This window comes from Mercenaria mercenaria, chromosome 7, assembly GCF_021730395.1.
Source record: "Mercenaria mercenaria strain notata chromosome 7, MADL_Memer_1, whole genome shotgun sequence".
In the NCBI taxonomy this organism is placed as follows: Eukaryota; Metazoa; Mollusca; class Bivalvia; order Venerida; family Veneridae; genus Mercenaria; species Mercenaria mercenaria.
Window position 1 is genome coordinate 3,122,440 of NC_069367.1, and position 72,089 is coordinate 3,194,528.

Here is a 72,089-nt window from a genome sequence, read left to right on the forward strand (position 1 = left end):
TTAAAGTTTGGAACTAATCGTATACTAACTGAGTTTCTAGACCGAAGTTACGACACTTTATAAAACGCCCCGGAATGAAGTCTATTAACTGAATCACAGTTAATATTATTACATAAAACGTTTAGACTCTCTGATACAGGTTCGGGCCGCTGTATAGTAGTTCTATTCTGTAGTCTGCATACCTCCGACAAATGAAAAAAAGTGATATGAATTTTCTACTTCTCCGCATACACAAGAGGGAGAATCAATTATGTTTTTGTCATATAAATCGGAAGACAAAGGGCTGCAGTGGGTGCGGAGTCTTATATGGAATATTTGTAATTTGCGATCCCCTGAAAAGAAAAATGCAGGGACCGTTCGTAAGTCACTGTTTAACAGACGTTTTAAGGATGTTAGTGTGTCTGCGTTTTGAATGTAATCAGGAAGGGCGCTATAATTCCTAATAACTGATGGGAGAAATGATTTATAATAATGATCTGTATAAGTGAATATGTCCAGTTTGTCATTTGCGTTCCTGAGTGGATACCTATGCTCGCTATCAATAGTTGAAAGGATTAGATTTGATAGGCAATCAGGAGTAAGGTTATTTCTCATTTTATAAAAGAGTATAGCGCATGTTCTCTAAAGGCTCGCATCAAACTTCTTCCATAAGTTTGTTAATTGATACAAATTTCGTGGTCCCTGTTACAATTCTTGCAGCTTTATGGTGGATTTGTTCTAACTCAAGTTTTTTCAAATTGTGTACAGTTGTCAAATATAAAATATCACCATACTTTAAAATTGGCCGTTTGAAAGATGTGTTTATGATCTCGATTGACTTTCGATCGAGTTGAAATTTTAGTTTTTTCATAATATTTATTCTTTTCCATGCTTTACATTTTATATGTTCTATTTGGGTAGACTAGCAAAGATCATGTGACAGAATGATGTCTAGATGTTTGTGGCGACGCACTTCAGTTATATGTTGGTCTTGCACTTTAATTGGAGGATGGACATTGTCCCAATGATGCTTACGAGATATAAGGAGAGGTTCTGTTTTAGACGGATTAAATTTCACAAGCCATTTATAAGCCCATCAGCTAATTCTTTGGAGATCTGAATTTAAGATACAAGATGCCGTTACTGGATCTTCTACCAAAATAAATAAGTTGGTATCGTCAGCAAAGAGTCTAATATTTGGATGTCTAAAACAATATCGTTGATATATATGAGAAAGAGAAGAGGGCCAAGGATTGACCCTTTTTGGGACACCAGCGTTTATGACATCATCATTAGATTTGCAGCCAGGAAGAACAACTATTTGCTTTCTGTTCTGCAAGTAAGACGAGAACCAAGAAAGCATGCGCCCAGAAATGCCTATAGACTCTAATTTAAAAAGAAGCCATTCGTGCCAAACACAGTCAAATGCCTTACTTGTCATAGAAGACAGCTCTTAGTTCTTTACCAGAGTCCACAGCTTTTGAGAATGTGTCATGAATATATGTAAGTTGGTTAACGGTTGAGTCTCTCGGGACAAAGCCGAATTGTAGAGGAGAAAGAATGCTGTTATCATGAAGGTGATTGAAAGTAAATTTAAACACAATGCGTTTGAGTATTTTATTTACTGTACTAATTAAAGATATTGGCCGATAGTTACTGACAAAAGACGGATCGCCAGATTTGAATAGAGGGGTAATGTTCGCTTCTTTACAACTGTCAGGTATTTGGAATGTACGAATTGAGTAAATGAAAAGAGATCAAAGAAAACTACAAAGTTCAGAAGAAAGTTCTCTCAGAATGCGATTGTTAATGCCATCTTGACCAGCGGCTTTTCCTAAGAGAAGGGACTTAAGTGTAGACAGCACTTCGTTAGGAGAGATGACAATATCGTGCAATGGGGGATACCCAAGATTTGGCAAGTCAGGAAGCCGTGTGGCTAGACTTTCGTCAATTTGTGCTTGATTCAAAAAGAACTCGTTCAGTAGACTCGCCTTACCAATGTCATCTGTTATGATATCATTGCCTGAAACAAGCGGAAGTATAGAAAGTGAAGATATGGGTTTTATGAATGATTTAAGGCATTTCAACTAGCTCTTAGCGTTATGGCTTCCGGAATTTATCTGTTCTGCTAAGTTATCAATATGTTGTTGTTTCGCCTCCCGAAGTTTGGAAGTGACCTGGTTTCTGACGGCACGAAATCGTTCCCAGTGATGTTTAAAATCTGTTCGCTTCGCTTTTTGATAAAGTTGTCTTCGTTTTCTAATACGTTGTCTTATTTCATTTTTAAACCAAGGTGGTTCGTATTCTTTAGTTAAAACTTTTCTATTTTGGACGCACTTCTACGATTTTATCAGTTACATTTTTAGTATAGGCATTTATAGCATCACTTTTCAAAGATTCCCAATCGCAGTTCCGAGGCCATTTGTCTGAGCAGATCATAATTTCCTTTAACAAATATCCAAACATGGCGATAAAAACATGCTCGCTTCGGCTGTTTCAAATTAAGAAGACCGAAGAATTTGGACAGTTATTTCTGACGTCCTGTTGGAGAAAGGGATCACCAACTCTACTTAAATAAACAAGATTTTTACTGGAAGTGAATATCAGATCAATTATTGAGGAAGATGCTTCGGTATAATTTGTAGGAGAATCAGTCATTTGATGTAAGGAAAACTGGGTACATATCATGTGAATTGTTCTGAAAGAAATGGTATCAGATACATTTGAATTAAAATCGCCAGTAATTAAAATCGCCAGTTTTCAATTCCCGTATTAGATGCTAGATGGATTGAATCAAGAATTAAATAGTGGTGAACAAAATAGTTTTATGTGAAATGTCTACTTCGGTCCAGATGCATCTAACGTCGATGAGTTCAATGTCATGCCGTCTTTTATAACGAATGTAGGCCTTAACATACAGTATTACTCCTCCATAGTTGCCGGTGTAATGAGGTATTTCGACCCCCATAGAATAACGACCCCCCGGTCATTATTCTATAGAAAATGTGACTCCTTTCCTGTAAAATATTGACTCCCCTTATAAAAAACTGACTCCCTTTGAAAACTCTATAGAATAACGACCCCCGGTCATTATTCTATAGAAAAACTGACCCCTCCAAGTAAAATACTGATTCCCTAAAGATGACTCCCTTCGAATCTCATAGAATAACGACCCCGGTTATTATTCTATAGAAAAAGTGACTCCTTCCATGTGTTCTCACTGCCGAAATTACTACATTCGAACTCTCATACAATATCGATTCCCGGACATTATTCTATTTAAAAAAGTTACTCTTTCCGTGTAAAACACCGGCTCCTAAAAAGACTTTCGACGATAATATCTATTAAAAAGTGATCCCCACCAAACCTAACGGACAATTTTAATGGATCTACAACTCTAATACCCCCCATTGCCAATACTTAACATTTTGATTGTACTACTACTACTGGTGCCGCTACTTCTATTGCTATTACTACATGTACTTCTTCTTCTTCTTCTACTACTACTACTACTTTCTATTGTTGCCGCTACCGTACTTTACTGCCACTGCTAAGTATTGCAACTTCTATTAATACTAAGTTCTATGCTAGCAGTTTCTTGTGCAGTTTTCTTCTGAAGAATTACTTCATACCGAAGTTTGCAGGGATTATTGACACTGGTGTGTTTTGTGAACGTATTATGAATTGTTATTTTCCTGAAAAAATGTATACACCAAGATACAGCGTCTAGAAATAGAATCCCTTTTCCCGTTGCGGAATGCTCTGATTTCTGTGTCAAGTGATGGTATCTGGGGCTAATGGTCAAACGGAAGGACGGACGGACGGACAAGGGCAAATCTATATGCCCACCTCCCCCGAGTGGGGGCATAAAATGCAGCAATTAGGCCTTAGATACATGAGTTATCACTAACTTTGACCAAATGACCGGGGGTCGTTTTTTTATGGGAGTCAATATTCTTCGTCAGGTTCAGTTTACTTCACCTGGGGGAGTCATAGTACTATGATCTGGAGGTCATAATACTATGACCGGGGGGTGGGGGGGTGTCACTTTTTCTATAGAATAATGACTGGGGGTCATTATTCTATGGGGGTCGAAATACTTCATTACACCGGCACAATCTTTTCTCTCGAGATTTGCAGAAAAATTAAAAAGTAAATCAGAAGTTGGGATATGTGAACCGAGCCATGTCTCTGTAAAACACAGTAAAAGTCCTTTAAATCGGAATAGGGATGGTCCAGTTTTGGAGCTAGACTATGAACGTTGTAGTGTACAAAGGAAAGATGCCTAATAAATCAATGTATTCCGAATCCGAATTTGCAGATGATAATGTAGAATCAGGCCCGGGATTTTCATGGACGTCTCCGGACATCAAGATAACATAATATAAGAACCAGAGTTGAACCAGTATAAAAGACACTGCAATTAAAACGATGAGATAGAGAGCAAAAAAAAACAACATTGTTTCGATGTATGCTGCTAGCTGAATGTGAACGACGTTGTGAAGGAATATATATATTTCTAAACGTAAGGTGGTTTTTATTAAACGCACTGTTAATTCCAACGGGGACAATAGAGTCACAGAGAGATATGAATGTCATTAGATGTATGAGAAAAATCTAAATTCGAAGGAGATGCGAATAACTGTCATGTTGATCTTGGACAGATTATTATCTATGTTACTGCGTTTAGAAGTAGCAAGTATTTAAGCGTAACCAACATGAGAGAGAAATGATTCATCGGTGCTTTCACTAACAGTGTCGAAGTCCGATAACAAATAGAATTGGTATGTGTGTTCATCCGAAGGAGAAAGAAAAAAGAAGAAAATGATAACAGGAAACTGAAGAACATTTCATCAAATGTCAGTTTCTGAAGGAAAACAAAATTATGTGCAGTAGGTAAGTAAATATACGTGTGTGAAGGGATAATGATAACCACGTACACCTTGCAGCAAGCAAGTGATTTGTATCAGTAAAGTGTTTAAATTAAAATTGTATCAAGATTTGATAATTACATTCAAAATTACAAAAAAAAAATGTCTGTAAAACCTAACCCTAACCCTAACACTAATCAAGCTATGATTTCTTAAAATTTTAGAATAAAAGTGGCAGTGTATTCAAAAATTGTTGAATTCTACATATACAATATAATTCATTATACGCATTTTCTAAATTTACAAGTATTGTGTAAGACTATATGTGGTATGATTAAAAGTACATGTGTTACATCTCAGCCGTGATAGGTATAAACATAGAAAACAACTAACAAATAATAATTAAACTCATGATAACTATATGAAAGAATTAAGCCAAAATAATAACAATTTATATCATATCAAATATAATTCAAAAATAATCCGGCGGCTACTGATAATAATTCTAATGTGTTATGCGCAAGACATTTGCGACAGATAAACAATTATATCACCATGAATGAGGGAGTCAGTGGTGAAGTGGTAAGCAGGTTGGACTACAACGCCAGCGGTCAGGGTTCGATTCTCGGTCGCGGCTGATATCCCGACTAGTATTCAGTGCTGGGTGATTTACTTAAATTGCTACTGTTTCCAGCAGTATCGGCCTAGACTGGATGCTGGGGAGGTAAATATGATACCTGCCATGGGCTCGGCTGGAAATAAGTTGTTCCATCCATTCCAGGTGGGGACTTTCGTCGATTACCCACCTAAACAAGAAACTTTACCTTTTATTTAAGAATACATGTATTTTTGTTGTTTTTTATTTTTGCACAAAACTGCCAAGGATTGTGTAAATGCATGCAGACTGAGGGAAGTTACAAGTATTTAGCATTATAGTCCTACTCCGCAAAACTACTACAAATCGTTGAACCATAGCCCTATCGAACATTCAAGATAACGAGTATACCTTACATGCAGTGATTTAACAAACGATGTTTCAAGCGGTCATATAGAAAAATTATGACAATAGCTTACCGCAAAAAAGTAAATTTAGCGATAACAGTTTTATTTTAGAACCGCGTACAACTTGCATACAGTGGTGTAATACTGTCGCAGAGCATAATGCTTATCATATAAGGGTTTGTAACATGGACTATAAAGCAAGTTTAACATAGCAGCTGCCTGCAACAAAAATGTTTTTACAAATGTAGTAATTAAAAAATATTTGAACCATAGACTATACAGCAAATCTGATGTAGAAGCTGCCTATTACAAAAATCAAACAGTGTTTGCGACATCTCCAAAATACATGTTAATATTAAAAAAAAAATGTTTCTCGACAGCTGCAAGCTGTACTGAATTTGAAGGAAAAGATACATGTTCATTTTAACACACATAGTAATTTGGATTTCTTACTTTGCGGGGCAAAATTTGGCGAATTAGATTGACTGATAATCGTTCTTGCATGAAGAAACACTCTCGCAACTCTCCGCAAGTTTTTGATTATGCCCCGAGGTGTAATTTGATATTGACACGTTGGTGTATCGATAAAAAGTCTTAGGGTAGGCGGTAAAAAGTAGGGTCGGTCGGGTTACCTGAACCACACATAGTTTTTTAGCCTTAGCTCTATAACCTGTTCGGATCGGACCGCAAGCCGTTTACACTATGGATATAAAAACCTCACGTAAGATTTATCTAAGGCCCCGTTTTAGGTCGCCGGCTGGTGGACAATTTCAGAAATATAGGTTAGAAATGTAGGTTCATACAAAAACTGGTCATAATGGGCGACAGGGCAACCGTTAATTTCCCACCCTGCACTATAACATGTTTGAAAGAAGATTTTAAAACTTCAGATTTTTTTTTACATCTTCAACGTTCGTGACACTTGCTCTATCCTCTATGATTTGGGAAAATGTGCGTATTTTCTTGGAGTCAAAATTTTCTAATTGTGATGACATATAACGCTTTTTCCTGGTACGTAGCTCAGGGGTTGAATCTGTTAATAACATGTGTGACTGTACCTTTGCACAAAGCTGTATGCCCAGCGTACTTCAATAGTATATAAATTAAGTGTATATTCACGATAAGTACATAAGCACTGTATTTGATCACTGGCGTGTGAAAATAGCGTGGGAATCATGAATATTTCAGATGAAGTTATAATAAGTTCAAGATAAATAATACCTCTCATCAAATTGTCATATCCTATTAGATATCATGCACAAAATTTATCCTCCGAAACGTACAGAATCACTGCATTTTCAAAATTTTAATATCCCACAATGAGAAACAAACTTGCCGTCATGATCACGATTTTGCTATACATTATTTCGATTCTGTTATGTAATGTAAATCAGTAGATAAAATATAGGAGCACTCTTTCTTGTTCGCAACAAAAACATTTACGTCATCGCATGTTAACATGACGTCATTATAGCGTAAGCGTGTTTTAACAGAAACAAGCATATAAGAATATACATTCATTTTTAAACTCAGTTTAGTTACAACGGAAACATCAATATGCTCTATGTTGAAGTTCAAATCTTATATCGAGTTCTTTTGTCGTCTGTGTCGTCGCGTTTAAAAAGTCATTAACCGCGATGTTTTCAGTTTTACTAAACTTTTTCTATTATCATGTTATTGGACCGATTTTTTTTATATTATCATGCTCAGTATATTTCAGAAATAATAAGTATCAAATTAGGTTTATCGTAGAATGTTCCGAGTTTCAAGTTCTTATGCGTATGAATATCACGAAGGCCGAAAGCCTGGGTGATATATTTCTATGCATAAGAACGACAAACGAGGGTTATTCTACGATAAACCTTACGAAGATACTTATTACTTCGATTCGATTCTAACACGACTTATTTCAAATAACGTTAGACGAGAATCAGAGGAGTATTTTCATCAAACGCAAATTACAACTGCGTGCTACTCCGCAGCATTTGGCTTTCGAAATTTCCTCCCGCGTAAGGGAAGACGACGTTAGTTTTTATGGAAAATATCAATCTAGTGCATTAATGAACAAAAGCTGTAACTGATCAATTATTTTAATTATTTTGTCAAATAAGTAACTGAAACATTACTTTACAGAAAAATAAGAAGGACTGAAGAGATTATCTGATGCTAAAAATAGCTTACTGCTTCACTTACTTTCACTATGTCAATGACACGTGGCTTTCGTTTATAAAACTAAACACGCAGTTGATAAATTAAAAAGCCAAAACATGGTTCACGCGCAGCGTAGTTCAAGGTCTGTTTTTTTTTTTTTTTTTTTGCAGAATTAATCGAGATAGATTTTGATCTACAAGTATGTAGGATATTAGCTGGTCGTATTAGAATTAGATGTATTACAAGATTTAGCTTAACAAAAGGTTTCTTCTAGCGCATATGCAATATTCTGTCTTTTAAGAAAATCCGATTTTAGCATCATGTTACAGATGTTTGATATGACAGTGATAACAATATGTTATTTTACTTCATGTTCATTTGACCGCAATATTAAAATCTTCAGAATTCTGTAGCACCCCACCGTATGTTTTCGTCAAGTAATTGTCACACGAGAGCACCTGCATAGAGATTACATATACATTTATAATCACATTATGCATTTACGAAACGCAAGTAAGAATCTACATGGGTAAACAATGAAAAGAAGCATCTGGAAACCTGAACTTCAGAATTTGCAAATTGCACAGCCATATTTGAAGCAATAAAATGGATCATGCATATTCATTATATTAATCTCTATTCCTCAGTTTCAAATATTCAAAACACGGTTTAATATACTCTATACGAGTTATTATTCCTTGTCAGCTGACTGTTAATAAAATGCATTTCAGAACAGATTTACGTAAAGACGCATATCAATACACATTGGCATAGAGGCTATTTGTAATGAATATGAATGAGTCCAAAATGACGGCTCTACTGGTAATCGGATGCCTTTGACACTACCCTTGTATCAATTTACCTGCTCAGTCTAGTGTGAAATGTCAACCATAAGTGTTCCTTTTCAAGAGAAGGAACAATTATGTTGTCTTTTCTGCACATTCCATACCGGTGTGTCATGTTTGGTATTTTTGTCGTTTGTTTAAGAAACAATAATGCACAAATAAGGCTAAGCCTCACAGTGAGCCCCTGGAACAATACTAGTGCCAAGTGCATTTTAAGTTTTAGCCTTGCGAAGTCATGTGATGTTTATCATCGCAGTAATGTTGATATTTTCATGATGGATGACATGTTTTCTTTCATTTCTTTTGGAAATGTATCTTGTTTTAGAAATTAACAAAGTCAAAACTGATTGGAAACTATTCCGTTTTCGCTTTTTAGAGAGACAACGTTTCCACCTCCGGCACTAGGTGGCGACAAGTGGAAATACCCTGTTAATTGTCTTATCATTGTATAGAAATATAATCAGATTACCGTACAGCTCGCTTTTCTGAGAAAACAAGGATCAATATTAAACAGACAAAGACATGTTCCAGCATCGCCATTCCATCAAACCGTACCATATTTGAGTAAATGAAAATAAAATGAAAACATAACCGTCTACGCAAAATCCCAATGTCTTTTAAAAAAGGCAGGGTCACCAGACCAGTTGAAAAAGTACGCTTCTCACAATCAAGAATGAAAAGGTCTCAGAATTGTTGAAACAAATATAACATAGAACGGTTGTTTTTGAAGGAAATTATTGATGTTTTATATACGTGGGTGTCTGCGCTGCTGTGGTTTATGTTGTAGGGTTACTGCGTGTAAGGATCGTGGCTTTCCTTTTTTAATATTCGTCCTTGCTCTACTTTTCCCCAACACACGACCCTTTTACCCCTTACCCCTTTCCCTGTTTTTCTGTATTTTGCATATTATTAAAATGTACTTGTTGGATGTTTGAAGCAATCCGTCTACAATATTTTTCCGTTACATATTCTTTTTGTTTTAGGCCTACTTTGCGATGCATGGCTCTATGGCTGTGTTTAGGGTGCTTTGTGTTTCCGGCAAATCTACTCTTATCTTATATCTTTTAATGACGGCTTAAGGTGCTTTTCAGAGCATACACTACTGATCAAAAAGTAAGCCACCAACTATTATCTTGATAAACAACATTATGCACATTCATTAATACTAGGATTATATTTAGACAAAATTCTTTGCAAAAGGACAGCTAGGTTTCGCGGAACTACGTGAAAAAAATAGGTATTATTTTTATACAGAAATAAAATGTTTGAATTGCGGCTTAATTGTTGTTTTGATCAGTAGGATTTGTGTCAAAATGCAAGCTTTAAATAGTACGATTTCAGAATCTATTTCTCCTTGTTTCAACTTTGCACATTTACACTTATAACACTAATAATGTAAACTAAACCTACAGAATTATAAAGACAACTTCATTATTTCAACTAAACTATATATGATACCAACTAACTCTACAGACTTAATTCAACTAAACTACATATGATACCAACTAACTCTATAGAATTAATTCAATTAAAACTGACAAATTTCATAATGTAAAATTACTGACTAATTTCAACTAACACGACAAAATTATATCAACTAAACTACACAATTATATTAACTAAATTGATGCTACGTAATTGATTAAGTTATTATTAAATAACTCTTCCAACACAATTGCAGAATAATTTTAAGCAGAATTGCAGATTTTTTTCAGGTAAGTGTAAAGAATGAATTCAACTTTAAATTAAACATAAACAACAGATTTGTAAGTATGTAACTCTCAAATACTGATAAGAAAATATAGACCTCTTACTTATTGCTCCCATCAAGACTGAACATATTTCAATAACTTCGGAATTTGTGCCTCCCCCCCCCCCACCCCCCCCCCCCCCCCCCCCCCCCACACACACAAAAAATAAAATAAAAAAATAGATAAATAAATAAAATCAAATCAACTTGCTAGCAGTTTCACCGAACACTGATTGGTAACTACAGTCAAGTGTGGAACAAGTTGACGGAAGTAAGGCAAGTACGTACAGCCCTCATATCTCTTACTGTCTTACATATAAAATGAAATTATGAATGCATATTTTATGATCAGTCAGTTTTTGGTATAACTGAAAAATGTTCATACTGAAATACTGAGCAAAACATATCACTTAAATACGAGGCTAAATTTAAACACCAGCGAATAAAGAAATTGATAACGTCTTCATAAGGTCCTTGAATAAAGTAAAAAATTATAAATACCGTGAGTTTTTCTACAATGTAGAATTTATTAATCCGGTATTTTTAACATGGCCAGTAAAGAGAATAGGGTCGTTTGTTTGATTTGTGTTTTACCTTGACCGGAAAAATATGTACTTTAGTCAAGTTATTATACTGAGAGTATATGTGTCGTGGAATGTTATTTTGGGGCTTATGGACGTTGTCGTCGTTATCGAGAAAATGCGAGATTTGTTTACGTCTTTTTATGGTACACGATTCCACGTGTAAGCTTAGAAAAAAAAACTTTCAAAGAATGATTTGTCAATACTTTGAAATAAAGTGAGACTTACAAAAATCTTCAACGACTCTCATTTTGTGGTTTGCAACCGATGACAATTGAATTTTCACAAAATATTGATTATTCTGAGCGCCCTATTACGTCATGTAAAAACTGTGTGATTTCGGTTCTGTACGTGTGTGCTGGAAATGCTTCTATTTATGTTAGTTTAGAATATTCGCTGACGGTTTAATGTTGATGCTGGATTTGTACGTAACATCTTTGAATTGGTAAGTATGAATTTCTTTCTAATATTATGAGAAAATACGCATTTTGTCGAAATAATTGAACCCGGAAGTAATGCGACTTTGAAACTGAGGAAGGATTTAGCAACGATTTGTTGATAGCAACCAAGTTATGACCGCCATAATTCATAAAAACCATAAATTTGAACCATTAACATTCTAAAATGACCCAGTTTGAACTGTCACAATCTAGTACTAGCTCACATTTACCTAAGTGGTCTAGCTAAGATTATAAACTTGTGCACCAATCTGTACTGCCAATCAGTTTTTAAGTGTAAGAGGATCATTTCTTTCAGCCATACTAATGATGTTGCCATATATTTAGAGAAACAGGAACTTTATTCAGAAAAAAATGTACAAAGTCATTTAGGTTAAATATATAGAGGATATTTGTCTTGCCAAACATGTAACTTACTCATTTTACATCAGTTGAGTTGTAGAGTAAAGTTCTTACAACTTATATTAACTTCTCTCAATGTTTGCTTCCCGGAGTTCTGAGCATGTACTTGTGTCTAAAGAAGGGATTGTGAAGGTCTCGGTCAAATTCCACGAGGGTAGGAATCTGACTCTCTACCCACACCAAAGTGCATCCAGTGAGTAGTTGCTTATTAAAAGATAAACTTCTGATCTTACTCTACAACTACAAGCGACATGAAACTATCACCAAAGTCAGTTTTTTATTACTGAATATACACAGTATTATGATATCGACTTATAAATTTAAAGAAATTATTTTGTCATGTTTCAGGCAGTCCACCATGCACTCTGGATGTTGAATACCATTATCCCTGGGATTTTGCACAGCATGTGCATTATCCGCATCATTCACAACAAGTTGGACCAATTTATTTCCGTACCCCAAGAAAGTGCCATGTGTTTGGTGTATGTGCAGAAGGATCAGGTATAAGAATACTAAAATCTCACAGTATTCATGCTTCAATACTGTATTAAACTCTTAGCATAGTAGCGGTGCTTATGTCTGCTTTTGCCACCAGTGCAGATCAAGAGAAGTCTGATCATGATCTGCACTGTTCATAACTGGGGCAGTAAATTATCAATGAATGATGTCTAAATTTGCGGCCAGTGTAGATCAAGATGAGCATGCACATCCATTCGGTCTGGTCTACACAGTGTTTACTATTCAGTCATTAATTAGTTCATGATCTCCACTTTAAATAAACTATTCTTGCATAAAAACTACTTTTTTCACTTGATCCTCCCATGTATTAACGGGAGAAAAATCGTGTGCAAACAAGGCAATTCACGTGCTGTTAATACCCGATTTTTATTTTTGAAATGCTTTCCCAGGGACGTATATGTAATTCTGCGCAGATTGACATCTGGTATCTGCGTCTTTTTCCTTTCATAAAAACCTCTTCTTGAAGTATTAAAGATGCAATCTAAACCATAGAATGTTTTACTGTATCGGTAACTAACGCCAAATGCGCTGCCCCCAACATTGTTCGTACTCGTTTCTTCCCTTGTTTACTCCCCTTTTGAACTCTGCGTCAATTCAGATTTTGTAGACAACGTGAATGTTAAAGAATCGCGTGTTTACCTGTGCGATTCTTTGTTTTTAGGTATCATATTTATGATTTTGGTAAGTATCTGTCAGTATGTTTTTATCTAATTTCTCGAAGAATTTATATTAACAGCTTGGAAACTTGACACTATGTTCGTACTCATCCGTACTCCAACTGCGTGTCCGTACTCAATTTAACTCGAATGTAAAGTTATTATTCTTGAAATTGTGATCGAGTCCACCAAATTGTGAAATGATATGAACAATTATTGGTACTTTTATGTTTGTAAAAATGAGAGATAAAAAATCGCTTAAAAACCTTCAGGATGTGCTTTTGATAGTGTTATTTATTTCCGGGCCCTAGATACGGATATTTAAAACATGTTTACCGTTTCCAAGAACAACTGGTATGGTAAATAAAAAATGTATCGGAATCGTCAAGTCATCACATATGAAAACAATACATAAATCGTCGTGAAATATATTTTTATGCAAGAATAGCGACAATACACGTTTGTTTTGTGTATTAACGTCTGCAGAAGCCCTTGGGATATGTTTGTGACCTCGACTTTCGGTCTCGGACACAAACAATCCCGCGGGCTTCTGCAGACGTTAATACACAAAAAAAACGTGTATAATCCCTACATAAACAGCATTGTCCAAATTGAAAGACATTTTAAAAATTTGGCATTTTAATGGTAAAATACATTATAAACATGTATTATGTAAATATTATATTTTTTTGCCGTTTTGTATTTCTTGCAGGCAAAGAGACTTTTTATTTAATTGATAAAAGTCAGTGCACTGTGAAAGGAGTGGAATGTGTGGTGTATAGAGCTCATCATTATTTGCAGTTCAATGGCATAGGAGAGAAACATGCACAGGTTGTATAATACTAAAACAGTACATGTTATACTTTAATATATTTTATTTTGGGCTTGAATCTGACTGTTGTAAAGAAGCAACACATGTACAAACATTTGCAGAAGTTAACTATGGTTTCAAAATCACCAGCAGTGTAATTGTAAAAATGTAAACATTAAATGTTTAAGTGCTTGATCTTTTTTTGAATGATAAAACTCACAGATTCACTGACACAAGACTAGTTAAATTCTGTTATAAGTACAAAATAAAAATTAAACATACTTTTACTCCTTTGTAATAATGGGTATCTTTACTATTGTTTTGCATTTGATTTAATTTGTTATTTGTTTTTGTTTTATTAGATACATTTCAATAATGCGGCTGGGCAGAACAAAAACAACTTTGTCATTTGGTATGCAGTTATGGCGCATGGTAAAATTTCTTAGGCTAAAATAAACAATTTTCTATTATAGTTGTTTTTAATGTGCCCATGATTTATAACAAATAACTAAATGTATTGCATGCATGTAACAACATTTTTAGTTAGTAGTTTCCTGTCTACAGAAAAAGGAGTAAAATAATAATGTACTGAGGCAATGTATCTGTTTCCAGCATTCATGGATACTGGGTAAAAATGAATTGAGTAGCACATAGTGCAGACTTATGATAAGCCTGCTCAGATGTGCAGGGTGATTATGGTTAAATAGTTCACATAAGCAGTACTTAATGGCTTCAGAAAGGTCTTGCCATTATTCTGATGTTATCAAATCCATAGAACAATTCATAGAACATATGTATTTCAAGCTGAAAATGTTGAATGAATGCCATAGTTCACTAATACTTACTAAGTTTTGAGAAGTTATATCTTACTGTGATTAGTATTTAGCTATTATTTTAGCCACGTCAGGAGAAAAAAAAACATTGTGCCTTTGTGACTGGTAGGAAATGACATGATTATATCTGACTGTCATCTAAAGACAAATATCATATGAGCTGCATCATGAGAAAACCAACACTTGGATTAACAACCAGTATGGATGCAGATACATCTCAATCCATACTGGTCACAAAATCGTAATCATTATGATGGTTTTCTCATGACTCTGTTCATTTTACTTGAAAATGCTGATAAAAGTTTTGTTAGCTGAATATTACCATGACATTTAAAATTTCAGGACTACATGAGACATGTTGCAACGAGTATGTTGGTGGCAGGACACAGGGAATTCGCCCCAGATTAGCATTCCTGTGTATGGAAAGTAAAGTCGAGAGATTCTGATGCAGAAAAAATGACCCAAATGGCTGACACAGTCATCAAGAGGGGGTCACAATGTTCCACAAGTAGTTGATAATCCTGAAAAACCTGTTGTTTTTTTACAGCTGGGAGCATTTATTTGAACAGTATTTTAAACCTGTTCAACAGTTGTCTAAATACAATGTACCAACATTTCTTTGTCAGTTCAGTTGAACCGGGTGTTGTATGTTGCAAAGAATATTTTGATTCTGAAGAAGTTAAAGTAACTATACTGAAGCAAGTGCCCGATAAAAATGCCATGCCTGTAGTAAAAGCCTTTCCAGGTCTGAATGCGGCCCGTCAGTGGTATTTGTATGAACAAATTGGTCAGTTCTTTAAATCTGACCTTGCAAAAGATGCTATTTGTCCCAAACCGTTTGTTCAAAAAGTAGAAATTAAACTTGATGCAGATTGTGATGCAAAAGTTGCTGGTAAAAGAATGAGTAATATATTGACATGAGACTTCATTTTGCAAGAGAGAAAAATTCCTTTGCCATTAGCTGTATGTGATATTCACTTAATATCCAATGCTTCAAAAGTCAATAACTGTATGGTATCTGTAAATGGCTGAACAATATACAAATAATTATGCAAAATAAAGCATAAAATACATATTTGTTGTTAGACAATAGTATTTTAGTTGTTTGTATGAAGTGACAATATTTATCACAAGTTCTTAGTTGTGTTGTACTTGAAATCTTTTTATCTTAGCAACTATACTCTACTTTGAACAGAAATTTTCAAGATTATTTTTTGTAGATATTGTTTCAAATTTCAAAGCATTTGTTAATTTTTCATTTACAGTGTTAGTCTGGAAAACTGAAAAATGCAGAAATACTCTTTACTTTCTAGGCAACAAGAACTATTTTATAAGTAATGTAAACATGTATGCAAACAGTTATTTGCTTGAATCATGTTTGTGAAATTCAAAACTACAATTTTGAACATGGACCGTCTTCAAAAGTTTTCAATAGATTGACCTGATTTTTTCAAGACTGTTTGTTTATAAATTTTGTTTACATTTTCAGTTGATCTTTAAACGAACGCAAATGTTTCAGTCAAATTATAAGTCTAAAAACCTAAAAAAACATGGAAATTGTGAAATATTCCATTGTTGCTAAGCAACAAAAATATTGAGGCCACTGTTTTGTAACTATATTTGTGCTTTATTATCATAGCTGACATATTGTCTTTCATTTGGTCATGTAGAATATGAACTGTATAGGTTCATATCCATAATTTTGACGTATGTGCCCGTGATAAAAAGGAAATGAAACACAGCAAAAATCCTCTAAGACATCATACTAAATGTTGTAAGTAAGGCTTTGATTGGCTAGCGGAAGGGTCGTCAGAACGAGGCTATGAATAGCACGTCTTCAGATCTAATGTGCGTAGCGTTAATTAGAGATGTCTTCTAGTCAGATTGAGGGGGCTGAACACGAACCAGGTGTATCTAAGAGTCAGAAACAAGAAGAAAAGCATTCAAAGGGATTCGTAAATGAGATCTGTATTCACAATGTAACTGCAGATGCGTGGGGTATTTGATAACACTGATATTTGCTCGAAATTTATAAACAGTTACAGCAATTATCTATACAATGCTTCTAGAACTATATTATTATGTAATGCATGCATGTAAATAAAGAAATGATTGTGACATTTTGTTTAATTGATTTTATATTTATACTTAAAATCTAAAGGAAGCTAACCTTAAATATCACCTGATTTTTCACAGTTTGGCTTGGATTTGAAGACATTCTTTCCTGTATTTCATAAGTAACTAAAGATCATAAATCATCAATAAAAGTATTTGTTGCAATTACTTTAATGTTCTGAAATTATTTCTAGTAATAAAACTAGCCTAATATATTCGGTGTTTGATTTACGATTTGGTATGCCAAATCCTGTCTGTATTCTATACTTTACGTATAAATAATGTTAGGCCACCGCTTGCTGCAGTTCATACGTGCAGAGCTATGTTAAAGCTACTTGTCATTTCGTTTCGAATGGATTATATAAAACAATGTAAAAACTTAGTCCAAGTATATTGATTTCTATACCATAAAGAAAATAATGCCCAAAGCTTATCTGTAACTACAGCAATATATATGTGAACTGTTCAATCCCTTACATTTGTGAATATGATATGTTGTTAGGTTATACATACTACTTTCAATATCTTACAGATAAAACTGTTCCTGAAGTTGCTATAAGATGGTTGATACAGAAGAAGGTTGTGTCTTCTGTAATTATTGGTTGTACATCAGTAAAGCAGCTGGAGGAAAATATGGGTGCATCTGCTGGTTGGGAGCTGACTACAAACCAGGTTTGTGCAACTGACCATCACTTTTGGACATACATTGTTATACTTATTTTGCATTGAAAACAATATAAAGTAAAACCGTCAAATCTAAATGTACACAAAACTGATTCTGTCAATGCCTGGACAAAAATTTAAATGTCAAATATTACCTTCAAGTATCAAACACAATATGGTCAACAAATATTGTTTAAATAGTTTCTTGTGAAACACATATATAACATATATCGCCTCAATATTTTCCTTCAACGAATTTTACCCGAGTCATTGCAGTCATTTCTATAGACTTTTATAATACCATTTATAATATACATTATTCACTGTTCTTAAAACACTTTGCATGTGAAAATTGGTTTTCATCTAATTTTCAAAATATCTTAATAAGTTCTGAATTTATCGCCAATAAGGCTTCATGGTTTCAGTTCCATTGTAACTTTTATCCAATTGATTGGACATTAAGTGTTTAATAATATCGTCTCATTTTCATTCTTTTAACCAATCTGGTCCTGTTAGAACGTCTGGTATCTGAGTTTCATTATAATATACTTTTTATCTTCCTTCCCCCCTTCCCCAAAAAAGAATAAGGTCAGTACTTCTAGATAATAACTTTAAAGACAAGTGTCCGTTATAGGCTCTCATACAGCAACGGTAATGTCGGAGACATAATAAAAAAGTTGCTTTAACGGATGACGGACGACACAGGGATCTTCAGCCAGAGAGCACTATAGTAACTTCTAACAGAGAGACCCTGAATTAGAAAATACATTCTTATTAGTAGAAGTTTCTATATTTCATTGTAATTTCTTTCAGATGAAAGAACTTAATGAAACGCATCCTGTGAAAAAGCCGTACCCATACGATTTCATATGGGGAGTGCACAACTCTACAAGAATGAACAGATTCAACGATTCCCTTACGCTCCTATAGGTTAGCTAGATACAAACGAGAAATTGTTCAAAGTTCGGGGAATTCTATATTGACTTTTATTCGATAACATGTGTTATACTTTTTGCCGCAATACAAGACCTTTATCTAAAAATACAATGATCATTAGAAATTGTTTATTTTAATGTTAAATGTTTCGAATCCAAAATGGCGGACATTTTATATAGATAAATGAATATTATTATATTGTTAACAAACAGTTGTTATCACATTGCTTTAAGTTTCTTTAAAATGACGTATCTTATCAATTAAAATGAAATAACGAAAAGCATACTGGGAAATATGCGACTTTTTATATCTTCAGAAAGGATGGTTTGTTTAAGGGTAATTACTTATTATATTTGTATAATACTTTTGATAATAAAGTGAAATGCTTTGGTTTATTATTATACAGACTTAATTGAGGGATGCTTTTTTTCACATTAATGTGCAATAATGCTGTGATTTCTGATTACTGTAATGGTATATATGCTTGCATAGGCCACATGGCTTAGACTGAAAATAGATGTCTATTCTATACTGTTTTCTTCAATTCTTCAGTTTTCCAAGCAGACCAAAACTATTGCATTTTAAGCATTGACATGACCTTAACACGACATTTCGATCTGCATGACGTCTCGTTATAGTTAGCGTTTATGTCAAGCTTTTGAAAGTCTTTGTAGGTGTTAAAAAGAATAGCTGTGGACATAACACACTGCCTTTAGACATTTTATACCACGGTACAACCTTAAACTTGAACGGAAATGGTTGGCAGATGGGTTCTGTGCGTAGTCTTGTTGTTATACTAAGTCATTTGGAAGCCATTTAAAATTGTTTCAAAGATATACAGAGGACAATGAAACATTACATTTCGACATCATCGTTCTACCTTTATACTGAACCAACTTGGTCTACATGTCAACACTTAAAGCTATCATTTGTGCAAAGCCAATAACAATATTTATAGTTAGTAAAAATAAATAAAGCAGACACTTCTAACTAAAACAAGCATTTTGGAAAGACATGACAAATGAAACAGTATCTCATTTCTCTGATTTTCATACTTATAACTAAAATATTAATATCTGAATATAAAGCTGTTTCACATGTGTTGACTTGTTACTGGCCTGTGAATTTGAAATATGTCTATTAATTTGTATTTAAATCATGTTGACGTCCATACATATATCGTTGGAGCGTAGCGGTTTAGGCAGACTGTGTTAATCGTGATATTAAGACTGTGTTTATCCTGATATTAAAGGAGATTATTTCCAAGCTTCGTATAATCCTCGGGCACAGCATTTTCCCATCGTTATATATTAGAATGGTCAATAGTATTATTGGAAGAGGCTATGCACGTGTTGTTCTGACACATATTACATAGTTAGTGTTCAGGACGTTTCCTATTGGATTGTAAGATGACGTAACATGTGAGGTACAACATGTATATTAGATTTTAATAGGTTTGATAAATTGTATCCTGATCTGCTTCGTGGTGGTCTCAATGGTGTTTCTCTTTGTGCTCTGGATTCTTGCGTACTGTTACGTCAAAGGGTAACAATTGCTTCTTAAAGTAAGTAAAAGTAACAGAAAAACATACCATTAACTATTTACAATAACAAATTTTTATTCATAAAAGTAGCAATTCAAATACCGTAAACATGTCAAATAGCCGTAAATTGCAATTTTGTATGCTAGAATAGTCCAAATCCTGGTCAAATTCAAATTTAAAACTAATCAGGGATAAATCGAAATTATTCTCACATCAAAACTGAATTTTTTAATTGTGTCTATTGGCAGTTTCTGTGATATGCAGGCTTCATAACATCAGATCCCCTTTCTAAAGTTCAGTTGTTTAGTTCTGCCCATTGTTTTCTTTAAGACTCATTTAAGGTTAGGGTTAGGGTCTTAAGAATAACGTTCTTCCTAACACTTAGTCTATAGTTCAACGTGATATTCCTTGTTACCCCCACTTTTCTTCAGTCTTTGAATTTGTCACACCATCATTAGTCGACCGCTGTTGAACGAACCTTGTACCTGAAAACAGTAAAACACTCATGGCAGTACCGCTGTTCAGATACTTCATGATTCACGGTACAGTAAATTTCCCAAAATAAGACCACCATTCGGACTGGTAAAAAATGGTCTCATTATCGAAATGATCTCGATAGCAAGGCCTTGTGGTCTTAATATCGAGGGCGATCTTAAAATCGAGTGGTCTTAGTAGCGGAACTTTACTACAATACCATGTAAATGCCATAAAGATTACTTAGACGAATATTTTAAGCATAGATCTAATTGATTGCTTTGTTTACTTAGATCGTGTTTACCATACCGAATCTGGTTAGAATATACACGTATGCCTTAAAACTCATGAGTTAATAGATATCAACACGGTTTAAAATCTACATTCTATATCATATATTGTTAATTTTTTCACATTCTGAACAGTAACTTGCACACCTACAATGCCTATATGTTTAAATAATAACAATTATAATCATTATATTAAAAAAGGGGGAATGGGGGGGTGGTACTTTTCCTGTCCATTCATGTTTGTTTGTTTGTTTTGGGTTTAACGCCGTTTTTCAACAGTATTTCAGTCATGTAGCGGGCAGTTAATCTAACCAGTGTTCCTGAATTCTGTACCAGTACAAACCTGTTCTCCGCAAGTAACTGCCAACTTCCCCACATGAGTCAGAGGTGGAGGACCAATGATTTCAGACACAATGTCGTTTATCAAATAGTCGCGGAGAACATACGCCCCGCGATCCGTAGACCAACGCTTTACCTACTTGGCTAAGCGGGCGGGCTGTGTCCATTCATAATCTGTTCATTCATGATCTTGCGAAGAGAGGCAATTGCGACGTCATTGCGCGTTCTTGTCATGCAAAACAAATATCGGCACTTTCCGTAAGCACCGAGAACACCCAGCTTGTCTTCTGGAGTTGTCAGTTTCAATTGAACTCAATTAAGTGACAATATGAGACTGTAACATTATTTCGCTAAAATAAAAGAGGTTATTTGCGACAAATAATCATACTTATTTAAAGACTCATTTAATCTATCAAGCGGAGATACGGACATAAGGCGATCACATGCTAGTGATGCGACCTCGGAAATTACATTGTAATCACACTGATAACTGGTGGCCATTAAGCTTTTGAACTCACTTCTATGAATGAATAAACAACACTATGTTAATTTCACTTCTTGTATTTTATCATTCAATCAATAATTACCGAGGTACCATTAAGGCTGCGGTTAGATCTTCTTAACCACAGAGGTCCCATACAGGCTACAGTTCGATCTGATCAACGTCCTAAAATATTCCGTTCACTGGAAACAGTAACAAAATTATTGCGCTTGTCCTGAAAAGCTATAAGTTTCTTTTGATTGGAAATATGTGGCCGCTACGTGAAGATCCTAAAAATATGCTGCCAAAAGTTTCTTTGCAAAAACTTCTAGCTCCAAATGTGCTAAGTTCTAGCTCCAAATGTGCTTCCTCGTTACAGGACTAGACCGGGCAAAAATGAAATTTATAAAAGCCCTTCTCTGAATTACTGCGTGATTAAACAGCGCTTTAGATCGGACGCTAAAGTGATACAACTTATCATACCTAACCTTGCTTACATACCATGCGCGAGCAACAAACTATACGTATACCATGTACAACAGCGCTTATACCATGCGCAACACCAAACTGTGCTTATACCATGCACAACTGCGCTTTTACCATGCGCAACGCTATACTGTGCTTATACCATGCACAACTGCTCATATACCGTGCGCAACACTATACTGTGCTTATGCCATGCACAACTGCTCATATACCGTGCGCAACACTATACTGTGCTTATGCCATGCACAACTGCGCTTTTACCATGCACAACGCTATACTGTGCTTATATCATGCACAACTGCTCATATACCGTGCGCAACACTATACTGTGCTTATGCCATGCACAACTGCGCTTATACCATGCGCAGCACCATACTGTGCTTACAGCATGTGCAACTTCGCTTATACCGTGCGCAACGCAATCAGATAGTAAAATTTCGATTTGTGCTGTGCAGTAATAACGGAGGAGGCTTTAGCGTACGTTATACACAAATATATTCAAAATGAAAAGAAAGTAAGGGTGAGTTTTAATAAAAAAGCACCTGTGACGCTAGAATTTCCGCCACAAAAAAGGAAAAATAAGAAATCATTGTTTTCTTTTTTCCGCCAAATTCTAGCGAGCGAACTGTGTTAGAAAGCATTTTAATGCCCTTAATTCAGGACCTGTGTCTTAAAGGTGTACACCATCCGGCCTATATAAAGCGATGGTTTTGTTGTCAATATTTCTTGTGTGAAGTTTATTTCTTCCTCGTTGACTTCAAACCATTTGCCCCTCATCGATGTGGGTTCGAAACCTCATTTGGGGCGTAGAATTCTTCACGTGAGGAAGCCATCCAGCTGGCTTACGGAAGGTCGGTGGTTCTACCCAGGTGCCCGCTCGTGATGAAATAGTGCACGGAGGGGCACCTGGGGTCTTCCTCCACCATTAAAGCTGGAAAGTCGCCATATGACCTAAAATTGTGTCGGTGCGACGTTAAACCCAACAAAATAAATAAATAAATAAATATTTCTTCCTCGACAGCTTTTGCTTACGAGTTTATGACCGGTGTAGTTTATTCGTTTTCGTTTGTTCTCGACACCTTTAATAGATTCAGCACCGGACCATACAATACTTTGAAAAATATTAGTCAAACAAGTATAGCGTTAGAAAATTACTGGAACAAATACCGGGCACTTTCTGACACCTTTCTAATTAAGCCATAAATACTGATCGATGTGAGATCGTTGTCACTGAGTTGAATAAATATAACCCTCGGGCTCTTGTTTTGTAACATTCTGCTGCTGCCTATAAAAATCTTTCCATTTAAGACCCCTGGTCCACCGCGCCAAAATTTAATATTTTCTAACATTTAATTCAACTGTTTGATTGTTTGCTTTATAATCATTATCCTCATTATTATTATCATCATCATCATCATCATCATCATCATCGGTATTATCATTCTTATCATTATCATCGTTATTGATGCTGTTATTTCTGTTGTTATTATTGTTGTTATCATTATTGTATCCTTATATGAGATCTGCATGCGTAAGACTTCCAGCCCCCAAGCTTTTGAATTGTGTTTCTCTACCTGTGCGAAAAAAGTGTGAAGTATAGTGACCGCTATACAGGCATATAATTATTATTTACTTAAGACTGCGGTGAATTGATATCTAGTTAGGGGCTTGCCGTCCTGGTGTACAAACAGTTGACCCACGGCCGAGGGACGAAATTTGATGTACTGAAGTAAGGCCCGGACTGGACAATGGTCTCCATTCCCAGAAGGAATTATTAAGATACGTGGTGGACCAGACTGGTGTGTTTTAGACTAGCGAACGCGTATCATAAACGAGTTATTGTTATCTCTGAAATTGACTTCACTTAAGGTATTGGACCCCTAATAGTAATGTTAAAAAAAAATGGCATTTGCTTGGTATATTCTTAAAGTTGACCGTGTTTCGCTCTGTGTTGCAATTTTTAAACAACCTTTACCATGCCGTTTTTTATAAATTTTGTATAATTTATGATATTTCCTCAAGCTCAAGTAGAGACAAATTTCAAAGTGATGGCCATTATCCAAAACGTTTGCAGAGAATTCATTATACCATTAATTTTGATAAAAGAAACATCAAACTATTGGTAAACAATTATAAAACACAAAATAAAACTGTCAATATCATTTTTGTAGTGTGTCTCAAGTAAACGGATTTAATGAGACAGAATTCTAACTCCAACATCGGAAAACTAAGGTCGAATCTTGCGGGTCTGTTTTGAATTTTGCTCACTTTATTCAAAACTAACCCTGAGGCAGAAGTAAAACCTACCTATATTTCTTCCACAATATGTAATCTAAAGAGTGAAGGCAAAATAGGCAACTTTTACCGCATGTAACTCCGTATTTTTAAAAATGTCTAACTCTGCCCCCTTCTGTTTCAGAGGTAAATTCACTTTGAACAGCAAGAAATTTGCTTATCAAATGGTATTTTTCCACTTTTGTACAATACATCAATAATACGTCTTGAACGAAGTAAAAACTTACTAGAAAAAAGGAAAATAAGGGAAAAAATGGTTCCAGAAAAAATGAAAATTGCAGTTAAATTAGGTTTATGGTAGGAATTAAATACTCTTCAAAAAGGAGGTACTCTATTATGGGTCTAATACCTTAAGCGCAAAGGACGATATTTGTAGCTTTCCGTAGAATAAACTACTTCTTCAACCCAAAATAAGCCAGTACATAACTGATGTAGAACAATAGGTTTTCATAATCAGTACTACAAACATACGGAATGCTTGCAAGAATTTCCAAGAGTAATAGGTGACCTCGAATCAGGGTTATCCTTTGACCTTTGGCATCCTGTCAACAGTTTTTCGACTATAATAAGTTGGTTAGATCATGCAAACTGTAAGCTTTGAGAAGCTAACCCCAGAGACGTAGGTCTTAGAAGTGGAAAAGTAGGCCTGCTGTAGGACGAGCGAGAAGCGCATGTGTAATCTATCGGTTGCAAATTTAATGTTTTAGAGTAATAATATTGCCCGTGAATCTTGGAATTACTAGACATCCATGGGCAAAGCCCTGTTCACGTACTTAAACGGACAAGCAAACACCAGTAAACCACCACACAGGTTTCCATAACTTTACACAACTTTTCACCGTACATCAACACAAGGGTTTACAAAACATAACTTTGCACCATCAGCCAACACACGGGCTTACATAACAGTACATCGTAAACCAACACACGGGTTTGCATAACTTTACACAATATTACACCGTAAACCTACACACACGGGTTTACACAACTTTACACCGTAAACTAACACACTGGTTTACATAACTTTACACCGTAAACCAACACACGGGTTTACATAACTTTATACACAACTGACATGTACACTTGTATACACAACTGACTCGTACACATTTGTACACAACTGACATATACCCTGACACATCGAGAATATATACATGGACACGCCCCGAACGATATTACTGTAACACGGACACGCCCAAGAACATTCTTGCATACATCAATACTTACACGGACAAGCTGGCACTTAAACGGACAAACTAATGCTAGTATGAAATTTATACACGGTCACGGACACGCCCAGATTACTGACACGGACAGGCTGGCATAAATATACCTCACAACTTACATATACCAACAGACATTTGTGTACATTATTACTTACACGGACAAGCTGGCATTTGTCTACGTTTCTGCTTGATATATATACAGACACGGATCAGACATACTTGCGGGGGTTTACACTTCCACTTTTTGCGGACAGAATGTATTTGCGTACATTATTTCTAACGGACAAATTTGTGTGCACATTACTACTTATACGAATAAAATGGCGTTTGTGTACATACACGATATACCAACCTGTGATTTATCGAAGGCAATGACTACTACTGAGATTGTAAGCACTTATTGCAAATAACAAATACCAACTAATTATTGAGACACCAAAATAAAGCAGGAAGCCGTGATTCTCATATAACTTTGGCGTCATTACGTTTGAGTTTAGTCCAGTCCACGCCGTTTTACAGTCATTATATATTATACTTGTAGTTTGAGCTGCCATATGTTGGTCAGGTCAGCAGATCTAGAACTGCACTTCTTTCTGTTCGTGACCGCGTATGTCCAGCTGTAATATAAGCGATTTTGTTTCGTCCGCCATTCCACCTGTGTACCTCTTTAAAAACAGTATCAAGATGGGAATTATTCACTGGTTGTTGTAGTGGAAAATTCAAACTCAAATAAAATGTTTAAGCGGTCACGAGTGAACTACCGAAATAACCTTCCGCGCCTACACCAAACGATGTAAATTTTCTCTGCAAACCGCCGTAATTATTAACTGGAAGAGAAACACATGTTACACAGCTGAACGAACGCGCTTACAAATTGCGTTTCAGTGACTTTCCTCTGTATTTTCGATATTTAAACAGAAAATAATATTTCTAGACAACGATTAATTTCAATTACATGATCAACCATCAGATTAAATGTATCTGTATTAAGACTTTTTTCAAAATACGTCATATGCAAGATGTATTTAACGAAGAAATCTAACTCTGATAGGGCTACGGCCACGCTTCTTCTTTTGCGAATTCTTTTCATGGATGTGAATTAATAATAATTTCAGTTAGCCGATAAAGTATTATTCCTATTTTCGTTTGGAAAAGATACGATAAAATCTAATTAAAACAAGCGTATTAACCTATTTAAATTAAAGTTCATATCAGACAGTACCAGTTAGATATTTATGCAAATATTCATAGTAAGATTTGTCTGTGCTATTTGCATTAAACCTTGGACAACTGGAAGCTAGTCTGCCGGAAAATTGCACTCTAGTTTATATTGCAGCTCTTTTAAAAGGTAATATATAATGTTTCCAGCGCTGGTCACTAAGGCACAGGTGCCTACGAATAATGAACAATAATTTAAAGTAAGGATATGATATATATGTTTTATCTGGACGGAGGAAAATATGGATATTATAAAAACAAATCATAAACTCTTTCATCAATGCATGTTATTCCCTCCCTATTGAGTTGATATTGTGATAACATCAATAGTGTATTATCGTGTCCTGTAAAGGAATACGTAATATGAAATACGTTGCTTTCAAAGTAAATTTTATAACGACACGCGGAAAATAAATGTACACGTATAAAAGGTAAAAGAAGCGTACATGCGGATCAATTGGAATTTTTTGTAAGTTTAAGTTCCAGACCTTAATTAAATCTTAGTTCAGCGTAGTCAGGAAAACGTTTCAATTAAACAATGAAGGAACAATAATGTAGAAGGATCTGTTTCAAATTTTAATGTTACAGTTATGATATCGCGGTATATTTCTAGATCAAAACAGAAAATTATGAAGAAAAATAACGACCTTTCTCTGGATAAGATAGAAATCTATAACAAATGAGATAAAGTTTGAATTTTAAAGTCTATAAAAGAAATGTGCTTCAAAGTAATTAAGATAACATCGTATTTAAATGGGATTTATATGATTATTTTTACAATCATTCAAAACATTTTGGCAAATCAAAAGCAAAATTGTGTGTTCATTTTTAAAGGATTTTGAAGCTGGTAAGGATTTCAGAAAATGCTAGTGCGTAAAATGCGAATGACTTGTAACTTCCTGTAATAGTCTGCTGTAAAACGTGCCCCACATTTATTTGTTTGTTTTGTCATCGTATGTTTGCATTGCTTTTGCCTGTGTCGTGTGTTTGCCTATGCGTTCTAGGCTTGTGCACTTCCGCGTGCTGTTGGTTGCGCTTTCGGAAGGCTGCGGTTTTATCTTTTGGATATTCATCCTTGTTTATAGCATATAATACACATGTATCTTATGTATTGATTCTGAAAATAAGACATTACAATATGTGCATTCAGAGCTTAACCGTGGCATGCTTATGAAAACGTATGGCTTTATCTCTACGTTTCATCAGTATGTTTCGAATTTCGCCTGAAATTTATCAATAAAAAGATGATTCAATTGACTGGATTTTCAGGTTTACTTGAGGATAAGGAAAGTAGGGAGTAAAGTAAATGTTATATCACATCATGTAAGTAAACGTTTTTTTTTACTGTTCTCAGTTTCGAAATTTACGAAAAATTACTTATTATTCGAAGTGAACAATTGCTGATTTTTCGGTTTGTTATCTCATTGAAAGCTTTTTATCTAGGATGATCAGTTTGACCGGAATAAAACCATGTTTTGTGAGCTTCTTAATATCAAAAGTTTTTTTCACGTAAATTGTGGCGATATGTCTATGTAAGTTGAGCTGCCAATGAACGCGACACCAGGGAACGGAATAGTTCATTTTTTGCAAAGAGCCCAAGCCTAGAAATATTACCATCAGTATATGATATAATTGTTATTTGAAAGATTTCCGTATTTATTACTCTGTGATCGAGATCTATTCTCCACTATAATGAATAGAAAACGTTTAAAAATTTCAAAAATGGCCTTTCAGTACTAAATTATCCTTTTTAGTATTCAAATAAAAACTAAACATATTTCATATAATTTTAGTAAGTAAATGATCAATAGATTATCTTCTGAAAAATAAAGCTTTTTATAAAAAAAGTCTTAAATTTAAAAATCGTAATGTTCTAAAGCCAATTTCAATTCTTCGCGGCATTAGCCCTTAATTTTAAAATGAAAACAATTATCATTGAATGTAATTGAAATCAATGTAAAAGGTAAACCATGAAATTATAGAAATATAATACTGTTCTTTGTAATGTTTAACTCAGTAGCTAGGCAAACACCTGTTTTGCACTCAGAAGTTATTGATAATTCCACAAAAGCAAATCCGGTTAGCCATGTTTCTATTTTGGCTCCTAGTAAATTTCAGATTTTAGATTCCTTCCAGGTGGTCCTCGCCGGTACTATGGGACAGAGTGGTTACGATAGCAACGTGAATGAACAATCAACTTATAGAAACAAATTGCCGCTGTATTTCAGCAACATCAGTATCTCTGCTCTAAGTTTGTATCTGGTTTCGTACTTGCCAAAATGGTATTAAAATTGTGATTTTCCCATAGACTTCCATTATGAAAACTTCTGTGAGGTTCAAATATTTCAAATCAGTCAAGTAAAAACTCGAGCAAACTACTCACTTGTTTTATTTGTCTACTGTTCTAAAATATTTTAAAACCGATGTTAAGTCAAAATCTACATTGTTGAAAAAAAATTAATTCATATTCTCAGAACTACCTATGACACTAAGAAATGGGGGTATAAAAGTTCCGTTTTGGTTTCTTTGTGGTGGCATTTGTTGGAGCTCTATTTTAAGAAAGACTCACAGGTAACAGATTCAGCATAATGACCTGTTGTCTCTTCAGTATCCCTTGCCGGTTGACATTTCAAATCAGTCTGACTAGTAACTGCTTCAACAACATTTTCTGGGATTTTAACATCGCTGTCATCATCAGCGACACAATTAGTTGCATATATAGTCAGAGGTATCTTGCGCATCTGGGATAACACTTGTGTGGAATAGATGAACTCCTGTTTTAATTTCCTAAAGTCAGATGTTAGATATTCTGCTGACAAAGCCTCCTTGAATGATTTACATATATTGTTTTTGGGTTTGAGCCCTGGATTCTGTTGCAAAAACAAACATCTACATCTACGGGGATACTCCCAACAATCAATTTCTGATCATAACTGGGAGGTCGGGGCAGTTGTTAAAAACATGTTGCTATGTTACATGATACATGATATGCATGTGTTAAGAGAGTAAGAGCAGTAATATGTACAGCTTTGTTAAAAATAAAAACAGGATGATGACATTAGTACATATGCGAGTCTAGGTCAGATGTGAAGCACTGAAGGTTCACTCCACTGTCCTTGATGTTATGAGGCAAGGCGTTCCAGTATCTGATCGTGCGGGGGAAAAAGGATATGATATTGTGTTCTTGAAGATGGAATGATAAAGTTTTAATTTCTAGAGGCTGTCAGGTGGTTATGATCTACGGAGACGAGGTTGTGTGATATTTTATACAACATAATTAAAGATGTATGTATTCTTCTCTGTTCTAATGTCTGCCATTTAAGAATTTCAAGCATTGGTGTTACGCTGCTTTGGTATGAGTAATCATTCATAACATATCTAGCTGCAGCTCTTTGTACCTTTTCTATCTCATATGCTAAGTTTTTCTAATGGATGCCATATGGTGTTACAGTATTCTAATTGTGGGCGACGTATGTTTTATAGGCAGTTTCTTTAATATTACGGTTATTACATTGTACATTTCTTTTTATGAATCTGAGAGTGTTATTAGCTTTTGAAGATGTAGTTTCAATATGTTTTTTCCAACTAAAGTCATCACTAATAGTAATCCCAAGATATTTAGCATTTTCTGTGGTTTTTAGTTCTTGATTATGTAGTTTATATGGAAAAATGATATTTTTTCTTTTTTTGGAGATTCTTATGATTTCGCATTTATCAGGATTGAATTCCATAGACCATTTACGTTCCCATTCTTCTAATTTTGTCAAATCATTTTGAAGTTTGTTAGAGTCTACTAATGAGTCGATGGTGAGGTATATGATGGTGTCATCAGCAAATAAGCGTATTCTACTTTTAACAGAGTCGGGAAGGTCATTGATGAAACAAAGGAAGAGACAAGGACCCAACACTGAACCTTGGGGAACCCCTGATAGAACTGGTAGAGAATCAGAGTGTGACCCTTCAGCTACTACAGATTGAGAGCGATTACTAAGAAAAGATTGAATCCAAGATAGAGATGTTTTGTTGACACCAAGTTTCATGAGTTTATAGAGAAGAAGTTGATGATCGACCTTGTCGAAAGCTTTCGAGAAATCCATTACAAAGAGATCTGTTTGTTTTCCAGATTGGAGATTGTCAAAATTTCTTGTGTAAAGGATAATAGTTGAGTCTCACAGCTATGTTTGGAACGGAAGCCATGTTGGAAAGGTGAGAGAAGACTGTTGCTGTCGAGATGGCGCATGATGTTAGAGACCATGATAATTTATGCTCCATTAGTTTGGAGGCTATGCATGTCAAGGAGATTGGCCGATAGTTGCTAGCTTTATATTTAGGACCCATTTTATATACAGGTGCAACGATAGCAGTTGTCCAGTCCTCTGGAACTATACCAGTTCTCAGTGAGTTCTGGAAGACTTTAGTGAGAAAAGGAGCTGTTTCGAGAGAAAGTTCTTTAAGTAATCTTGGTGACAGCTGATCCAGACCAGACGCCTTGTTAGGATTCAGATCCTTGAGCATTTTCAAAACACCTTCTACAGTTATATCTATATCGGTCATTTTATTTACTTGCTGAATTTTGTCACTGGTTTAGGTTTTGAGAAAACAGATTCAAACTGTTTGTTTAGAATTGTTGCTTAATCATATGGTTTGGTATAAGTTTTACCTTCAGATTGTAAGGGTGCTACACCATGATTGTCTGTTTTTTTATGTTTCACAAAAGAATAGAACTTTTTGTTTTTACCAGTCTCTGAGTCATTACCGATTTTAAATATTCCCAGTATGATTTGCGTATTTCTCTTTGAATGGTGGCTTTAAGAATAGTAAGTCGCTGTCTCATTTTGCTATAATGTTCTTTTCCTTTAGCGTTTTTACATTTAGTGTGTAGTTTATCTCTTTTATGCATCATTTTGATGATCTTTTTTGTTACCCAGGGAAGATCACTTCTGGGTTTAGTCATTTTGGTTGGTATGTATTTACTTGATCGCTCATTGACTTTATTTTTAAATGTTTCCCACAGTATGTTTGGGTCATTAGATGAAAGTTTAACAAAAAACATTTTTAAAGTATTCATTGAGATCAGACTTGAATGAATCCCAGCTGGCTTTTTTAAATTGTTTGATTTCACGTTTTACTTGACGAGGTCTACCAATTTCAATGTTCATTTCATGAAAGACAGTATTATGATCTGACGATCCAAGACTGGGTAATATTTTGGTAGAATGAACTTGAGAAGGTTGATTTGTCAAGAATAAATCAAGAACGTTGTTTTCTCTTGTAGGTTCTTTTACTACCTGATCCAGGTTGAAATTTGTAAGATTTTCCAAAAATTGTTCATATAATGATTTAAATTTACAAGAATCCCTAACTGTACCAGACGTCCAGTCTATATCAAGCATGTTTAAATCGCCCAGTATCCAAACTATACTAACGCGACATGCCTTGTTATACATGGCATTGAAAGGCCCATACACCAACATCCATTGGTTGAGTGAGATGGCTAGTGAGTGGCTGAAGCACAAACAGAATGACAATGTGTTTGCGTCTCCAATCAGGCAAGCTAAGTAAGGTAAAAAGTAAGATAAGCATACCTGATTAAATGTTTGCTATTCAGTTTTGAAATACCTGGGCAACGTTTCCGCTTCCGGTAGAGCAGCTGAACAAAGAAAAACATTTGAAAATGCTATAACTGGCGGACGTAGACCTCTTTGGTGTGAATAGATATTGACGTTAATGGCTTAAAAGTAATTTGTGAACCAGTAAGAAATTTTGAATTTTAAAGTTTGTACGTTAGTCATGTATAGTCTGTGAAGTTCGTGAAATTCGTAAAAACTATATATCAAACTATATTAGATACAAGCTATAAATAGAGACCCCGCGCAAAACGTTTGATACCTATACTAATCACAAAAGTTTGTAACATTAAAATAATGCAGCTGATTGTTCAACACCTGTGACTGAAAAAAAGAAGTTATAAAGTAAAAACTGACAGTCTTCAGATTTTCATTTTCCCTCAAACAGAAAATAATCCTGATATTGCTTCACATTTTTTAATTTAGACCTTTTCTAAACCGACAATTCCAAAAAGGAGGAAAACTTCTCAGATGTTGCACATGAAATAGAAGCCCCAAATGGTAGACATTTATCAAAACAATATTTTCCCTGATGTTTGATACCCAATTGTTCAAAATCTTCTGGGCTTATTGTTAAAAGCCGGAAAGCTGTTTTGATATCAGTTTTAGCTAAAAGGGTGTGTTACAAAGATCTTAAAGCATTTCAACAGCCTCGTCGAAATGTGTGTACTGTATAGAACTAAGTCCTAAAGTGATGAAATCATTTACCGAATTATTTCTAGGGAAACTAGAGTGAGGTTTTAGTCGAAAATTGTCTGTGCTCTATTTTCCACTAAACCTTTTCAAATGGTGGAGTATCATATTGCCCATCATATGACTCAGTCTACCTGCTTCAATTTCTTTTGCCAATTTTCTGAGATTATATCTGCATGCTAATAAGCAAGAAAATGAGGGTCTTCAACTAAAATATTGTAATGAAAAAACACCCAAAAAATCATTAAGTATTTCGTTTGCAGTGTCTTCATCTGGATAATTACTCAGTTCCGTTTGCAGTGAAATAAGATTTAGAGGTGAATTACCTAATGTCACTTTTTTTACCTTGGCTTAAATGGGTTTTTTGGGGGGTTACGGGTTTTCCAAGAAAAGTTAGCACTTGCTTTTTGGATGTTGTTATGTATATGTCATCTTTACTTTATTGACGAGTCACTGTTTATTGAACTAGTTTGAGACATCATGTAAATAAGTTCTTTTTATTCTATGGTGTTTTAGAATGTTCTACCACAATTCTGATACAAAGTGTGTAACAGATATTTTTTAAAGTCTGGATTGTTCTTGGTTTTCCCAGAATTGTTTTAGGACAGAGCAGGGGCTTAGTATTATAGATCTTATTGAAAACTTTCCTGTATTTCTTAATAACAGAACATGACCAGTTTGGATATCTAACATTTGAAGAATTTACATTAAATTTGTGGATTAAAAAAAATTTCTTTGAAGAGAGATTTATATTCTTTAGATATACTAAATTAAATTTTGAACTGTTGTTAAATATTGTGAAATTTGTACTAACTGGATCTAAATTTGACCAAGACAGGATTCAGACTATTTTTTCATATTAGATTGGATTTTACGGCAATATGACATTTCTAAATGTATTTGAATTGTTACTTTAAATTTATGAATAAAATTGTGTTATAGTTAATAGTTGCTGGTTTGTTTTTCTGTTACTTTTACTTACTGTAACAAGCAACTGTACCCTGTGACGTAACAGAAATTAGGGGCTCGTCTTGGATTCAACCATTGATTGCTATACCTTTGAATTAATATTTTGAGACTTTTTAGCTAAATTTGACAGATAATTTTATACAGAAAATCTTCTTAATTATGACCTTTGGTACAGTACTCAAACCAGCAGCTATCAAAATGTCGTATGATTGTGATAATTTTGTGGCTGAGCCGTCCCAGGAGATGTGACAGTTAGCTAGGAAATCTGATTTACTTCTACTTGCCAAGCATTATAACATTTCTGAAGTAAAGTCATCCATGTTCAAACAAGAAATTAACAATATTATTGTTCGATATTTCATGGATGAAGACATTTTTCATTCATCTGCTGAGTCATTTATTGTAGAAACTCAGTCAGATTTAGAATTAAGAAAAATGCAACCAAAGTTGGAATTTTAAGAAAGGGAAAGGGAGAGAGAGGAAAGAATACGGTTAGAAGAGAAAAAGTTAGATATGGAGAGGGAAAGAGAAAAAGAAGGAAATCGAATGCAATATGAATTAAAAATGAAACAGTTAGAATTGTCAAGTAGGAGAACAGAACCTTATCCAATACTTCTCACTTTGATGTCACAAAGATATTAAGTTAGTTCCACTTTTTCAAGGAAAAGAAGTTGATAAATATTGTATGCATTTTAAAAAATTGCCGAAAATATTAAATGGCCCTAGGAAAATTGGAGTCGCGTATTCCCGCGCATACGTCAACAAGATGGTAAGCGAGTAAAATCTTCCCCGGGACAGAAACCGTCCAACAAAAAGCACAAAATAACTGACAATTCTACATCAGTTTATAACTCCGATTATATAGCCGATAGCGAAAGTGAGGCTACTGACTATTTTGAGCCATTTGAATCAGACAAAGACTACGCACCTGGCAATACCCCATCCACAACTCCTAAAATCATGTCAAAATTCAGTGAATCGGATATAACAGAACTGAGTGCTAGACTTGCACCTATACTTGTTAGAGACCTCAAAGCAGCTCTCAGAGCTGAAGTACTTGATTAAATAAGGCAAGATATCCAAGAGATAGTGAAACAGGAATCTCAAAGCCTCAGAGATGAAATTAACTCTTTGAAGTCTAGAGTAGCCGAACTTGAGACAGAACTGAAAACTGAAAAGGCAAAACGTGATGAGCTTGAACAATACGGTAGACGAATGTGCCTGGATATTTCAGGAATATTGGGAGACACTGGCTCACCTGACGAAAATGTGGAACGTAAAATTCTGGACCATGCCAAGCTTCATAATCTGGACCTGAAAAGTTCAGATATTGATAAATGCCACAGGAAAGGTAAATTCAATCGCGATTTATTGAACCGTAAAGTCATAGTTAAGTTCACCAATTCCAAAGCCAGGCAAAGGGTTTATGCGGCCAGGAAAGACCTTGGTGCCGGTATTTTCGTGCAGGATAACTTGACACCTTTTCGTGAGCAAATAGGGTATGAGGCTAGATAGCTAAAAAGAACCCTAACCCTAACCCAAGGACCAAATTAGTGACAAAAAATTTGGTCGCTGGTTGTACAAACTACGTCCTATTGCCTGGTGAAGTCAGAGGTCGCGTAATTAAGAATATGGACCAGATCAGGGCGATCCGCGAAGGAAGACCATTCCCCTTCGGGTAGTTTCTAACACTGACAGATCATATGTCACCCGTTTGTTTACAAACAGTGCACTGTGCTACTTAGTGACCTTCGCTTCAATGGTATTGACCAATGTATATATAAGGCATGCACTATAATACAAGTGTATATAATTTATAAACTTACCTGTCGATAACAATTTGTAGCAGACGATAATTCTATATTACTGTGTATAAAAACACTTTAAATGTCTTAGAAAGATATAAATCCGCACTAAATTTCTAGTTCTGAATCATACTTTTTTGGTTGAATTATTATACACAACTTGTTTTTCAGTAAAAGCAAATCATTCAATATTGCTACATGGGTTTATACAATTATCTGACTATTGTCCGTTACACAATTCAAGGGAAGCAAATCTTATAATATGCATCGTTGATTCAACTTATTATTAATAAGGTTGTTCTATTACTGGCCATTTCGGTTTATTATCGGAAAAGGTAAAATAGTGAATTTGTTTTTTTTTTAACTATGTATAGTTTATATCATTGAAACTTTTTGTATATGTATGTATTCTTTACTTGCATGATTACTTGACATAATTTAGGTTTATTGTATATGATTTGCTATTTTGTCTTGTATGCCATGTTTGTTTTTATTTGTTTGTATAACATTGCAGTTGTTTATATAATTGCTCTTTTTCATCATGTTGTCATTCAAAATCGATGATATACCTGTTTCGTCTGCTAGCGCTATAGATAAAGCCGCCATTCTACATGCCAATCTGTCCGTTTAATTGTTTGTATTTTGTTTCTGTATACATGTTTACCAGTCAGTTTGTCTGAAAAACCGTCTCTCAGCTTGATAACTACATATTTTGACCTATCTGCTTGCTAACAGTTCTTTTTTATTTTCTACGACCGTCTACATATGTTAATGCTCAGCTGCTGTCTGTCCGTCTGGTTGCGCACATCTATTTCGTTCGTCTGTCCAGGTGTACCTGTTCGTCGCTGTTTGTCCATCTGTTTACGTCTTCGGTCGTCTGTCTACCTGTTCGTCTGCATCATTTCCCAATGACGTTATTCTGTGCGTGCGTTTTCGTTGTCTACTTGTCTGTCTGCATATTTCTGTCTGTTAACTTGTCCGCCTGCCTTCATATCTGCTGCTCTTTCAGTCAGTTTATATAATAATTATTTCACTTATTTGTACCTGACATTTTAAACATCCTGGTACTCTAGTAGAGCGAATTTTAGCATTTTGTCCTCCAGTAGGAACTAGATCTCTCTCGATTTTTTTTCTGCAAATGTTAGGAAACGTGATTTTTGTACGTTTTTTATATTGTTGTGTATGTTGTCCTGGATCCTAGTGCGCGTCCGTCTCTTAGTCCCTATGCTTGTTTATACATTCTGAATACAGATCAATGGTCAATCGTACTCTGTATATGTGTTGTACTTTACCCATATAGGTGATTAATATAGTTTCTTACCGATCATCGACAATTGGGCTGTTTCATATACGTAGACAGAAACTATGTAAAATGTTGTTTTTTTAGATCGCGTCCATTTACTGTTATGTTATACTGGGTACAAAAACTGTTCTATTTGTTAATGACTGCGTGTCGTGAAGGCATCTCTGAATTGTACCACAGTCTAGTTAACTACAAATTTGCGTTTTATACCGTTTTAATAGTATGTAATGTCACATACTCAGTTGTATTTTTAGTTGCCAATGTCTATTACTCTTTTATTGTACAGTTTCTTCTCATGCTATGTGGCGATATCGAGGTAAATCCAGGACCTGAGACGGATCATGACTGTCTTTCAATTCTACACCAAAATATACGTAGTATCAGACATAAACTCGATTATATCAAAGATAACTATCTCGACTTTAATATACTTTGTTTTACAGAGAGTAAATGGTCTTTTGATATTGCTGATGATTTCTTAAAATTAGACGGAAATGGTAAAATGTATAGAAAGGTTAATACTGCTAACTCTGGTGGATTACTTATTTACGTAGCTTTATATCCAGTCGAGGCGCCTTTCAGAACTGGAAAACATTCTTCCGGAATCTTTATGGATTGAAATTAGAGATTCTTCCCAAACATTTTTAATTTGCAATTTGTATCGTCCACCCCATTCCACCGTCGAATTCTGGGATAGGTATAACATTTGTCTTGATAAAGCTCATGAAGTTACCAATAAAATAGCTGTAGTTGGAGATATTAAAGAAGATCAAATGAATTGGACTAATAATAAATTTCGAGAATTACTGCTCTTGAATAATATGACAAATGTAATTAACGAACCAACAAGAGTAACTGACACCTCTCAAACATAAATAGATCCTACAGCTCTAACGAATAATATTACATGTCATCACTCTGGTACATTAAAGACACACAGAAACATCAGCGATCATTTCGGAAATTTTGCATACATTAAAGTAAACATGAATCTTAATAGTCCTTTCAAGCGCAGAGTATAGTGCTACAAACGGCAGATTTTGAAGCATTTAACGAGAAAATTCGTGAAACAGACTGGTCCTTTTTATTATCAAATGATATTAATACCGCAACAATTGAGTTCACTGATAAATTTTTAGAACTTGCTAAATCATGTATTCTAAACAGGTTTGTAACAATTAGACCAAACGATAGACCGTGGTACAATTCAGAAATAAGGAATCTCTCCCGTAAACGCGGTAGGAAAAAACGTATATCTCTTACTAGGAAGAAAATCTCTGATTGGAATTATAACAAAGTACTTAGGAATAAAGTTAACAACATGAAAAAAACATGCTAAAGAAATATTTTTAACAATATTGAATTTACAATAAATGACGTACACTACGAATCCTCGTCAATACTGGAAACTAGTAAAGCTGTTAGTAAAGGAAAACTCATCAAATTGTGACGTTATACACCACTCTCATCAAACAATGGCTCGTATGCGACTTCGGATTTAGAAAAAGCCAACACACTAAATGATTACTTCGCGTCTATATTAACTATTGACGATTCTCATTCAGAGTTACCTAACTTTACATTAAAAACAAACGAGACATTTGGCGATATTAATGTATCAGACCAAGACGTAATTGATGTTTTAACTAACATAGTTATTAATAAAGCAAGTGGACCGGATGAAATTAGTCACCGAATGCTGAAATATACAAGTAATTCTGTCTGTAGATCGCTAAAAATGCTATTTAACCGATCCATACGTGAGAATACGTACCCAAGTTGTTGGAAAGGGGCAAATGTAATGCCACTTTTCAAAAAGGATGATAGGTTGTTTCCTTCATATTACAGACCTTTGTCCCTGATTAGTTGTGTTGGAAAAGTTATGGAAAGAGTGATGTTCAAGTATTTTTATAATTACTTACATATGAATAATATTTTATACAAACACCAATCTGGGTTTTTACCTGGTCACTCAACAGTATAACAATTAATTGACATTTATAATCAAATATGTAAAGCATTTGATGACAAAAAAATCAACGTGTATAGTATTCTGCGATATAAGTAAAGCTATCGATAGAGTTTGGCACAGGGGTCTTATTTTCAAATTAAAACAGTATGGGTTTAGCGGAGATATCATAAACTGGATTTCTGATTATCTACATAACAGGCGACAAAAAGTATTTGTAGGCTCAACATTTTCAAGTGAGAAACATATCAACGACGGCGTGCCTCAGGGGTCGGTTCTTGGTCCTCTTTTGTTCTTAATATACGTAAATGACATAGCAGATTCTCTTGTTAGTTTTACCAGCTTATTTTCAGATGATAGTTTGCTGGCTGTTAGTTCGAATGACGCTAGTTATATAGAAACTACCATTAGTCACGATCTTCAAATCTTGTCAAATTGGGCACAACAAAGGCTTGTGCAGTTTAATCCATCCAAGACAGAAGTTATGTACTTATCCTTGGCTAAAAATAATAGAAATCTCCTTTCACTTTACTCTCAGAACACACAGTTAACTTACGTTCAGACGTATAAACACTAAATGACGACGGAACTTAGCACAAGCATATTTCCGATAAAGTAAAATCAGCGAGTAAGGTTTTAGGAACTATGCGTATGTTAATGTTTTAACTTAAACGAAAAACTCTAAACCAGATTTATATATCGTACCTAAGGCCAGTTCTAAAATATGCATCGATAGTTTGGGATAACTGTACCCTATACGAAAAACAACTATTAGATAAAATACAATATGATGCAGCAAGAACTGTTACTGGATTTACCAGATCAGTCTCGATAGAATTACTTTTGAAAGAAATAGGTTGGGTCAAATTAAGTGATAGGAGAACAATGCAAAAGCTACTTTTAGTCTACAAATACAACAATGGAGACTTACCGACATATCTGAAAGAACAATTTGCGCCTACTGTTTTTGAATCTATTACCTATAATTTGCGAAATAATGATGATTATGCCACTGTGGCTCGTCGGCTCGAAATATATTCTAAATCAACCATACCATCATCTATCAAATTGTGGAACGAAATAAATGTAGACATACGGACCGCTGACACTTTATTTTCATTCAAAAGTAAACTAAAAGAAAAGTTTAAACCACCCCAAGTCCCTTCGTATCATCTTTTAGGAGACCCTGTCTTCCAGGTCCACCATGCTAGAATTAGGAATAGATGTAGCAATTTGAATGCAGATTAATTTCGCAATCATTTACGCGATAATCCCAGATGCTCTTGTGGAAATACGTGTGAAGATGCAGAACTTTTCTTTTTCCGCTGCCTATCATTTGTTTTACAAAGACGTGAACTTTTTAACAATACTAGGACTTATCACCCTTTAAGTACTTTTAAATTACTTTTTGGAATAGAAAACCAAAGCTATGATGTGAATGCGTTAATATTTAAGGCGGTACAAAATTACATAAAAACCACCAGGAGATTTTCTTGAATAATTAGAAAAACTTCAGTATTAATGTGGTTTACTTCTGTCTAAACACACCTAGATTAGGGACTGGAGGGGCGCGTGGGGGTCCGGGGTGGCTGCAACCGTGTAGAAAGAGTACAAATGGTAATCTCCTTTGTTTTTTTCCTGGTTAATATGTTGTATATGTTAACAATAGTTTTTTTTCGGAAGCTAATACATGTATTTACTTATTTTCTTTACCATTCAGTATTCAGTTTGAATGAATACTTTACAGTGCTATGTATCCTTTGCCTTTTTAGATTCATTCCAATATTTTTTTCTTTTCATTTTTAGAATTTTCTTTTTTACATTTTCTGCTATCACGGCGTATAAATAGCCCTTTTCCGAAACTAAGTTGCTCCCCTTGCTAATTATCTCCCATTACGAGATGTGCGCTTGCGCGAGAAATCAACGATAACTTCCGGGGACTATCAAACTTGTCAAATTCCATTGTCACCGAGGTGTGAATGTTGGTTATTTTTAGAAACTGTCGTAATGCTTCCCGAGAATAGAAAGACATCTCGTAAATACTGTTGTATATGTAAGGGAATTTATCGTGGTAAAGTTGTGGATGGCAAAACTATTTCGTTACACAGATTTCCTCAAAATAAACGATTGAAAAGAGTATGGATTCAAAGATGTAAAACGGTGATGAGAACCTTCAAATGGAACGAAAATAAGTTATTGTGTAGTGAACACTTCGTTGAATCGAGAGGACCGACCTTCCTACATACCCTGCCATCAATATTTCCGACACAAAATGGAGTAAAGAAAATATTTCCAACTTCGGTAAGTTTGTACACCGAAAACGAAAATTTACACATCCTACCCACCTGTTCGTAATTTATTTATAGGTCCATATATATATGTTAGCAATGCAAAAAAAAAAAAAAAAAAAAAAAAAAGCAAAGTATGAAATAGATTAAAGAGTAAAATGTTTCTTCTGTTATTACAATATTACTCATATCTTTGCCTTTGAAGTTCTGTTATAAAGGACTGACTACTTGTCCGGTAACTGGGTGCATCGCTTGCATCCTAGTTGTACGGTAACCAGATGCCTAGCTAGCCCAGCCACTACGTTTTTTTCTAGCAGTCATGTTATCATACGGCTACAAAACCTTTAGCCGTAATGCTATACTTCGATTTATGTGATGTAATTTTGATTTTTTCTTTCCAGAACCTTTGTGAGAATGAGCCAGTTCCAGAATCCGATGAAGAGAACACTGTGGAAGACGAGGGTGTCGCAAATTATTATTTTGCTACCAAACTTGAGGAAAGCTGTCCAAGCACCGTAAATGCTGATTCATACAGTCTATTTCAAGGTGTAGAACACTCTGAACTTGAAGTGTCCCTTCATTTCCACGATTACTGTAAAGAACCTGCTCCATCAGCTTATTTTATGAGGTAATTTTTTTTAAGGAAGTTCAATTTTATATTAAGGTAGTGGATCCATAATAGTAATGTTTAACTAAGTGCGTTAAGTTGATGTAAGGATTTAATCGGACTGAAACTAACTCAAACACAAAATTTATGGCTGAGGTTTATCGTCTTAATTTAATAGTGTTCTAAAAGGAGGTACACTATAATGGATCCATTACCTTAAGTTGCATTATTTATACAACAAATGTACAGTAACTGGAACATGTACATAATGTTAAGCTGTCTAAGAATAGCCAAGTAAAATTCCAATGCCAATCATAGAGATTTAAGCTCGCAATATTTTAGCCAATGAACTTATTCTTCTTTCAATTAGGACAGTACCATTTACTGTTAAAAGGGATGCTTATGAAAAGATACTGACTGAATGCAAAATGTGCAGATCATAACCAGACTGCACAAATGTGCAGACTTATCATGATCTACACTTGTCGCAAATGCAGAATCCGTCATGCCCAGCATGATATTTAAAATTACTGACAGACTGTTGAAAAAGGACATATTTAAAAGCAACAAATGAAAAAAGTCTGTTTGCAAACTCCAATTTAAATACTTGTTTTGATAATGTCATTGCAGGAATATGGAAACACAGACATATCCTGATACATCTACAAAGACAACAGAGACACAATCGCTGCCCATAAAAAGCTTCTCCACAGTTGGAACTCAAACTGAATGTGAAACAAAAGAAAGCGGACAGCAAACAGATTTGCCCCTTCTTGCCTACGAAGATGTTATGACTTCGAATTCGAAATTAATATTTTATACAGGAATTCCAGACAGAAATACATTTGATGCAATTTTCGACGAAATTAAGGAAGACGCCAATGAGAAAACATCTACCCAAAGTTCAGGATACAGTTGTTCATTTGGAGGTCGGCCAAGAACATTAAGACTCATTGATGAATTTTTCATGACCTTAATGCGCTTACGGTTAGGGTTATTGGTGGAGGACTTGGCGAATAGATTTTGTATTTCATCCACTGCATGTGGCAGAGTTCTTAATACATGGATTGATTATCTTGACTCAAAATTAGATTTTCTTATAATGTGGCCATCTTCTGCAACAGTGAAACACAACATGCCTAAAGTGTTTAGAGATAAATTTCCAGATACTCGAGTGATTATTGACTGCTCGGAAATTCGCACAGAGACGCCAAGTTCATTACAACTGAAGTCATTGTTGTACAGCGACTATAAATCACACATAACGTGGAAGTCATTGGTTGGAATTAGCCCATCGGGCCATGTGACATACGTGTCTGACCTGTGGGTCGGATCAATAAGCGATAAACAGTTGACAAAACAAAGCGGTATTCTCGAATTATGTCAACAGGGTGACGCCATTATGGCGGATAAAGGTTTTACAATAGCAGACTTGACAACGCCAAAAGGCATCAAATTAATAATTCCTCCCTTTCGTCGGTCAAACACGAAATTTTCTAAACGAGAAGTTCAAAATACAAGGGACATAGCAAATGCTAGAATACATGTGGAGAGACAAATGGAAAGAATTAAGAACTTTAGGATTGTTCAGGGTGTAATGCCTATTACAATGGCTAAATGTGGAAACTTTGTGCAAAACTAACAAATCTCCAGCCTCCATTAGTGCCACATTAGAAATAGTACTCGACTGAATCAATCTAATGAGTAAGAGAAATAATTACTGTGTATTAAAATAAAGACAAACTTTATAATATTTGAGTTTAATGACATTATATTTATTACATAACATGCAAAAGAAGTAGTACACCATTATGTATAATGAAAACAGTATGTAGGTAGAACTTGCATTCATTAAACAAATTGTTAAAAACATAATTTTAATACTAAAATGGACCTTCTTGAATATTTACAAGTCATATGACACAAATATATACATGCACATTTGTAATTTTGTTGTCATCAGATAAGGGAACCCTTGCATAAATACTTATTGGTAAGAAATTAATCTGAAGGACTTGAACATTATTTCTAAATTCTAAATCAAATCAATGACATTTTACAGTGTTGCTGAAACTGCTTCAATTTGTTTAAAGAAAACTGTACCTGTATGATAAAAAAATATAATGTAAATAAACTATTCACACTTATTTACATTCTGTCTGCAAGCAGTCCAATTGTTTCATTCTTTTAAATCTAATGCATTTAGAACTAAATATAAGTACAGGCAAGGGGTGATTACCAAAACGATACTGCCTGAATTACGAACAGCACAGATCTTGATCAGACTGCACAGATGTGCTAAAGATCTACACTTGTCTCAGAGGCAGCACTAATCGTAACCAGCATAATAAGGGTTCAGTTATTTAAGAAAAATAAGTTCCCAGAATAAGCCGAGATAGATTTTGCTCTATGTACATGTGTGTAGGTTATTCACTGATCGCGTTAGAATACAAAAAAAAATTCCATTTTGAAAGTTAACTGGCCTGCTGCTTTAAACCTGAACAATGAATTTACTTAAAAATGTGTAATATAACTTTATTATATATAATATAAACTCAGATGCATAATTGGATCGCTCCTTCCTTATTTCCTTAAATATAAATGTCCTTGATATTCATAAAATGCCTTACATGACACATAACATCAAAACTGACCTCCATGCTGTCACACGATTCAATCAGAAAAGGGAGGTAATAATAAATTTCCAAACTTGCATTTCAAATGATTTTCACTAAAATATGAAGTTATTTTTATGCAAATAATTAGCTCTTTTATTAATTTTGTATAAACGGTATATTAAGTAATATCAATTTTCTCCAAGAACTTAAATACTTAAAATCTAACTGGTTACTATGCACATAAGTGTTTATCATACTGTCACTCAGGCAGCATTTTGACATTAAAGGATATTTTGATCCTGTTCAATTCATTTCTCCGCCGTAATGTCATCTCTTACACCTCTCCTAATACGTTGTGTGAATAGTTCGGGAATGAAGGCCTTGATGTAAAATTGTTCAAATTTTTTCACCATGGATACGAAAACATCCGCATCAAAAACAATTCTCTCTATGGAGAGTCCCATGCATGTCCACACAACAAAGTCGCACCATTTTCGACCACTGAGGCCTGGCTGTCCCTGAACTTGAAAATCGTAACTGTGTTTTCTTTTCAAAGCTACTCTCCCTTCAACATGTGCGCAAAAAAATGTTGGATCCTCTGAACATTCTGCTGGAGTTTTCATCCTCCATTTAAGGGATGATGGGCATTTTAGTTCAAGAAGTCCATTTGGGTCTTGGCAGTGAGTACAGTCGATCAAACCATCCGGGCTAGCACCCAAGTAGGGATATTTTGTGTTTGTTAATAACCCACTTTTCTTAACACTTAAACCTGGATGCTCATGTTGCATGTACCGTCTGTAACTTCTCCTGGCTGCGGGTTCGTGCTTCAAACCATGACTTGATGTGAATGTTTTATACCCCATAAGGGAATTCAATAATGAATCGGGCTTGGTTGTTTCTTTCATTCTAATTATCTGTCCAAAGTTGAAAGCAGTAAGTCTTTCATGTCTAGCCTCCATCCAGAAGTGAGAGTCATTTTGATTTCTTGTCATATATTCGATTTTCACACAATCATCTTCAGTCATACTTAATGATTCAAAATACTCCCGGAATATATTCTCACAGTACTCGGAGTTAATGTCAACAGAGTCATGAAAGTTGAAGTTGATACTGTGAAGTTTTGGTAATAGCACATTACTTGTCTGCAATTGAAAGTTTTTCAGCCATCCTGCCTGAGAATTACCATTTAGCAGCTTTTGCTTCAATCTATCTATATTTACACTTGTGTCAACATTGTACACGTTCAGCAGTTTTTTGGCAACTGTTTTTCCATGAACTACTTTCTGAAAGTCAAGGTCTTGTGACTTTTTGGGTGTAAGTTTCCTTTTCCTTGGGTTATTCCACTTACATTTCACTGAAGTAGGAGCAAGGGTGCCATTTTTCTTCTTCTCAGTGATGTCTACCAATGCATAAAGAAAAGCAGCAATGTGGTTGCAACCTTCACTCTCACTGGAATACAGAAATTATCAACATTTATTACCAAACTAAAATCGTTATTCAGTCATTTAAAAAAAAAAACATCACAGTGATTCACTCGATGGTTGTCATACAGTAAGGTAAAAAAAAAAGTTGATCTTATCACTATGCCGAAATAATTTGTATCGTGAGAATAGCCCGTCTTTACACCCCTAATATTTAATTTCTCATGTAAAGCTCTGTTTCTCAATGGGTTTAACCAACATTTGCTTATTTATTTCTTTTCTCCGATATATTTAGTATTTTTCACTCCAATGATATTTTTCTCTCCAGTTTGATATTTTTCAAACAGTGAAAAAATCATTTTTATTTTTCACTGGTAAGGAACCACAGTTGATGTCAAATAATGTGAATTATAAATTCCATGCAGGACATTCTTTAGTAAAGGTATAAATGTATAAAAATAATAACAGAATAATAAATATTTATATTCTTTTATAAATAAATGTAAAACAAATCACGGAACATAAAAGAACTATTTTCATTTTTTCTACAAAGACATTTTGATGTCACAATATAATGACGTCATGATGTGATGTTGCGTGTACAAACTTGATGTAATTTGGTCAAAAACATTAAAATACATAGAATAAATAGAAAACTTGTTTGTTTCAGTATAACATCGAAATATATTTCACTAGTGAACACCATAATTTACATTTTCACTCGTGTCGTGAAAAAATGCATTAATATAATTTATTCACTCTGTGAAATATATTTCGGTCTTACTCGAAACCAATAAATATCATCTATATATTCTTTTGATGATGACTAAACTTGAAAGGAATATAATTTTACTCTTAAAAGTAGTTCGAACAATGAGCATCTAGCCATAAGTAAAACAGCTGTCCGCTTGACTAGATCTGAAGCCTTTCACATTTATTCTATGTCACATACAATTTTAAGAACTAAAGCAAAACTTTCTACACTGATAAAGAGGCATTATTTTGCTGATTTATCTGTAGCATACTATTTAATCTTAAAATCTGTAGTATAAATTTTTATTAACAACTTTTTAAACTAACCCTGCCTGACATCCACAGTCAGCCGAATGTACACAGCCAGTCACTTTGGATAACATCACCCATGTGGCATAATCACAAGGCTTTGACTTGTTAGACGTTGGCATTGATTGAATTACTCTGCATCGTACAAAACAGTGACTGTCATTTTCACTAGACTCATTGACCTGAAATTCAAGGCAGAGCATGAATCAATTAATCTTTATATAATATATTTATTCAGAAAGTGTCACCTTCTTTTAGGCAACAAACATAAGGAATGACATATGAGCCAAGCCAAGAAAAAAACAAACGTTTGTGACCAGCATGGATCCAGACTAGTCCAAATATTAGGACGTTTTGGGACAGTGCAATAACTTTTGACTGTTTTGACTGTCGCTGTCCCCATTGGAAGGATGACAAATATAAAATATCAGATCATAAAATAAGTCATCCCGATAAGCCAAATGAGTAAGGCTAAGATCCAGACCAGCTTGCACATCCGGGAACTCTTGTCAGGATCCATGTTGTTCGATTTACTTTGATCGATCAGCATGGATCCTGACCAGACTGCGCAGATCCATGCTTGTCGCAAACGCACTATGTTGGTTTTCACATGGCGCGGCTCATATGATTTAATTCATGTAAGTAATCAAAACAACATAGTATATTCAGGATTGTGTGATAGTGGTTGCTGTCCGGTAGGAGCTGAATGGCAATTATCAAATAATAAAACAATAACAACAAATAATCCATGTATTATATACATGTAGATTATAAATCTACCTGTGACATGATACATGTCATGCAATATACTGTACAAGTTTATGTTTATTTTGAATAAATACATCTTAATCTATTGTTACAATTTACATACCTCAATACTGTGTACATGTCTATCTTCGAACATGACCTTTGCTTTCAACTGACGTTTTGTTTGGATTTTAAACACAAAGTAATTGTACACATCCTTCTCAGTTATATCCGGAATGTTTGTGTAATCACTCGACCACGTGTCGATATAGTCGGGATGCTTTAAAGTTTTGCCGAGAGGTGTTTTCAATTTTTCTGTCAATCTTTTTGCAGCGAGATCATTATCTTCCTGCATAACACTATTTAGATCACGTAAACCCAGTCGGTGTGTGCCTTTCACTCTTTCAATAAGTTCTGATTTATTCCCTGACACATGCTGCCCGCGGCTCCTAAGATAAAATTTCAATACTGGTATGTTAAATTTGTGTAATGACTCATTCCTGTCACATGCATCGCTGATTTCTTTGTTAGCGTCCATTTTGGAATCTCGGAAATAGTCCCCGGAAGTGGAAATTAGTAATCCAGGGGACGTCACTCGAATTTTACTAAGGGAGGTAACCTAGTTTCGGGAAAGAGCTATAGCCTGACGACAATACAAAAATCTTCTAAGTCTTGTACCTTATATCTGACTAAAGACTATAGGGATGGGCCGTCCGCTAATGTGGGTATAACTTGTGGCACAACCCGTTTGCATTTGATATCCACGTTATTACTACATGTGTTTATTCTTCCTTTTGTTTGTTTACTGATTTATTTGCATGTATTGTATAGCATTGTATTGCCATATTTCTTAAGCAATAAAATATGATTAAAGTAGAAAATTGGAGTCTTCTTTTACAGGGTGTTCTGATTGGCAAAGCCCGTGATATTTATACACAGCTGTCTGTAGAACAAGCTCAAATTATGATTATGTCAAAGATTTAATCTTTAATATTTATGAGCGTTTTCCTGAGGCTTACGGGCAAAGATTTCGAAATTGTAGAAACGATTCTGATCAGACCCATGTTGAATTTGCACGAGTTTAAGATAGCAAATATTGGTAATTTTACCAAGTCTACTTCTATTAAAATCCAAAGGAGTACTAAAGCTTCTCAATATTTTATTCTTGCAGATGTCCTGCCTTTTTCTGAAAAGACTTCTTCTAGTACAAATGTACTTATTCAAAGGATGGAGTGTGGTTTTATTTCTGTACCCCTCTTTAATGTTTATTTAACCTCAGAATTGGTTATTGGTTCCGTGACTGTGCGTATTACACCTGTTTTACCATTTAAAGGTGTCCATTTACTATTAGAAAATGACCTAGCTGGATATAAGGTAGTGGCAAATCCACTTGTAACAGACACATCTTGTTTGGATCACAAAACCTGATCCATTTGAGCGGAAAATTCCTGACCTTTATCCCGTTTTGTGCAGTTACCCGTTTTATGGCTAAGAAAGCCATTGAGAGTGGTCTTGTGTCAGGCATAGATTTGTCTGATGCTTTTATCAGTGAAGCGAAGGCAACACTTGCTCCCCCAATACTGACCATACCGTGCATGTGCGGCTCTTTAAAAGAACGCTTTGAAAAGCAATATAGTTTTAATTCTATGAAAGGCAGACGCGCTTCTTCATTTCAAGGAGCAGACGATATCAATTACAAAGACAGACGCGATAAACATCTCGAACACATCGTTGAACCATATATATGTTTAAGATTGCAAAGTATTCAAATCTGACAAAAAAAAAAATCAGATGATAAATATAAAACAAACTTTATATAGATCTAGGTGAAATATTCAACAGCTTGCGAGGATATGTGATAACTAACTGCTGAAAAATGTTTTCGTTTTGTGTGATTTCAATCATTGGCGAATCATTTGGATCCACGTGTTCTTCTTTTATTTGAAGTTGTTTTAGCATTTTGTCTTCTTATAGTGGTTAACTAGATCTACCAGCACTTCCTAGATTTCGATTAACAGAGGCCCTTTATCGATGTCTTATGTACACAAACACCACATATGTAGCGGAGTTTCGCACTAACCGTATCTGATATTTGTTCAGTATTACTTTTTGACGGTAATGACTCAGATTGTTTTGACAGAATGGATTCCGTTTACTTTTGTATTTTTATCGATTAAGCAAAACGAAAGTTTTTAGAACATTTTTTATATTGTTTTCATTAAACAGCACCTTGGTAGCTTTTAAGTGTTGTTTGCTGACTAAAAACTCATTTAAAGTTTTATACGTCTGGACCCAGCTCTTGTTTATATCTTGATTATCCGATAAGCAACTATCCACTTTAAAGTTCAAAAACTCCAAATGATATTTAAACTGTTCAGATGCAATCAGTTCTGGTGTTAAAACCGACACAAACTCTGTTGATTGGTTTAAGTCAACAAATTTGGTTATATCAAATGGGAAATGCGAACGTGGTAATTTCTTGGCTGTCTGCTGGCTATCATTGTAACTGTCCATAGATGAACTGCGAGTTCCATTTATGTAGGTAGCACATTTGTAACACTTTCAGTCATGATTTTGTAACAGCAAGACATATCATCGATTAATGCTTTAAACGACCTTTTATAAAAAGAATACATAGAATCTGTGTGTTTCATTGTGGCAGCATCTACATTAAGGTAATAAATCCTCAATCCTTTTTAACTTTTATACAAACAGCTCTTCCAACTGCCACACCCATTTGCCCTGGTACGGAAAATGTTGAGCAATCCACTTCAACATGTCCAATAGTTTGTCCCTGTGCACTATGAACTGCCATAGCAAAACTTAACATAATACGTATAACAGTGCGCGATGCTAAAGTATTGTTTAGGCCTGCATCAAAAATTTCATTTTTCAGGTTTCAGTTCATGTAATCTCCACCGAATTTAATCGCAGGCGGGGAACCATCTTCAAGTTTATGCACGAATCCTCGCTGTCCATTAAATAGCCGATCTTCTAAGTCTTTCAGTAACAGTGTCTTTAGGACTGCAACGCCAAAGAGAAGGTTTTTGTTTCCTGAAAAATGCTGAACATTTGATAGTTGCTACACCCAGCTACACCGACCGGTAGCATGCAAGAGCGTTTTTTATCAAATTCATTTTGGTCATGTTTGAGGAAAACACGTGCATGTATTTTGCTGCAAATTTGATACCTCAATTTAACAACTACAAAATTGAAACTAAATGCAAAAATACAACTCCTTGAAAAGTCGAAAATACTGAGTCTAAACGGGCTGTTTGACACATAAATAATGATAGACATACATTCAGGTCAGCAATTATAACCAGAAAATTAATACTTTTAACATGTCCTTAACATCGCGAAAAGACACTAGTTCCCGTAACATGACACTTTCTTCAGAATATTACCTAACAGCAATAAATTAAATATGCTCAACATTTTAAGTGAAACTAGATAACTTTGTAGTTTTGAAGATCCTCTATAAAAGGTGTGTCTGAAATCCTTCATTACAGCGAAATTGACTTCAATAGACACTACTCTTAAAGAGTTCCCAAAACGAGGCAATATGCGTCCAAAGTTTGAGATCTGGAAGAGGAAATATAATTTAAAGAAACTAATTTTTCGTGTGTCTGAGCGGGTCTTTAATGTGGCGGTGGGTAATGTTTGCGCGGTTTTCTGTGAATACTTAGGCAATAAAAAATTGAAATTCTTTTTTTATGGGAGTGGGATGAGTGGTGGGGAGTAATGTAGATTGGTGTACTCCTAAAAGCGTCTCATCGCCACCCACCAATATTCTTATAGCCAATACCTTGAATAGTTCTGAAGTCGTGCTGCAGACAGAAAATGCAATGGGCAGATTTCACTTTTGAACTCAGCTTAGCTTCTTGAACTTGACCAATCGACATGGTTCATGCGCTGTCACAATGTCTAATCGTCACCTAATCTCACCGTATATGCCAAACTTAAAGTCAATAACTTTTATGGTTATTAAGTTATGCGCCGGACACGAAGTATGACGGACAGATATAGGGACAGGCGGGCAGACGCACGCGCCATCACATAATACGTCTGTTTTCCAACACGAGCGTATGAAAACCTGCTCTCTGATTGTCCATTTCTCGATAAAGTTATAAATATGATTAACTGACATTTTTAAAAGACAATAAAGATATAATCACCTCCGTCATTTGCTCTGAATACGTGAAAATTTCCTCGCAGAGTGTCAAGCATTTGCTTATTTACAAAACGAGCATCAAAGCTAAATCCATATAGTCAGCTTATTTGATCGTCTGGTCCTCCCATCCTTTCATTCAAACTCCACAGCAACTGTATTGTTTCTGGTGACGGCGATCCGCCACATAATTCCTGCACAGCTACTGCCAAGTCTTTTTTTCTGGATTATTACCTTGAAATGCAGTTTGAGACTTTAAATTCACATCAGCGGCATGTATACTTATAACCGGTTAAATATTCAGAATTGTATTGCATTATATTGTACTTTTTATCACAGGAATAGGATTTCGGTAACAGCTATAGTACCTCTTAAATTTTGAACAATTTAGCCGTACCAATGTCTGCCTTATTTTTCACTACTTGGATAAATCTGTGAAAATATATTTCTATGTTGTGAGGTAAAACACAACAAATAGTTTTGACTGTTAACAGGTACACCATTCATTAAGTGTATACGTATGTATGTAAGGCCGTAATTAATAATTGTTTGTTTGTGGTAACGCGACCCAAAGTTTTTTGTGAGGGTATGTATGTAGGGATTTTCTTGTATATAATTATATGAAGAAAGAAAATATTCTACATTTGACCGGCCAGAAGAAAATTTTGGTCACAACAATTTTCACGGGTAGGTTGTGTTACCGCAAACGAATTTGTTTTAATATAGCCTAGCATGTACGCATTATGTCACTACAGCTATATAGCTGTACATGGTGTGGAAATGCAACATCTAACAGTGAACTGCAGAAACTGTAATTTCCTGCATCATTCAAACTGGCGGTAATTGCTTAGAATCCGCACATACAATGACCTGATTTTTTTTAATAATACATGCAGTGTTTTATCATTAAATGCACTGCTATAGTTTATATGTTACTTTTCCCTTATATGAATATGCCGTAATGACAGTCTTTAATGGCTTGAATTATCTGTTACACAATGCTTTTTTGTGGCTTTTTAGATATTGTGAAAATTAAGGAGGTCACCAAGTAACTACAGAAATTCGCTGTTTCTGACAAAAATTACTGACGAAATACGGCTCGGCAACTATAGTTATATGTTCTTGGCCTTAAGCATTTAGTACACTGCCTTTCCGGGATAGTCACTTAATTTAAAATGCTTTGGATTGAGAAACAATACCATAGAATCGCTTTGTTGAATTAACAATAACATGGACAGTTCTTTCTTTAAATTTGTTATTCCATTTCACGCGCCGACAGACAAAATCCACCATTTCATCAGTAACAAGACACTGTGGTGATAAAATTCTCTGTTTATCTGAAGCGAATTTGTCATCATTATCAAACTGTTCTGCCAGATTTTCCAAACTGTAACGTACATCGCCGATCACTGCCCAATGATGCAACGTGGACGCATACATTCCTAACTGCAAGCTGGCCATTCAAGTTGTGGCAGTGATAGCTACAGATTTTGATTCCGATAATGTTTTAACAATTTGTCTGAATATATAAGCATTACAGTTACATTCTGACATTTGAAAAGGTTATGCCGAATAATTTTGAAGAGTTCGGGATATGTTGAAGAACATCGTACTTGCGGATACGTTTTGGGTGTACATCCTGCCTTAGGTCAATTTAAGGTAGTTCTGCACGTTTTATTAACAGGAAGTGACGGCGTAACGTTCTTTATCAGAAAGTATACGGGCAGCGTATGTATCGCTGAATATCTACACGAGGAGACGTTTTGCTGTTGAGAATTTCTACATACAGTCAAACTTGGTTTGCTCGAACTCCGATAATTCGAGCACAGGCCTTCGCTCAAACTCATCGTCAGGTCCCGGCAAAATCCCTGTATATTTATAGGTTATTAATTTTGTATCATGAAATATGCATGAGTTCTGCACAATCTGATCAAAACTCAAAAACAGTGTTACTTTCCTTTATCGGTACAGTAGTCACTGCTACCACGTATCAATTGGCCTAGTTGCGTTTTTCATTATTTCAATTTTGTTATACAAGGTTTTCATCTCAGTACTTAAATATTATACATTTTGCTTGTAAAATGAGTAAAAATAACTAAAAAAATAATGGAGCAATACTAAATTACTTCTTTTTCTGGTGTTGGGACTCGCACCTGCTAAAATATAAACTATGAAATTATTTGACAGTATTTTGAGTACAGTCAGAGAATTTGACGAATGATATACTGCAACATAAAGATACATTAAATACTTTCATTATGTCCTCAAATGTTGTGACATAAATGTCCATTTGCTTTTAGGCTAAGGCAAGTAATTGATTTTCCCGGCGTTGCCAATCGTGTCACCATTTTAGGATCACATGGTTGTACCATCGTCACGTCATTGCTTGGAGGCATGGGTAATTGTTTGACAATATTCCTGCTCGGAGGTTGAATTTGATCACCTCAGCCTTTATGCTGCGCGATAGTGTATTATATGGAGAAAACGGAAATACACGATGTTTCTCGATTGGAGTTCTGCAGCGGAAACATTGCAAGACTTAAGGAGTGCAATATTATTCCGTGAAAGAACGAGTGAATATTTCTCAATACAAATTTAATATTTTTTATTACATACGCATCTACACTTTCATTATTATATAAGTGAGTGTAGTCAAAAATTCCGTCGTTAAAGAACTTTTAAACGCGATGGCATACATGAAACTGACGTCACTAATTACGTTATACACCCGGTATGAATCTGAACGTCAATAAGGAAAACTATTGACCTTTCATGTACCTTTGAAACGGAGCAGGGGTTTTAAATGAGTATGTAATAATATATAATGTTCGACGGCTCGAACTTTTGACAACTCTAACAAATAAATGTTTATACGTATTCTTTTAATGGCAGGTTGGCAGTAAATATTCAACAATGTGTAGGGTCCTCAACCACTATTGATGAGCTGCAGGAGATGTGTAAGATTTTAACACCTCAGTCAACAATGGATGTGATTGCCAAAATGTTAATAGATTATTTAATGATTTTGTTTGTTTTGGGTTTAACGCCATTTTTCAACAGTATTTCAGTTATGTAACCGCGGGTTATTTAATGAAGAACCATTGAAAGTCTATAAAAATGGTAAAAAATATTGTTTATAACCACCTTGTCGTCACGACTGATAACAACTTGGAAGAGGTAGTCATACTACCATACTGCTGTCATGAGGCATACAGTTCACAGATTTCAGTTTGAATGTCCACAAATGTATACTGTGAACAGAAATCAGCTGAAATGTAATATATCTTTCATGGACACTAACACTATTTTCAAGATAGCGGAGCAAATGATTACACCGGGGTATACGCTTCCTATAAATAAGAAAGTTATCAATATCATCATATCAACAATACAAACTATTAGATTGTGTAATGGCGTGCCAAGCAATGGTAAATTGCCAACACTTTTCAATATCCAAAGTGTGTCTTATTTAAAGAACGACAATTTAGTGCGTGAAATAGACTGTCCCAAATCTTGCAAAACAATCCTCCCGTTCCTTGGCAAGACGGAAAGTTGTAAGACTTGTAGTGACTCAAACAACCAATCTAGAAGACGTTCTGTTAACCAGAACCAGGCTAATACATCTATAAGTAATAATAACTCGGACACTTGTGACGAGACACCATAAAAACTGCCATTAACTGATATCACCTCTAACGTTAATGTGAACAAGATATTTGATCAGACATTCAATCAGCGTGAAGGATCAGACCGATCATTTTATTAAATTGACATAAAGATATGGAACATACCTTAAAAGACATCGTGAAATATGGCAGCGCTGGCCAATTTCATTAACTTCTTGAATATCAGTCGAGAAATGGCAGAAAATCACTTCATGCCCATCAGAGACGGTGGGACTCAAAAGTTACAAGTATTTTTCTCGGAATACTACTTTGCTCACAACAGGCATACAAGACTTTGCAGGATTCCGAACTTCTTATATACCATCAAGAAGGACACTGCAGTATTACAAAAATGTTGTCTGGTTAAAGCTGGGGTTCAATTTAGATAATCTTAATTGGATGAAAAAACAAACTGATTCAAAGAATATATCACAGTTTGGTTTTCATGGTGGACTGGTTATAGACGAGATGACGATACAGGAGTGCTGGTCAAAGACATAATTTTCCGCATGAAAAGTTACCAGTGTACGCTTCAGGACCCAGAGAGACTTCATCGGTTTCCTTGCTGGCAAAAACCGCGGAAATAACTAATATATTTTGTGATCATAACAGACACCTGTCAAGTGTGAAAGATGAGAGACTGAAAACTTTGGAAACATTATTAGACTTTTTTTTAATTCTTGGTAAACAGAAATCAAAGCTTCCAAATCCTATATTGTGAAAAAACACCTGATGACGGAAGAAACCAGATATTCTTCTTTATCAGGATTTATATCTCTTTTTCATATGTGTTCAAGGTGGGAATTCTATAAATCCTGGTTATTTGAATTCGAACCTTATCGAAAATTTCGTTTGTCAGCAAAGAGGTAATCGGAACGGCTTAAATACTTATCCTACACTATCTCAATATGGTCCGTCAAAGTCAGCCATAACACTAGGCCAACACAGTATCAGCAGTTAACTCTGGTACAAGTACGGCTTTATACACTGCCTATAAACCATGCCAACTGAATGTACAGAGAATTAAGAGTAATAAACGGCGTGGTATTCGATATAATGTACTGACTAGTAAACATATAGATTTATTATAGTAAATTTTGTTTAGTTTTAATACTTTTTATAATACTTGCGTTGTCCTGTTACAGTAGGTTTCAGTGTACTAATGTTTATTGCTTCTTGGAGTGACTTTCTGTAACTTTTGGTTTCTTGTTTAAAACACTTCAGTGTCCAATACAAGTACTACAAATAATTACTCTGAATTACTAAAAGTATCGGATACAAATAATTACTCTAGACTGACTTTGTAATTTAATACTGCCAATTTCAGAAAAGCTCGCCGAATGGGCCGATGATTAGGTGTAAATACATGTTCAATGTACGAAAAGAAATTACTCCAGCTGATTCAATCGCATGTTTACTAGATTCTCAAACACATAAAACTTTATTACCATTACAACATGAGTTACGTATATAAACAGTGCATTTATGTTTAAATCAAATATTGTATTTTCAACATGAAAAGTCCCTGACCTAGCGATAAAAAATACACATGTGTAATTTTACGTCTATAAACACATCTTTTGATCTTAAACTTATATGCACCCGCTAATTAAATTTGCAATTTGTAGTTAGTGATTTTTTATCAGTTTGTCACAAGGAAATCAATTAAAGAAAAAAATCATACGTGAAATAAATTGAGATAATTCGACGTTAATCAATAGTTATCAAATGGGACAGTTTTACACATATAATGTAATCGGGCCGAGTGGTTGATGTCTATTCTGTACCGTTCTGGATAGAGATTGTAAAAATGTTTGACTTGAAACTGATTCTGAGACACGGCTAAAAACTGCAATATCATCAGTTTTTAAAAACCGTAAATACATTGCATGACAGACTTTTCAGTTTATGTGTTGTTTAGACAATTAACGGGAAAACCCCACAGAATTTTAAATGGAGTTTATGTAAATGACTGTTACAAAATTAGCCACTCACGATAAGAAAATAGATATTAGTCAGTCACTCCATGTGTATGGTGCAAAAACTGAATCGGCGCACTATTCTGAAATTGGCAGTAATATAACAGCTCTAAACAATATCATTTGATAAAAGACTGTATGCTTACTTCTGTACAATGTGTAAGTTTTTCCAATGCCTCACGAACCAGTCATCACGAAACTGTGACCTTTTATCGCATGCGAAAGTGCATCTGTTTGTGCCGTGACTTATTGCGTAATCTCGTTAATGTCAAGGTACGGCAGTACGGGAATTACTGCAGTAAATATTTACCTCCTAATTGTTGTTTTTGTTGTGATGTCAGCGAATGGCTTCGGTGGAAGATAAAAATGTATGGAACCTGCCGAAAATGTCTGATTACTCCCGTAAAGTGTATTGAATTCGAACACCGTCGAGTGTGGTAGGTGTATTTTGGTGTTCTTTCTTGAACACGCTCGCTAGCTTGAGGTCACCCTGTGTTCCATTCGTATTTTTAGGTGACCCATGGTTTTTGGCGTTTAATTCCAGGTTGCTACATATACTCTGTCCAGATGTGTGTAGATGCAATCATTCCATTTCGGTCAGAGGTTGGAATTGAAACACGGCTTTGAATTGGTTAAAATGTGTAGGGTTATCCGCAATGAGACGTAAGCTGATTGGATAAAAATGTTATGCTTAGGCCACACCAAATTGATAAGTTGTTCATCGGATTTTTTTCTGAAAAAATTGAGGCGGCGAGCGAAAAAATGATTTAAATATTTGTTTAGGTTTTTGAGAAAATCAGGAGCGAGCGAAGAGCGAAGAAATATATTTATCTTCATTTGGCTCTCGGCTGACTAATAAAAACCTTAAAATAGAATGCATAGCCCTTTTAAATTAAAAAGTAACTCCCCAGGGATTGAGAAAATCTGACCTGCAGACGCCTAACAAAGCGAACTCGTGAAAAAAATGTATTAACAGTGTCATACAGTACACTGTAATCAAATAATGCACGCTTTTGAAAATGCTGTTAGAAAATATGTAATAAACAACAATGCATAACCTTACACCATACTTATCGCATACATATGTGACTTGAATAATGTAGCATTCTTAGCTGACTTTACAAAGTTTTTGATACATCAAATATTAAGTTTTATATAATGACCAATAGCTCTGTACTTTCAAAGCTTCTGACTATCATGCCCCTTTTACTGGCAAAGCTCTAATTCAGAAAAGTCGAGCATGATATCTTCTTGTAGCCTACAGCTCTTTTTCTAACTTTAAACTTTCATAACATATTAAATTTGTTGAAACAAAGTCTCAATTAAAGTCTGAAATGGAGATTAACGTACATTAGCATTAACATTAGTCAACTAAATGATTGGAAAATTTGAAAATCGAAACGGTTCTGAAAACAACTCATAATGTAAATTCCTTACCCCACCAACTTTCGTATGCAAATCATTTGCCAAATGCTGATCATTTGGACAGGAAAAACAGATAAGTGACATGCATCAATAAGTATTTACCCTTACCAAAATAATGTAGATTGATGTAATCAAATAAATTAGTAAGCTTTTCTTCATCCAGTTTTCAATGAAATAAATCGATTTTTTAGCATGTAATTTGGTAAACATTTGAAGAAAATGGCGTAACTGCATAAAGAGGAAACAACTTTAATGCAACTAAATATAAGTGTAGTGATTTATTATAGACGATGTGTGCGTAGTATGTATTTATTTTGATTAAAATCCATTTGAGAACAATCTAGGACTGGAATTATAAGCATTTATACACTTTTACGTCCGTAAAAAGTAGCGCACCAAAAAATTTTGGATTGATTTTTTCAGTGGGGCGAGCGCAAGCCAAAAACAAAAAAAAAAATATTTTTTTTGTGTTTCTGAAAATATACGAGCGGCAAATCCGATGAACAACTTTTTAATTTGGTGAGGCCTTACTATCATAAAAATGTGTGTCAAAACTAAACAATACAATATTTTTGGTGAAATTTGGAATGTTTTACAAGTGTCTGGTTGAAGGCTTGACTTTTCTCTCTTTAGAATAGTAGGTGTCAATTGGGCATTTTTCCTATAAATGCCATTCAAAAGATAAGAAAAGATTTATTTTGAGTTGGCAAGACAACTAGAAATATACATAAGCTCTTATGAGCTTTTACAACATACTGTATCGGCGTAGGTTTGTCTGAAGAAAAATTATAAGAAAATGAATTGGATAAGCCTATATAACATTACTATTTTCATGTGTCCGAAATGCTGTAATACTAAAATAATCACAATTTAATGGTATTTTCTCATTTTGGGGTATGTGACAGGGTCATTTCTTATAATGGACGTCTATGGAAAAAAACCCACAGATGTCTGAAATTCTATCAATAAATCTCTAAAAGTCTATCTTTAAAAGAATTATACACCCCCGCCTGTCTTATATATAGGGGGTGTATCTTTTTAACATATCATGCCTGACATTTAGCAACTTCCTAGTTTAGTTGCGAAATCTGAGGACATTACAAGTTAACAAATTACACTTCAGCATTCGAAACACAATTGCCGTCTGTAATAAATCATAAGCAAAAAAGTCCACGTGCATACATTTGACCCCTGTGCGTGGCTGACTATAGACCAATGCGACTTAGCCTTTGTACGTTTATTTCCTTTTTCTTTATTTCGGCAAATGCTGATTCGAAGTTATCTGTGTTGTGAAAGACGAACATATACCTGACAAGATTGTTTAAAAATGTGCCGTCCGTCCTGAGGATATATGCTGTATATATTGGGGCTATTGTAACACCATATGGTAATTTTTGTAGACAACATTACCCGCCAAAAGCCAAATAATTAAAAAAAGCCAAACATTGAAGTGGTCTTACTTTTACCTTTATATACAAAACTTATCAGAAAGTTGTAATCTGATTTTTATCAAAAATATGCAACCGGATCATTCTATTAAATTTTGAATGTTTAGGGATAAAAAAATGATAAATTTTAATGCTCATTGCCAGTTCTATTACTTGTTCACTAACTGCAAGTTTATCTTCATATGTGAGTTATTCAATTTCACACGATTAGTTAAAGGACCTACAAGAATTTCCAGCTCATCATCTACAACAATAGACCTTATACTTGTATCTGACAGTGATAAGATCTCACACAGCGGTGTTGTTGATATTTCGGTCAGTGATCATTCGATGATCTATTGCACTCGTAAAGCATCTCGTTCATATAGTGGTAAACATAACGGTGTGAAACTTAGATCTCTGAAAAGGTACAATCGAGAAGATTTTCAACAATCACTTCTTTCTGCTGATTGGAGTTTTGTGGTACTTAGTGACAGTATAAATGAAGCATGGTGTAATTTTAAATCAATTTTTATGTCAGTGTTTGATAATATTGCACCTGTGAAGGAAGTCCGTATTAAACAGCGCACTGAACCTTGGATGAGCTCTGAAATTTTGCAAAGTATACAAAAATGTAAACGAAAGAGACAAGGCATTTCATTTGTTCAAGAAAAGTAAAACTGAAGAAAATTTTAATTCGTTTATGAATATTAGAAATAAAAGTCAAGCACTGATTGACAAAGCCATGAAACAGTTTTTTATGATAATTTAGAACAGAATAAGTCTGACTCAAAGTCTTTGTGGAAGTGTCTTAAACAACTCGGTGCTCCATCTAAGAACTGTGTAAACACCTCAGATAAAATTGGTTTGAATATTGATGGTGAAATTTGCTTTGATTTATTCAATGTAGCAGAGACATTTAACTCATTTTAAACTACTTTTGCTTCTAAGCTTGTAAAATAATTGCCTAAAAGTACTTTTAAATTTGGTGAAGCTTTTGTTGATAGATTCTATTTATCTAAAGGCATATCCCCAAACAGTTTTTCATTTACTATTGTGTCAGAGAACAAAGTTCTTAAACATTTGAATAAGCTCAGTGTTAAAAAGGCTACTGGCTTACATGGAATTCCATGTAGATTTTTAAGGGACAGTGCATCAATTATCGCTTGTCCCTTGGCCCATATCATTAACCTATCCATTGTTCAGGGTATAGTTCCAGATGATATTAAGACTGCACGGGTTATTCCTTGTACAAAAAAAAATTGATAAAACAGAGGTTGGTAACTATCGCCCTGTATCCATTTTAAGTGTGGTATCTAAAATTTTTGAAAGGGTCATTTATGAACAGATTGAAGGTTATCTAAATGACAAGAAAAAAATGTACAGTTTTCAGTCCGGTTTTCGTTGTAGATTTTCAACTGATACTTGTCTTATTTATCTGTCTGATTTCATTAAATTACAGATGGATCAGTGAGTTTGGTTTTACGGCGAATCGACACAAAATGGTCATATATCGCCGAGATTCAGATGGATCAAGGTCATATGGTAGGCATGGTTCTACTTGATCTACAGAAAGCTTTTGATACTGTTAATCGTAGCATTTTGTTAATGAAGTTGAAATCTATTGGTCTTAATATAAATGCTGTCAGATGGTTTCAGTCTTACCTTTCTGACAGACAGCAGCTAGTTGATGTATCTGGTGTACAGTCTAGACAATCTTCTGTCACCTGCGGCGTACCTCAAGGCTCAATCCTTGGTCCCCTTTTGTTTTTAATATATGTGAATGACTTGAGTGCAGTGGTCAATAACAAACTTTTGTTATATGCTGATGATTCTGGTATCCTCGTTTCTGGTAAGAGTAGACCGGCTATTGAATCTATTTTATCCCATGAGCTGGATCGGGTTAGCGAATGGCTCGTTGACAATAAACTTTCTCTACATCTTGGCAAGACAGAGTCAATTCTTTTTGGGTCTAAACCTAGGTTAAGGTCTCAGTCAGTCTTGAATATCACTTGCAATGGGACAATTATTCAGGCTTCCAATAAAGTTAAATATCTTGGGACTGTTTTGGATCAGCATCTGTCTTGTGAAGAAATTGCAAGGTCAGTGGTCAAGAAGGCAAATTCCCGCTTGAAATTTTTATATTGCAAAGACAATATTTCACACTCCAAACTAGGAAGTTGTTGGTCACATCTTTAATTAAGTGTCATTTCTACTATGTTAGTTCTGTCTGGTATCCTGGTTTTTCTCAATACTGGAGAAACAGGTTACAGACTACCCAAAAAAAACTTATGCGTTTTGTGCTGAAGTTAGATTCCAGGTCCCACATAGGTATTGAACATTTCAAATTACTGAACTGGTTACCAGTATCAAAGAGAGTTGACCAGATAACTCTTTATCATGTGCATAAAATCAAGTATGGCAACGCTCCAAGTTATTTTTTGCGAGCAATTCGTGCCTCTTAACTCAGTGCATGATAGACTTACACGATCTAGAGTGGTAGCTCTATCTCCAATGGACCCAGATGATGGCTTTTCATTTAATGACACTGGACGTTATTCTTTACCTAGTGTCGGTAGTTTTGGGAGAAAGTCTTTTGCCTTCAAGGGAATAACACTATGGAATGCTATCCCGCAGAGTCTTAGAAATATTGAAAGTCTTGCTAAATTCAGGGATGCCATAAAACTCCACCTTATGACAAGTTAAGATCATTTTCATCTTTTATTGTGTTTATTTATTTATTTTTTTTCGTCTTTATCGTCTCTTAGGATTGGTCATAAATTTTATATTTGAAGTAGTACCAACGTATCGTATTTACTTAGTTTTTACCAATTAAGGCATGTGATATTCTCTAGATAACTACATTTTAGTATATCATTCTTAACTGAATTTGTGCAATTTTATATGTATAAAGCTATTCTGTGATGCATTTCGTTCTTAATCATGTGACTGTTTTGATAAATGTGCTACCCAATTAATTTATTAATAATTTTGATCTCTTACTATACATGACTTTCTGAATCAGGCCTCCAATATCGGGGACCACTATGGAAATAAGAGGAAAGTTACTTCCCATTTGTTGTGTTATCCCTGGTATTGGTGTGCACTACATGGCTCAATTTGTATGTCATTGTGTTTTTGTTACTTGTTTTAGCACATGCATCTCATTGATAATGCTTTGTTCTATGTACACTTTTACCGAAATAAATCTATCTATATATCTCTTTAATTACTAATTTTGGGTTTAGCTGCATACATGGCATATAAAACTAATCCACAGTGGGAAAATAGTGTTTTTACCTTATTTAAAATATCTTTTCTGGTTTACTAACCCTAACCCTAACCGTAATAACAGTTACAATATCCTCTAAATAGAACACACTTGAATCTGTCAACAGCATTGAAATCATAATTTTGCGAAACAACAGTGTCTCAAAGGTTCAGAGAATTCGTAAAATGAAAATAGAGATTATAAGGGAACAACTTACAATCAGCGTTACGGAATGGACATAGTACAGTTTGACGTTAACATTTCATTTTAAAGTAAGGTTTCCAAAATTATTTTTAAACAATTGAATATAAAACATAAATTACAGAATTGTTTTCTGTAATGAAATCTATGTTTTTAATTACAAAAAAAGGTCATTTCCGTAATGACAACATTAAGGGAATGACAGTTATGGAAATGATAAATTGTTCAAATTTTGTCACATCACTGCACTGCTTCATTTAGTGTAAATAAGTATTTGAATTCAAGGTGTGGAACCATGTACGCAAAATCTATTAGTGGGCGTTTTGCTCCTAAATCTTGATACATCAATTTGACTATAATAAGCGTTATGGTAATGACAAATTAAAATATACTCACTAAAGATAAAACATGTTGACCATCAAAATATGCAGTTTCCATTACATTTTGTAAAAGACGAAATTCTTAAAATGAAAACGTCACAACATTTTTATGCCGACCTTTTGAATTATAATAAATACTTAAATCTGTTCAGATATCACAGGGATACCACATGTGATTCGGAAATGACGTAAAATTTACGGACAGATGAAAGTCAATATTTCTTTATTATTTTATGCCAGTTATATTTACAGTGTGTCTTGCAGGTAGCTCATAAATTTATCTCAAGCAAACAAGAAATTGACAAATAACTGCTCCGTGTATGCATTAAATCGATTTGTTGAAGACACGTTCAGTTGAGGGACACGTGGTTTTCCTTATCCCTGGTCTTAATAAAAGAAAAGAAACAACTCATATATGTCACATATGTATAACTTAAGGTAACCAATATGCTTAATATTGATTTTTGTCATTAAAATAAAAAAAAAACTTAAAATGTCGGGGGACAGGGGTTTCTGAAAAAGCAGAATGACCCAACCACTATTATTAATCTAACGAAATGGGATAAAATCAAATTGCTTTGTGTCTATGACTCAGAATCATTGCAATGTATATACCAATAAAAGAAATTGCTCTTTGTTTCATATAAATTTCAGCTACTTCAGATCCATTTTGATACAGCTTCTAAAGTTTCACTCCATTATAGATCTATTTTCTACAAGACATCCTTGCACTTGCTACAAGAAAACGGAAAGAAATAGAGGTGTTGAATAGTATGCACTAAAATGCAAGTCAACTGAAGTCAGGTACCCTCATATTGCCGCATTTTATAAAGCGGTCAGCAGAATAAACATCCTACTCTCGTTTTCAAGTAAACAACCCGAAAGCATGTGAATATAAGCATGAAGTTTCTTCTTTTATGTAACATACAATGTACATTCGTCGAGTGAAATAATGCCCATTTGGCCCCCAGTTTACGCCCAAATGCGTTATAAATAGATAAAATAGGATCTAATCATTAGGAACTTTTTTCGACTACACCACAGGAGCACATTTTTGACCGAAGTTATTGCTTTATAACCTGCAGGAAATCCGAAGCATTTAGTCTAGTCAGGTGTGCAAGAAATCACTATCAGGCCATCAGACTGCTGCGTGCAGCTGATGCTCTATTTGCCTTCCTGTGTGGCATCTGCGTAAACAACAAAATCACACGCACGCATACCATAACCCTCAGCTGTTAATTCATTATGTTTTTCGATTGTTTCCATTTGTTTATGCATGTCAGACAGGAAGGCAATAATACGACAGCTTTCGCTGTCGAATTAGGGACACACAGCGTTGACGAAAGTTAGGTGGCACAACAGCGCTGACACATCTCGAAGATGATGGTACGACTCTAAGATGTGGTGGAATGAAGGAAATGCAAAGTGGTATGATCGCGTCTTCATCCTCTGCTGGGAAAACACCGCTGTATCACCATCATGTCATAGTAGAATCGCTTCTCTGTTATTTTACGGCCGGGACTTTGCTTTATCAGCATCATGATGCTTTCATTGTTTAATGCAGCACATGACTGAAGAAAGGAGGAGAAACATCTACAGCTTTGCAGTACAGCAGTTTTGCGGGCACAAGTAAGCGTCTGCGGTTTCCAGAACTTCCATAAAAATTAAACATGCACATTCAAAACCTACTTGTAAAATTAAAAGTTGAAGTTCTAAATGTTTAGATTTACCTACAGGAAGCGACTCGATTAAAATTATCGGACAATACTTATAGCAGATATTTAGATATTTATTATGTGAACTCGGGGCGTTGAATTCTTCATGTGAGGAAGTCATCCAGCTGGCTTACGGAAGGTCAATGGTTCTAACCAGGTACCCGCTCGTGTTCAAATAAAGAACAGAGGGACACCTGGGGTCTTCTTTCACCATCAAAGCTCGAAAGTCGCCATATGACATATAATTGTGTCGGTGCGACGTTAAACCCAACCAAAAAATAAATTATCATGTGAAGTTATTTGCTACATAGTATGAGACAATCCTTCCAAACTCTAATTCAGGACGAGGCATATGCCTCCATGATAATACTCTGAAGATAATTCGTCTTAAGCGTTCCTGTAAAGTCAGTTACTTGCGTGAAACGAGGTTAATGATGATAAGGTATCCAAGACACTGCCCAAAGTACCGAATAAATGTCAAATCACAAATAAAATAAATATATATATAACTATTAGTTTCATTTATAATATCACAATTGTAAATAATATTCTCAACAATTAATTAAACATGTTATGTACACATTTAAACATCTGTATCCTTATGATATGTCAATTTTGTATAAAACATACAGAAATTACATTAAGGTAATTGATTTTTTAACTGATGAAACCCTAACTTTTCAAACCCCTAAATATTTTAAGAAAATTAAGCAATGAAGAGAGTAATCTTATGTTATATTTCTGGATATATGACGTCACGCCATTACTTCCGGTTTATCGGACGTGTAGAATTACCAAAGTCAAAATAACTCAAGGTGAAACCATTTTTTGTAAATCTTAGAATTATTGTATCGAAGCACTGCATGAATTTCGGGATTTAATACAAAATTAAATGTAAATTAAATTGCATGTAAATTTTAAATGCAACTGAATTAAAGTGAATTCAATGCAAATTAAATTTTAAAAAAATACTTTCAATTTACATAGCGTATAGCTTTTTGTGAAATGCCCAATTTCCTTTGCATTTAAGATGCTTTTAAATGTAGTTAATTGTAAATTTACGAAACTAAATCTGATGAGTTATTTGATTTTAGTGCAAGTAAATTTTGAATGCTACTGATCGAATTTCACACAATTTCTATATAAACAGAAATTTAATTTACCAAAATTTCATAAAATCCCAAATAAATAAATCCATATATATATATGAATTAAGTGGAACTTCATGCAAGTAAATTTTGAATGCCATTGATTAAATTTAACAATATGTCTGTATAAAAAGAAATTTAATTAACCAAAATTTCATGTGATCCCTAATTTATTGAAAAGATTGTGAAATAAATCTGATGATTTTATATGAATTTAGACAGTCTTCATACAAGTAAATGTTAGAGTCACTGGATTAAATTTAACGAATTTTACGCAATATGTCTATGCCGTAAAATTCGATGTCATGAAGTTAATTCGAGGGGATGGGGGTGATTCAGAATACCTCACAAGGGCCCATGCCCAGTTTGAGGTTACCCCATGAGTTAAACTTATCCAAGTCTCTTATTGATATTCCAATATATATGCATACTGCTCACACGAGGTAGGTTCTGGTAAATTCTGTATATCGTATAAAAGTAACAGGTAAACTACAAGATACATCTCATAGAAGTAATTTTTAAATTATCCAAGTAATGTTTTTTTAGAAGTACTAGTAAATAACCAGTCAATCCGACTGGTGCACAGTCTAAATGAATATATAAAACTGAGAGTGATTTCTTCAGGCTATTTGAGATATGTACCCACATGAATTAGCAATAATTAGACATGGTGAGATATTCCTCTCAATATCATTGCGTAAATATGCAGATTAATTTACCTAATCCACCAACAGTTTGTTATAATCTTGTGGCATGTATCAGCATGTGAAAGGGCCCACCCACGTCCACGGTCATACACTAGACGTGGTCATCACCAGAGACATGGATAACACAGTATCGGCAGTAGTAGTGACTGATCCTGGATTATCAGATAGCTCTGGAAAAATAGCCAAGGACCATTTCGCCGTAATGTTTAATGCACTTGCCACGAAACCCCCTCCGGTAAAGAAAACTGTAACATACAGGAAACTCCGTTCAATTGACGTGTATTCTTTCAAAGCGCCTTTGTGTTCAAAAACCATCATATTAAGACCATCTTGTCCCTGGTTCACGGAAGAGCTCTACGGTGCCAAACACTTGAAACGTAAAGTAGAACGTAAATGGCAGACTTCAAGACTCACCCTTGACCACTTAATGTATAGAAACCAATGCGCAATCGTTAACAAAATGTTAAAAAAGGCATGAATTGATTATTATTCAGAGAAAGTAGAGTCAAGTAAACGAGACCAAAAACGTTTGTTCAAAATAACGAAACATTTATTGAACGGTCCAAGCGAAATTGCACTTCAATCAGGCAACAACCCAGAAGTACTAGCACAGGAGTTCAGAGATTTCTTCATAGATAAAATAGAAACAATCAGAACTAATATTGCATCCCAGGATCGCAGTGAATCAGTAACTCCAGAAGACAGACCCATAGAACTATGTGATACTGCGCGTTTGGCTAGTTTCAGTCCAGCAACAGAGGAGGAGGTGAAAAAGCTTGTTCAACAGTCAGCTAATAAGTCATGTGCATTAGACCCTCTTCCTACATGGCTCTTGAAATCATGTATAAACGAACTTCTTCCAATATTGACGACTATTGTTAACATCTCTCTACAAAGTGCAATCGTGCCAAAATCATTTAAATCATCACGAATAAGACCATTGTTAAAAAAGCCAAGTCTTGACCAAAACACACTCAAGAGTTACAGACCTGCTTCCAATCTGCCATACCTCTCAAAAATCCTCAAAAATGTGGTAAACAGAAGAATTGAGGAACATCTGACAAACAATCAATTACATGAAATTAACAAGTCAGCAAACAGAAAATTTCATTCAACTGAAACCACAATGTTAAAAGTTCAAAACGACATTTTCGAATCCCTTGACAAAGGTGACGTCACAATACTTATAATGTTGGACCTGTCGGCTGCATTCGACACCATTGACCATAACACCCTTCTTCATAGACCCGAATTTAACTTTGGATTCGCCGATAAACCTCTTCAGTGGGTGGCATCATATCTAACAGACCGCTACCAAACAGTATGCATCGATGGCAAACTCTCTGAACCTGTCCTTATGAAATTTAGTGTTCCTCAAGGATCTGTTCTAGGCCTAAAATTCTTCACGATGTACACGAAGTCAGTCAGGTCCATCTGTAGAAACCACGGTCTAAACCACGATTTTTTGCATATGACTCCCAGCTCTATCTTTCGTTTAAACCAGTTGGCCAAGCATTAAAGGCTGTCACAATCACGCGAGTTGAACAATGCCTAAAAGAAATTATCTCATGGATGAATTCAAACATGTTAAAATTGAATGCAGACAAAACTGAAGTAATTCTTTTTTCGAGTCAAAAATACTCCAAACATGTTGAAAATCTAGAACTGAAAGTTGGCTATTCGAGCAGAAGACCATCGAAAACTGTTCGAAACCTTGGTGCTACGCTTGATTCGAACATGCACATGGACCATCATGTTAATTCTGTGACTCAAACATGCTATGGCCAAATACGACAAATTGGTCACATTCGACCATATTTGACAACTGACACCACATAAACCCGCTTGTGACCTCACGATTAGATTACTGCAATGCTATTTTGTATGGCGTGCTAAAATCAACAACGAGCAAACTGCAAAATATTCAAAACACAGCTGCACGTCTTATTAAGAAAACAACCCATTTTGAACATATAACATCAATCCTTAAAGATCTTCATTGCCTTCAAATACAAGATATAATCAAATGCAAAATTCTCATTCAAACATTCAAGGCCTTGCATGGACAGTCGCCGGTGTATATGAGAGATTTACCGGATGTTTACGTGCCAACTAGAAATCTGAGATCAGCAAGTGCAGCAACAACCCTTGTACCACAGAAAAGTCGACTGGTTTCCTACAGTGATAGAAGTTTCAGAGTTGCCGCCGCAAAACTATGGAATTCTCTTCCTGACAATCTCAGAAAAGATTCATCACTAAATTCGTTCAAAAGAGCTCTCAAAACACACCTTTTCATAAATTTCTACAACACATAGATACCAACTGTGACTGTTTCTACCCATAATAAATATGCTATTGTTATTTTTGTGATACAGAACTACGGCAAGTCTTTCGTCGCTGACGAAGATCTCTTTAATATACATTTTTTGTAAAATGTTTTACATTTCAACATTTATATTTCCAAGGTCTGTTTAATAAACACACTTGTTAGTAAGGCTCTATGGGTATGGTGGTGTGTGGTATTTCTTTATAATACAGTATATGATGGCACCATTAATCCAGGGGGTTTGAACCTCTATATGCAGCTCGTCTGAGCGTACCAGACGTTTTAAGCACTGGTATTAGCAATATGGGTAAAATGACCTCAAGGGGAGGGGTGCAGTCATGACTGTTTGTTACAATAAGGCTGTAATTATGATCATTGTCATTATTGATATTGTTATGATAATTATTGTTATTATTATGTACAACGCCATTGAAGATATCATTCATAAAAATAGGCGTTTAATCAAATTATTCAGTTTCAGTTTCAGTTTTATGATTGCATATGTCATGTTTTGTTATTTTCCTACATATCTGCGATATGTCACATGTTTAATTGTCAAGCGCCCTTGAACTATTATTTCATATGATAAGGGCGCTCAACAAATCTGGTATAATAATAATATAATAATATCCTCGTCTCCATGATGGTCCATGTGCATGTTCGAATCAAGCATAAACAAAGGTGACAGCAGTTAATTGATAAGTTCTTATCTTAGCGCGGCTGATATTTAACTGCATTATGTTTCACAGTAATCGGAAATCTTTAGCAACTTTTTTATTTGACTTTCATAATATGGTATTTTGCTTAATATATATATTCACTTTTTCCCTCGTTTATTTGATTGATTGTTATATAATTATGTTATTTACATTATATTGATTATCAGTTATTCATTTGTCGTATTTCCTAGTTAGTTCCCACAAGAATGCTTACATTATTTGTACACTCATTTACTCATCAATTTCGATTAATTTGTGAACTTTTATTTATGCATTAATTCCTTAAGTTTATTCTCTCATTGAATTATTCAATCAATCAGTAAATGTATCAATCGACCGACGATTTTATTATTTATTCAGTCATTCTTCTCAAGTGTCTGTTTCCTCAATGAAATTTATTATTCAATTATTCGTTTAATGACTGACTTAATTTTCAGTCGAATCAATCAGTTAATTGGTTAGTCTACCAATCTCTCTATTCATCACACATTCATTTAGAAAATCTATTGATTTGTACTTAAAACATTTCAGTCAGTCTTATAACTTTTCATTTCCTATCATTTGTAGATGTCAATCAGTCCATTTATATTCATTTAACTAATTTTCTAAATATTCACATAATGAGTCAATCATTTACTCAGTCAATCAATCATCCATTCAATCAGTCTGTCTTATAATACTTTATAAGCATTCCGTCATTTTATCTATATTTTCACTGGAAGATAATTAAGAGCATACTTTAGAGTGATGAGTCAAACACACAAAGTAATGCTTTATTCTTTGTATTCAATTCATCAGTCGTTTTTTGCACTTCTGTGATTCGTATGATTTGAAACGAAAGCATTCTGAGGACCATCATCCCCTGCGTAGCAGATTAAAGGTTGTCCACCTATGGGATTATCTGGGTACCTGATACATAATG

General features: G+C 34.8%; 3 protein-coding genes across 3 annotated transcripts; 2 read left to right on the forward strand and 1 right to left on the reverse strand.

Annotated features, from left to right (window-relative positions):
- The first annotated feature begins 17,342 nt into the window (after positions 1-17,342).
- On the forward strand, positions 17,343-18,999 carry LOC123556118 (uncharacterized). Its single transcript, XM_053548967.1, has 2 exons — positions 17,343-17,645; positions 18,450-18,999. Exons 1-2 carry the CDS (start codon positions 17,466-17,468, stop codon positions 18,564-18,566), a joined length of 297 nt encoding a protein of 98 aa, XP_053404942.1. The 5' UTR covers positions 17,343-17,465; the 3' UTR covers positions 18,567-18,999.
- Positions 19,000-40,751: 21,752 nt separating this feature from the next.
- Positions 40,752-43,827, forward strand: LOC123556117 (uncharacterized). The gene is made up of 3 exons (XM_045346718.2): positions 40,752-41,591; positions 41,980-42,206; positions 42,816-43,827. Exons 1-3 carry the CDS (start codon positions 41,298-41,300, stop codon positions 43,825-43,827), a joined length of 1,533 nt encoding a protein of 510 aa, XP_045202653.2. The 5' UTR covers positions 40,752-41,297.
- Positions 43,828-45,111: 1,284 nt separating this feature from the next.
- Positions 45,112-48,571, reverse strand: LOC123556116 (uncharacterized). Its single transcript, XM_045346717.2, has 3 exons — positions 48,158-48,571; positions 47,305-47,468; positions 45,112-46,252 (listed from the first exon to the last, which is right to left on the reverse strand). Exons 1-3 carry the CDS (start codon positions 48,569-48,571, stop codon positions 45,112-45,114), a joined length of 1,719 nt encoding a protein of 572 aa, XP_045202652.2.
- Positions 48,572-72,089: the final 23,518 nt, after the last annotated feature.

Excerpts from the sequence above, each read along its gene's own strand:
- LOC123556118 (XM_053548967.1), top strand. The coding sequence starts at position 17,466 with ATGTTGTTAGGTTATACATACTACTTTCAATATCTTACAGATAAAACT. Across the intron at positions 17,646-18,449 it reads GGGAGCTGACTACAAACCAG|ATGAAAGAACTTAATGAAAC; the intron begins GTTTGTGCAACT and ends AATTTCTTTCAG.
- LOC123556117 (XM_045346718.2), top strand. The coding sequence starts at position 41,298 with ATGCTTCCCGAGAATAGAAAGACATCTCGTAAATACTGTTGTATATGT. Across the intron at positions 41,592-41,979 it reads AGAAAATATTTCCAACTTCG|AACCTTTGTGAGAATGAGCC; the intron begins GTAAGTTTGTAC and ends TTTTCTTTCCAG. Across the intron at positions 42,207-42,815 it reads CCATCAGCTTATTTTATGAG|GAATATGGAAACACAGACAT; the intron begins GTAATTTTTTTT and ends ATGTCATTGCAG.
- LOC123556116 (XM_045346717.2), bottom strand. The coding sequence starts at position 48,571 with ATGGACGCTAACAAAGAAATCAGCGATGCATGTGACAGGAATGAGTCA. Across the intron at positions 47,469-48,157 it reads GACATGTACACAGTATTGAG|GTCAATGAGTCTAGTGAAAA; the intron begins GTATGTAAATTG and ends CTTGAATTTCAG. Across the intron at positions 46,253-47,304 it reads GACTGTGGATGTCAGGCAGG|TGAGAGTGAAGGTTGCAACC; the intron begins GTTAGTTTAAAA and ends TCTGTATTCCAG.